At 34.6% G+C, this 61,816-nt stretch overlaps 8 protein-coding genes and 2 pseudogenes across 26 annotated transcripts; 5 read left to right on the forward strand and 5 right to left on the reverse strand.

Annotated features, from left to right (window-relative positions):
- The first annotated feature begins 1,536 nt into the window (after positions 1–1,536).
- Positions 1,537–4,383, forward strand: LOC147944088 (Putative methyltransferase family protein). 8 transcript variants are annotated; one of them, XM_087450473.1, is made up of 9 exons: positions 1,539–1,781; positions 1,933–2,042; positions 2,164–2,231; positions 2,781–2,900; positions 3,258–3,331; positions 3,411–3,465; positions 3,547–3,651; positions 3,891–4,002; positions 4,081–4,383. In XM_087450473.1, exons 2-9 carry the CDS (start codon positions 1,951–1,953, stop codon positions 4,199–4,201), a joined length of 747 nt encoding a protein of 248 aa, XP_087306599.1. In that variant the 5' UTR covers positions 1,539–1,781; positions 1,933–1,950; the 3' UTR covers positions 4,202–4,383. The 8 variants fall into 8 exon arrangements, 7 of the variants coding, with proteins under 7 accessions (XP_087306598.1, XP_087306601.1, XP_087306602.1 ...); XM_087450474.1 differs by having other exon boundaries at positions 1,540–1,781; positions 3,411–3,468; positions 3,556–3,651; XM_087450472.1 differs by having other exon boundaries at positions 1,537–1,781; positions 3,411–3,651.
- Positions 4,384–4,447: 64 nt separating this feature from the next.
- Positions 4,448–8,353, forward strand: LOC104787056 (hydroxymethylglutaryl-CoA lyase, mitochondrial). Of its 7 annotated transcripts, none has more exons than XM_087450479.1 (9): positions 4,448–4,844; positions 5,027–5,328; positions 5,410–5,620; positions 5,732–5,911; positions 6,441–6,521; positions 6,610–6,773; positions 7,295–7,431; positions 7,747–7,862; positions 7,952–8,353. In XM_087450479.1, exons 2-9 carry the CDS (start codon positions 5,054–5,056, stop codon positions 8,201–8,203), a joined length of 1,416 nt encoding a protein of 471 aa, XP_087306605.1. In that variant the 5' UTR covers positions 4,448–4,844; positions 5,027–5,053; the 3' UTR covers positions 8,204–8,353. The 7 variants fall into 7 exon arrangements, with proteins under 7 accessions (XP_087306605.1, XP_010510861.1, XP_087306609.1 ...); XM_010512559.3 differs by having other exon boundaries at positions 4,501–4,844; positions 5,142–5,328; XM_087450483.1 differs by having other exon boundaries at positions 4,647–4,844; positions 6,448–6,521.
- A 1,416-nt stretch (positions 8,354–9,769) lies between these two features.
- LOC104787057 (pentatricopeptide repeat-containing protein At2g26790, mitochondrial-like) lies at positions 9,770–12,478 on the forward strand. Of its 2 annotated transcripts, XM_087450485.1 has the most exons (2): positions 9,770–11,225; positions 11,314–12,478. In XM_087450485.1, the coding sequence occupies exons 1-2, from the start codon at positions 9,932–9,934 to the stop codon at positions 11,367–11,369; spliced, it is 1,350 nt and encodes a 449-aa protein (XP_087306611.1). In that variant the 5' UTR covers positions 9,770–9,931; the 3' UTR covers positions 11,370–12,478. The 2 variants fall into 2 exon arrangements, with proteins under 2 accessions (XP_087306611.1, XP_010510862.2); XM_010512560.3 differs by having other exon boundaries at positions 9,776–12,478.
- Positions 12,479–16,885: 4,407 nt separating this feature from the next.
- LOC104787058 (SKP1-like protein 14 pseudogene) lies at positions 16,886–17,644 on the reverse strand (annotated as a pseudogene). Its single transcript, XR_015557239.1, has one exon. The product of XR_015557239.1 is annotated as an SKP1-like protein 14 pseudogene (transcript).
- Positions 17,645–18,027: 383 nt separating this feature from the next.
- Positions 18,028–31,966, reverse strand: LOC104787060 (uncharacterized). Of its 3 annotated transcripts, none has more exons than XM_087450486.1 (35): positions 31,558–31,966; positions 31,299–31,466; positions 31,120–31,209; positions 30,584–30,720; positions 30,409–30,499; positions 30,219–30,301; positions 29,964–30,070; positions 29,491–29,643; positions 29,021–29,085; positions 28,682–28,769; positions 28,511–28,589; positions 28,312–28,420; positions 28,123–28,182; positions 27,843–27,961; positions 26,978–27,356; positions 26,681–26,865; positions 26,524–26,596; positions 25,624–25,774; positions 25,379–25,551; positions 24,928–25,263; positions 24,512–24,679; positions 24,140–24,433; positions 23,430–23,606; positions 22,887–23,150; positions 22,309–22,407; positions 22,042–22,226; positions 21,084–21,419; positions 20,592–20,745; positions 20,388–20,498; positions 19,978–20,145; positions 19,723–19,849; positions 19,229–19,387; positions 19,042–19,154; positions 18,904–18,963; positions 18,028–18,382 (listed from the first exon to the last, which is right to left on the reverse strand). In XM_087450486.1, the coding sequence occupies exons 1-35, from the start codon at positions 31,732–31,734 to the stop codon at positions 18,188–18,190; spliced, it is 5,433 nt and encodes a 1,810-aa protein (XP_087306612.1). In that variant the 5' UTR covers positions 31,735–31,966; the 3' UTR covers positions 18,028–18,187. The 3 variants fall into 3 exon arrangements, with proteins under 3 accessions (XP_087306612.1, XP_087306613.1, XP_087306614.1); XM_087450487.1 differs by having other exon boundaries at positions 25,379–25,542; positions 31,558–31,874; XM_087450488.1 differs by lacking the exons at positions 30,409–30,499; positions 30,584–30,720; positions 31,120–31,209; positions 31,299–31,466; positions 31,558–31,966 and having other exon boundaries at positions 29,964–30,065.
- A 3,916-nt stretch (positions 31,967–35,882) lies between these two features.
- Positions 35,883–38,594, forward strand: LOC109132964 (uncharacterized). Its single transcript, XM_087512175.1, has 4 exons — positions 35,883–36,535; positions 37,393–37,934; positions 38,016–38,121; positions 38,207–38,594. The coding sequence occupies exons 1-4, from the start codon at positions 36,419–36,421 to the stop codon at positions 38,333–38,335; spliced, it is 894 nt and encodes a 297-aa protein (XP_087368301.1). The 5' UTR covers positions 35,883–36,418; the 3' UTR covers positions 38,336–38,594.
- Positions 38,344–39,165, reverse strand: LOC147944089 (protein FAR1-RELATED SEQUENCE 6-like). Its single transcript, XM_087512460.1, has one exon. The coding sequence runs from the start codon at positions 39,163–39,165 to the stop codon at positions 38,344–38,346; it is 822 nt and encodes a 273-aa protein (XP_087368586.1).
- A 127-nt stretch (positions 39,166–39,292) lies between these two features.
- LOC104789311 (uncharacterized) lies at positions 39,293–40,265 on the reverse strand (annotated as a pseudogene).
- Positions 40,266–44,870: 4,605 nt separating this feature from the next.
- Positions 44,871–49,257, forward strand: LOC104787061 (stomatal closure-related actin-binding protein 1). Of its 2 annotated transcripts, none has more exons than XM_010512564.3 (14): positions 44,871–45,110; positions 45,446–45,511; positions 45,617–45,904; positions 46,012–46,140; positions 46,343–46,435; positions 46,747–46,887; positions 47,078–47,146; positions 47,267–47,350; positions 47,505–47,685; positions 47,973–48,089; positions 48,360–48,418; positions 48,525–48,659; positions 48,754–48,903; positions 48,991–49,257. In XM_010512564.3, exons 3-14 carry the CDS (start codon positions 45,623–45,625, stop codon positions 49,039–49,041), a joined length of 1,491 nt encoding a protein of 496 aa, XP_010510866.2. In that variant the 5' UTR covers positions 44,871–45,110; positions 45,446–45,511; positions 45,617–45,622; the 3' UTR covers positions 49,042–49,257. The 2 variants fall into 2 exon arrangements, with proteins under 2 accessions (XP_010510866.2, XP_010510867.2); XM_010512565.3 differs by having other exon boundaries at positions 44,886–45,110; positions 45,623–45,904.
- Positions 49,258–49,526: 269 nt separating this feature from the next.
- LOC104787062 (cyclin-B1-4) lies at positions 49,527–52,020 on the reverse strand. Its single transcript, XM_010512566.3, has 4 exons — positions 51,448–52,020; positions 51,017–51,120; positions 50,005–50,888; positions 49,527–49,908 (listed from the first exon to the last, which is right to left on the reverse strand). The coding sequence occupies exons 1-4, from the start codon at positions 51,491–51,493 to the stop codon at positions 49,782–49,784; spliced, it is 1,161 nt and encodes a 386-aa protein (XP_010510868.1). The 5' UTR covers positions 51,494–52,020; the 3' UTR covers positions 49,527–49,781.
- Between the last annotated feature and the right edge of the window lie 9,796 nt (positions 52,021–61,816).

The following is a 61,816-nucleotide window of genomic DNA, read 5'->3' on the forward strand; positions in this document are numbered from 1 at the left end:
TGGACTTTTTCATGCTTTATGGTAGGCTTCCAAACCCGAGGATTTGATCTAAACAAATATCCAAACCTGATTCAAACTCGAATCCAAAATTTTAAAAACCTTGATCGATTCCAAACCTCAAAATCCGAAACTCCAACCTGAATATATCTACAATATTAATACATATTAGTAATATTTATATGTTTAGATTTTTAGATATTTTAGATACTTTTTAGTATTTAAACTATTTTTTAATAAATTTGTGTAAAAAATAGTAGTAAAATACTCTAAGTTTTTAGATAGTAGGGATATCTATATTAACATTTTTGAAGTACATTTTGGTTTATGCTCTTGAAGTTTATCTTATTTAATTTGTTTTTTTCAACATTAACCCTACAGATTTTTCTAAAATAACACTTCTCCTTAATTAACCCCTACAGATTTTCCTAAATGAACATTTCTACTTAACTCAATTAATGGAACTATATGAATCGATCAAATTTACTTACGTTTATTGTCATACACAGTATGACACCATTATTTAAGAGATCGTGAATAAATGCTCAAAACTTATTTTAATACATCTATATTAACATTTTTGAAGTACATTTTGGTTTATGCCCTTTAAGTTTTACTTATTTAATTTTTTTTTACAACATTAACCCCTAAAACAATTCCATAAATAACATTGCAGAGAAACTCAAATACTAAACTTTCTTAAATAGACAAACATTTGTTACATTTATCGTCATAAAATCTTAACAACATCTATACATTAAAGTTTTAACCCATTAAATCTTCAAAACTATTTTTATGGATGCTAGAATATCTCAAATTTAAATGATATACAACAGATTTTCCATAACAAAAGTTTACAAGATCCATAATTATATTAATGGACATTAATAAATTTCCTAAACTGAAAATCCAATTATAAAATGTCACATTAAATATGTTGAAAACCCCATATAATTTGGTTTATTTTGTATTTTGTGAGGAATTAGCAAAAAAATTAAAATTCTATTAATAATCATAAACTATAATGGACATTAATAAAAATATGCTAATTTGGTAAAACAATTAACATAATTAAACTTGATAAAAAAACTTATTTTGATTATTTTTTTTACGCAAAATCTTATTTTGATTTGTTGAGACATGGTGGCATTAATCCCATATAGAGAGTTAAGTGGAATTGTTATTTTTAAAAAATATTTTTAGATGTGTACTAGGAGATATATGTATTACTAGACTATACATATACCACATGGGTTAAAACCTTGAAAACATTACAAAAATCTTATACTTTGAATACTTATATCAAATACCTGTAAAATTTTATATTTTTAAAATTAATAAAATAATAATAAAATAACAAATAAATATAATATAAATTTTAAAATTTTAAAATTAAAAATATTTTCCCGCTAGTGTACCGCCGGTTAAATCTTAGTTCTCAGATAATTTGGATAATAAAATTTTTAGTTTTGGGAACTTCAACCTGTACCTGATTCGAATCCGATCCAAACCTGAATTTAACTGTATTCGAACGGGTTACATATCTCTAAACTCTAAAACCGGAAAATCTAAAAAATCAGATCCAAACCCGAACGGTAACCGAACCCCGTTTAGGGTTCTCGGAGTGTTGACTGTGATTTTCTTCTGAAACCGGTTAAAATCTGATAACCGAAAAAGCATCGGTTTGGTCTGCTCTCAAACGCTAATCACTTTTCCCGGAACCGCCGCCCGCAGCTGTAGCCTGTAGTCATCAGACGCCATTGTTGCCGCACCTCTCTGACAAAGTACCTATCAATCAATACCTTGTTTTATCGATTCCTTTACCAGACGTGTTTTCTTCAACTCTTTGCATAGTTAACTTCGAATTTGATGTTTTTTGGAACAAACTTTTATGAGTTTTGGAATCTGAGAAATTTTTATTATATTCTGATTTAGTTTCTGCAATTCACAAAGATGGGCAGCGAAAGTGAGAAACGGAGAGAAGCAAATAAAGAAGAGGAAGAAGAAGAAATAGTCTGCTTGGAGTCTTTCTTCATCAACGATGAGTAATTTTGTCACCGATACAAAAAAATATACAAATGTTTGTTGAATTTGGTTTTAACCTTTGATCAAGTGTTAGGTTATGGTTTCCTTAGACATGTTTGTTTTGTCTTTTTTCGGATGCAGTTATCAGTTGACGAAGTTTACGTTTGGTTCTCATGTTCTTGAGCTCTACTGTCTCCAGTCAGCTTCAAGTGAGTTTCTTTTTTTATTTAGTATCAATCTTGCATTGTATTTTTGCTTCTTAGATGACCAAAGAGAAGAATTTTTGGTATAATATCCGATTTGGTCGTTGTGAGGTTTGTGTTATGATGAACTTCTGTTGTTTATTTGCTCTTCAAATCTTCATTAAGTTGTTATTAATCAATCTCGAGTCACTCTGATCTGTATACGAGGCTGGTGTATTCTTTGAACTTTTATTGCCATTGAAAGACAATGAAGGAGCAATTAGAATTCAGAGATTTTTTTTATCTCCACCCTTGTATTGTATTGGCAGTATATTTTTCTTAGATCAAAATTTTGAAGTAATTGCTGCGAGGTTTTGAGTCATCTGATTAACAAAGACTAAGCACGAGCCTTTTTTGTGAATTTTTGACTGGTGTATTCTTTGAACTTCCTTTTCCATTGAAAGACTATTTTATGAGTAATGAGAGTTCAGCGATTTTTATCTCTATCCTCGTAGTATATATCATAAAGCTATATGTCTGTTACATAACAGGATGTCTAAAATATTTGTGGTACAGCTGATTTTGATTTAACAGGGCAGCTGGTTTGGCCTGGTGCGATGCTTATGAATGGTTATCTCTCAGAAAATGCTGAGATTCTCCAGGGATGTTCAATTTTGGAGTTGGGATCTGGCGTTGGTTTGTGCTGTTTATGACCTTTTCTCATTTTCCATTTTTATTGGACCACACTAATGCATCTTGTTTATCCTAGTACATAATGGGTTAATCACCCACCTTTGCATGTGCCTTCATCTATATTGTTAGATAAGTTGTATAATTTTCTTGAAGAGTTGGTCTTAGCAGTCTGCCCTTACCTGAATTCACCATCATTCACATATATGAACTCCTAGATGTGTGCTCTTTCTTTGGTCTTTGAGAACATAATGGAAGGACTAGTTCCTTAATTTGCTGAATGTTATTCCAAAGCTTAAATACGTTTTCTCCTTGTGGTTCAATTCCTGTGTAGTTTCTAATCTTAAATCTTCTTTAACTCAGGGATAACTGGAGTTCTCTGTAGCAAATTTTGCCGTAAAGTTATTTTTACTGACCATAACGATGAAGTGCTCAAGGCAAGGTTTCCTCGCTGAAGAGTTGCTCTATAAATTCATATCATTGGTAGAATATAATCAGGTTTTTATAACTTTTCAGATACTGAAGAAAAACATCGAGCTGCATGGACATTCCAGCGGTCCTAACCCCTCAGCTGGTGAGAAAATAAAATCAACTAAGCTGTCGATTCTCATCATTCATGTTAGTAATGGGTTCTGTTTAACATTTCTATCTACTGAACTAGAGGCTGCAAAGCTAGAATGGGGAAATAGTGATCATCTAGGTGAAATTTTACAGAAACACAATGATGGCTTTGATCTTATCCTTGGAGCTGATATCTATATCCTTATTTTCGATAACAATCTTTTTATCTATCCGCATAGTATAGTACATTGGTCCGGATTCGGATATATAGAAAAATACATCTTTAGTTCGGTTTAATACAGAAAAAATGAACCTGAAATGGTAAATCTTATGTTCAGTTCAGATTTGGTTTAGTTCAGATCAGTTAAACTATAATCGGTACTCCTATGATATACACCAGAATGAAAAGAAAAAAAATGCCTTGACAATACGTAAGCTTTCAGCAATCTAGTGTGCCGTTGCTATTTGACAGTGTTGAGCAGCTTCTGCGGATCAGGGGACACGGAAACTGCAAGTTCATACTAGCATACGTATCACGGGCTAGACAGTAAGTTTGTCAGCCACAACTTTTGCATTTTTCCCTCATATGGCTGCAATATTCATATGATTGAAAATGTTGTTTCAGGATGGATTCTGCGATCTTGAGAGAAGGCGCTCAGCACGGGATGCTGATGAATGAAGTTTCTGGGACTCGGTGTACCGTAGCAAACTTGAAAGGAGTCATATATGAGATCACACTTCAATAGAAGAAGAAAGGAATTTGTTTTGTTGGAGTAATTTTACTTCCCTTGATACCTACTGAGAATTTTGTACCATTATGTTATTTTAGGATGCATACATTTTTGGTGAAATCCTTTACTGTTTAAAAAGTATAAACAATGACATTTGTGGATGCTTTGAAGTGAAACCACATTTGTTAGCTGAAAAATTGTTGCAACTAACATATCTCCTTTATTATATACACAAGTTGCCATGTCCAATTTCTTGATTTCACCTACTTATCAGTTATTATCTAAATACACTGGCTAACACACTCCACTTATTTGAGGGTCAATTTTCAAATAAATTTCCACCATATAATAATAATTTAATACATACAGTCCTATTTAAAATTTGTTGCTCCAATCAGTAAAGAGAGAAAGAAGAAGTTAAGAAACATGTTTAAATTGATTAAATCGATTTTGTATTTATAAATTTATTGAGGTCCAAAATAAATGTGAGTCATCTCCCCAACTCCAAGAGGACCTCCCAACCAGAATTAGAGGAGATAAACTTGACGCGTCCTTCTTCTTCTTCTTCTTCTTCACCCTGCGTCTTCTTTACGTCACCGGAAATCAAATCTTATCGCCGGAGATTCTTCATCGGAACTAATCGCAACACCTTTTCACGGTAAAATCTCGTCCCCTCTCCTTTTGCAGCATGATTCGCTCCTAATCGGAGACGGTGAAATTTATGTTAAATTTATCGATTTCTGGCTAAAAAGCAGAATCGAGTTTGGAATCTTAGATGTATTTTGTGGAATATTTTGAACAAATTTGTTTGAGCAATGGACTCTGACCATTTTTCTCCAGAAAAAAAAAAATTGCTGAAAAAAAAAAATGCAATGGAATGGGGCGAGACGAGCCCATTCTTTATGGTGCAAGAGTCTAACAAACAACACTCATTTGCATCATCCTTCTATTCCAGTCTCACATTTTGTCACCACTACCATGTCGAGTTTGGAGGAGCCGCTTGGCTTTGACAAGTTGCCTAGTATGAGTACAATGGATAGGATTCAGAGGTTTTCCTCTGGTGCTTGTCGTCCTAGGGATGATTTCGGCATGGGACACCGTTGGATTGATGGAAGAGATTGCACCACCTCTAACAGTTGCATGTGAGAGTTGCCTTTTTTCAATAATCTTTCAAGTTTGATGGCATCTTCGTTTTTAAAAAAAAATTTGTTAAAACTTTACAGTGATGATGATAGAAGCTTCGTTAAAGAGTCTTTCCCGTGGAGAAGGCATACTCGGAAATTATCTGAAGGAGAACAACATCTGCTTCAGAATATTTCAATTTCAGGGAGGACTTCCACAGTTTCTGCAACTTTAAGGGAATCCAAAAGTTTTAAGGGGCATAAGTATAGCACATTTAGCAATGACAATGGCACGCCACATATAACTAATAAGGTAAATTTTCTTGATGGAGGAAAGTAGTTTTTGACATCTATCTACATAAATCATAAGCCAATTATCCATTTTCTCTATCTTATTTTGTATTTTCTGTTTGAAATTCATCAGATCTCCAAAGGTATACCAAAGTTTGTGAAGATTGTAGAAGTTGGTCCTAGGGATGGCCTGCAGAATGAGAAAAATATAGTACCCACATCTGTTAAGGTGGAACTAATTCAGCGATTAGTTTCTTCTGGATTGCCCGTTGTCGAGGCTACAAGTTTTGTATCACCAAAATGGGTTCCCCAGGTAATGCTATTATGCTGGTGTTTATGAACTATATTGTCTCCCTGCACTTTCATATGATCCTATGTTTGGTATCTCCATAATAAAACATATAGAGTGACCACTTTAAAGAAATGATATTTTACTGTAGATAGACTATAATGTTCTCATAGAAATGAATGTTTCCTTTGTAGAGTTAGCTGCATCTAAATAGTTTTTCAAAATGAATCAATACAGTTTTTTCAGTTCGTTTTGTTGGGCATCTCACTAGGAGTTTATTTTTGAAACCTCCTCATGCGTCATGGAACAAATTTTCCTGAGTACTAGCTGCCAACTCGAAAACAAATCCATTGCTTGCTCATATGGTCTTGCTTGTTCCTACATTCAACTGAGCAACAAGCATACCACTTCTTGGATTTTCTTTTGGGTACCATCTAGCTCTTGCTACAAGAGATTCAAATTGCTTCTGATAGGCAAGATAATGGAGAAAACCATTTTCCATGTAGAGGAACTAATTTAACTGAACAGAAATTTATACTATCTCACCTTGTAGCTTGCAGATGCAAAGGATGTAATGGATGCTGTAAATAGTTTAGATGGGGCTCGATTGCCTGTTCTGACACCAAATCTAAAAGTATGTACCATTTATCTCTTAGGATTCTCAAAACAATTCTTTGTTTCTTACCTATGAACACCAACATGGAGTCCTTGTTTCTTTTTAGGGCTTTGAAGCGGCTGTGTCTGCAGGTGCTAAGGAAGTTGCAATTTTTGCATCAGCTTCTGAGTCATTCTCCTTGTCAAATATTAACTGTACCATCGAAGAGAGTCTCTTGAGATATCGTGCTGTTACCACTGCTGCAAAGGAGCATGGGGTTCCCGTCCGTGGGTACGTTTCTTCTAATTTGTCTTGATTGTGTACGTTATCTGTTCCCTCCGTATAGTGTCTAGCAAATGTGGTGCCTACTCAAGCTTTTCATACTTCTGTGCTAAGGGGCGTGTGCAAAACTTCTTTAAACTCTTTTATACAGTGTTTTCATTTTGGTTTCTCGCTATCCAACCATTTAATGGTTTGTCACCTTATTTAATTTTAATGCGAGAACTGAATCACCGGTGGATCATGTTTGGCAAAAATTTAATACGTGTGATAATCTTATCATAGGGAGTGTATGATATAACTTTGTAAAAATATGGATCATAGACTCATGAACAATTTTCTTGTCCAAACTTCATTTTCCATCAAGCTTGATCCAATTAGTTCAGACTTGGTTTAATGTCTCATATTATTGACCCATTGAATGTTGTTAGTGGTGGAATCAATCTGTTTTTCAATTTTCGACCCTAATATAACACGTATAGCAGAAACAGTTGGTTCTAATTAAAGTCCATGATTATTTCCCAATGTTGAAGGTATGTATCTTGCGTTGTGGGGTGTCCAGTGGAGGGAGCCGTTCCACCCTCAAAAGTGGCTTATGTTGTGAAAGAACTCTACGACATGGGCTGCTTTGAGATATCTCTAGGTGACACAATTGGGATTGGTACTCCTGGTAATTTCTTTTCTGAAAAATCTCGCATAGTTTAATCAATTGAATTATAAGCATTGAAGATGTTGAACGGCTTAAATATTAGCTATAAGTCCATTACCTAGCCTAGGACTGAATGCAACCGATTTTAAAGCTGTTGTGAGTCTTGTGACTTGGAAGTTGGTTATGGTTACAACAAAGCAGTTCTGGGTTTATGAGAAATGCCTCGGCAGATTACTTTGGGTGTGGATTTCTTGGGCTTGGGTGCTGTTCTCTTGGTTGAGAGTTTAAGTCTTTCCATTAATCAAGTCCCTCTGTTTGGTGAATTGAATAAATCAGGTTCTGTAGTTCCCATGCTCGAAGCCGTTATGGCAGTTGTGCCTGCCGACATACTGGCTGTTCACTTCCACGACACCTATGGACAAGCTCTTGCAAACATATTGATGTCTCTCCAAGTAAGTCAAGAACTAATCTTGTTTTTTCCGGCAAAAAATATTTAGTTATATATGCATTTATGGTTGGACATGTGTTGGTGCAAAAGCAGATGGGAATAAGCATAGTAGACTCATCAATTGCTGGATTAGGCGGCTGCCCATATGCAAAAGGAGCTTCAGGAAATGTAGCCACAGAAGATGTGGTTTACATGTTGAATGGTTTAGGCGTCCAAACCAATGTCGACTTGGGAAAGCTTATAGCTGCTGGAGATTTCATCAGTAAGCATCTCGGCCGTCCCAACGGTTCAAAGGCTGCCGTTGCCCTCAACCGTCGGATCACAGCTGATGCCTCCAAGATATGAGTTTTGTTAGAGGATTCACATATTTAAAGTCTTATGAATACGAGAGACAAAAAGAAAGTGAATATAAATCTTATATATAAGATGCTGTATGAATGATTCATTGTTATAAACGATGCTACTGAAAGGTACAATGGTTTTTATTCTTGTTTATTTGCAATGTTCTACAATACTTATATGCTAGACGTACGGGACACTATATGGTTTATAGATGTATATATGTTTTACGCTAGATGTACATATGGTGATCGAGCCGTCGATTCGTGAAAAGCCATAGCCGCCATCGTCTTTTAATCAAGATCTTTTTGTTTAATGTTTACTCTGTGACTGTCACGTCATCTTTTGACCTTTATATTTTGACACTATAATATAAACAGTGTTTTGCAAAAGAAGTACAATGTCTATACAAAAATTTGTCAGAGTATATGAATATAAAAACAAGAACAAAAAAAGCTTATTGATATTAAGTGTATCTGAAAATGCATATGAAGATTTAAACAAGTGTTTTTTTGTTTTTAGAATTTGGTTTTCTCGATTTTGTGAGGTAACTGATATGCAACTCCTTAGATGATAGAAAACAGTACTATTAGGAAGTGATGTTTTCCCAAACCTGCATTGCCATATATTCGTAGACTAATAATATGTGATCATCACATCAATAAGCGATGAGCATATCCAAATTTGGGTTATCAATTGTTGAATATAGTCTGCAAGAAATGAATGTCCACAGATGATTAACACACACATGTTTCAATTGCTAATGAAAAAAAAAGGTTTACTAATTACTAGTTTTCTTCCAAAATGAAATGATAATAGTTGACGTTTTCTTAAAACATTTTCCTTTTCCATTGACAATTTAAATATGTGTGTTTCAAAGCTAACCATATTTATTGGTTCCATTAATTTTATCGATTGCTGTTAAAAAAAACTGGGTATTTGAAACCAAAAATGTTTTAAAAATAGAGTATCAATAAAACAAAAAATAAAAATAAAAACAAAATATTATTCGAGAAACTGGCGCTTCTCACGGCAACCCTGACTCTGGGATGGTGATGGGAGTTGGATTGGGGGTTTTGTGCTGAATATCGAGATATGTTCGGCACTGATGACAAAATTTTGGAGGAATCTACTATGGGCTTTATATTGCATGGGAGAGAAGTGTTACGCTGTTAGAGCTTGAGATAGACTCGGAGATGGTGGTCGGTTTTCTTAAGACAGAGATTAGTGCTACTTATCCGCTGTCTTTTCTAATACGTCTGTGCTATAACTTATCATCTAAGGACTGGATAGTTCGTATTTCTCATGTGTATAGAGAAGCTAATTCTCTTACAAATGGATTAGCAAATTATGCGTTTTTACTTCCGTTAGGTTTTTACTCTTTGGATGTTTGTCCGGAGTCTTTCTTTCGATTGTTTTGGAGGATGCTAGTGGGTCGGTAAGACCACGATTTGTTCATGTGTAATTTCTTTTTATTTTAATAAATGGGGGGACTTTTTTTTTCACACCAAAACAAAAAAAAAAAAAAAAAAAATCATTTATTAAAAAAAAGAGTAGTAGGCATTTAAAAGTATGACTCATGATGTATTTCTCCAAATTATTATTTTTTTCTTTTTCTTTCAAAAATATTGAGCTGCAAAATTCATTCTATTTAGGCCATTTCAAGGTTGAGTTTAGGGTTTAAAGATTCTCTCATCATCTTCGATAACTCTGTAAATCAAATCGCCATTTTTGATGCGGTTACGATTGTTTTCTCCTACCTTCTTCTTCCTCTCACACTTGCGTTTGATTCGAAGACCTGCCTCTTCGCGTTTCTACGCCGTCTCTGCTTTTAACCCTAATCTCTCAGATTCCGAACAACAACTGGTGAATCATCCTAATCTCTCCAAGCTCAATCAAGCCAGTCTTCAGCGGTTCCTCAATAGTACCAGAGATGACCCAAATCTCGCTTTGTCGTTTTTGGAACAGCTTAAACAACATGGAGTTTCGCCTAATGTTAATGCTTACGCTACTCTTGTCCGAATCCTCTCTACTTGGGGTTTGGACAGGAAGTTAGATTCGGTTTTAGTCGAACTTGTTCAGAACGAGGAGCGTGGTTTCACTGTAATGGATTTGATTGAAGTTATTAAAGAAGAAGCTGAGGAGGAGGTCTTGATCCGAGTCTCCGGTGCGTTGGTTAAAGCTTATGTTAGTCTCGCTATGTTCGACGAGGCTATCGATGTTTTGTTTCAGATGAAACGATTGAACCGTGTTCCTAGTATCAAGTCCTGTAATTTCTTGATGAGCCGTTTGATTGAGTTTGGGAAAACTGGTATGGTTGTAGCTCTGTTTCGGCAACTTAAGCAGTTGGGTTTGTGTCCAAACGAGTACACGTATGCAATTGTGGTTAAGGCATTCTGTAGGAAAGGTGATTTCGAAGGAGCAGTTAAGTTGCTTTTGGAAAGTCCGACCGTGTTTGCTTATAAGACGTTAATTGATGGGCTTTGTGCAAATGGGCAGACAGAGCAAGCTGTTGTTTTGATCAAAAAATTGATAGATGAAAAAGTTCTGTCTGGTGATGATCTTAGATTTGCGTTTAGCATGGTGGTTCGCGGCTTTTGTAATGAGATGAAAACGGAAGCTGCGGAAAGTGTTATTCTTGAGATGGAGAGAAATGGGTTTGATCCTGATGTTTTTGCTTGCTCGGCGATGATTGTTCGGTACTGCAAGGACATGAATTTAACTGAAGCGTTGGGGTTTTTGGATTTAATGTTGGGGAAAGGTCTGAAAATAAATTGTGTGATTGTAAGTTCAGTCCTGCAGTGCTATTGTAAGATGGACATGTGTTTGGAAGCATTTGAAAAGTTCAAAGAATTTAGCGGCATGAACATTTTCCTTGACAGAGGTTGTTACAATGTCGCGTTTGATGCTTTGGGAAAGCTTGGCAGAGTGGAAGAAGCTGTTAAGTTGCTTCAAGAAATGATGGATAAAGGAATGGTTCCTGATGTCATCAACTACACAACTCTGATTGATGGCTACTGCCTTCAAGGTAAAGTTGTTGATGCCCTTGATTTGATTAATGAAATGAGTGGAAATGGCATCTATCCTGATTTAATCACATACAATGTGCTTGTCAGTGGATTGGCCAGGAATGGTTATGAGAAAGAGGCACAAGAGATTTATAAAAGAATGAAAGCTGAGGGTCTAAAGCCCAATGCTGTCACTCACAATGTGATCATTGAAGGCCTGTGTTCTGCACGTAAAGTAGAAGAAGCCGAAGGTTTCTTGAGGAGTCTAGAGCAGAAATGCCCGGACAATTATGCCAGTTTGGTGAAAGGTTACTGTGAATCTGGCCTTTCTAAAAAGGCCTATAAACAATTCGTTAGATTGGAACGCCCTCTGAGCAAGAGTGTGTACAACAAACTATTCTTTAGTCTCTGCATGGAGGGTTATCTCGACAAAGCTCTTGACGTACTGAAGATAATGTGGGCTTATCGAGTTGAACCTGGGAGGAGCATGTGTGGCAAAATGATTGGGGCCTTGTGTGAGATAAACAATGTGAGAGAGGCACAGCTGCTATTTGACACAATGGTTGAGAGAGGACTCATCCCTGATCTGTTTACTTATACAATCATGATTCACACCTACTGTAGGCTGAATGAGTTACAGAAAGCCGATGATCTTTTTGAGGACATGAAGCAGAGAGGAATCAAACCTGATGTGGTAACGTACACGGTTTTGCTTAATAGTTATCAGAAGTTGGATCCAGAGACGGGTTCTGTTCAAGGAGAAGAGCAAAAGAAGAGAGTTTCAGAGTTCTGGAGAAAGTTCACAGCTGCCGGCATTGGACTAGACGTTGTATGCTATACAGTTTTGATAGATCGTCAGTGTAAGATTAACAACATAGAAAAGGCCACAAAACTCTTTGATCGAATGATAGAAAGTGGGCTGGAGCCTGATATGGTGGCTTACAAAACTCTACTATCTGGTTATTTTCGCAGAGGATACATAGATAAGGCAGTCGCACTTGTTACCGAATTGTCAAAAAAGGATATTTTACTGACTGGACATTTTGGGGATTCAGTTAAGCACGCTGCTTTGAAGCTGAAGAGATTACAACAAAATCAGGAATGAAGGAGGGTTATAATAATGAGTGTAATTTTTGAAGGTCATCTATCATCTATGTAAATTGTTAACCGTACCGTGCACTTAAATTATATGAATTGTATATAATTAGTCCCTCTTATCTTGCTTTTTATATTTATTCTTCTAAATTATTAATAAGAAAACTAAAATTCCTGAGTCTTACCGTTCATAATTTTTACGATTCATAACTATTGTATGTTAACAAATTCGTTAGTCTGTTTGTATAATCTATACTAGATTATGACCCGTGCTAGAGCATGGTCTAGCACGGGTTGTAATTCGTTTTGTTTCTTTTATAATTATTATGATAAAATATAATTTATATGATTTTTTAATAATTTTTTGGATAAAATTTTATGAAAAAATCATATGCAAGTTTTTTAGTCACTGTTGGATCATGCTATACACACGATGATCATTTTCATCGAGAATAATAGTCTTCAAACATCGCATTTGATTAACATTTGATATAGCATTTAATATTTGCATATTACAATTAATATAGCATGTAATATTAACATTACATATAACAAACATGCTATAATATTAATTTTAATATTACATGTTATAGCATGTAATATAAATAAAAGGAATTTCAACATGTGCTCTAGCATGGGTATTAATTGTTATTATTTGCTTAGATTTTTTTTTTTATGTTTATCAAATGTTTTTTCTATGGAGAATTAATTCAGAATATTCTGTTTATTGTTTTTGTAATCAACGTAATGTAGCAATCAAATCTTTGGAGGATATATTTTGGTGTAAAAGAGAATTAAGATTATCTCCTAAAATCTTCCGTGTACACCTAACATATTGTAACAAATTAATACAATTTTTTTATAACTCATTTATAACCTACTATTAAAATTATATAGTCTACAAATTTGAAGTCGTGTACTTCCGTTTTATTAAATAGGGGATAGGGAAAAATGCCAAAAAAAATCCGATGTTATTTTTATTTGGACGTTTAATACCCAACTAGGATATATCCCGTGCTTAAAGCACGGGTCAACATTTTAAAATTTTTTATAATATAATAATAAAAGTTATTGTTTTATTTTTAAAAAAAAATTATTGTGTTTGAGGTAATATTTATTTTTAATTGTTATGTAAATCTATTAGTCTATTTGAATACTAATTATTTTAGAATATTAGAGCTGATTATTTTTGACGTATTATTACAGTTTTATATTGTTTATTTGTTGTATTTGCATCATATTTTGTGAAATATAAAATAGTAATTTTAATATTATAATTATGGGTAAATAAAAATTATTAATTTATCATCTATATAAATTTAGTTTTACCAACCCGCCAATGTGGAAATTAAAACACACATTTTCATACATTGAGTAATATATCTTCGTTTTAAAAAATTCAAATCACAACATATGCAGAAAAATATGCATTTTATTAATTATAAATATTATATGAAAGTTCTAAACAATTTGTAAATAAAATAAAATAAAGATGATATGAGAATCATAATTTGAAATCTTAACAAAATCTTCGAATTTAGCTATTAAAAATAATTGTATTGTATACTTGGATATAAAATCTTAGTTTTTTAAATTCTGATTGGTTTATATATTTTTTTAAAAAAATAATTAGTAATTTCGTCCATAATTTATTAGAGAGAAAAAATATTTTTTTTTGATTTTTTAAAGATTTTTTAATATTTGATATGTGAGTGTTTTTTATTTTTAATTTAATTATATTTATTTAAATTAGTTAATTAAGCTAAATTAATTTTTTCTAGTGGCAATTGTATGTAATTTTTTACACATTTTAAGGTTAGTTTCATATTTGTACTTCTCAATTAATATAGTAGGATGGTTTTCGGTTGGAATAAAAATACCTGGTATATTAAATTAGTGTCAAATAAAATCTTATCTTTTAAAAATTGGTTGAATCGAACAGACGACTTAACAGACGTTAACTTGGGTAACGGAATCGCTAAACCGGATTAAGTTTCAATCACACATTTTTAAAGACGAATATGTTAAAGTAGTCTAATGGTACAAGGTAAGTTTTATCACATCCGAGTGCTGGTTTCGAACCCCACCACCAACATTCTTTTTTTCCTTTCTCATCGCCGATGTCGTTGCTCACCTGCTGGAAACAAGGAAGAAGTCAGCCGCCTCACCTGCCGGAAACAAGGAAGATGTCAGCCGCTCCGTTGAATTCACAACCATCGGTAACCGAGTCTGCTGCTCCGTCGAAGTCGCAGCCACAAATTAACAATCCCTTCCAGATCTGCTGTGGAATTATTTGAATTTGTTAGGAAAACCTCTGTATGAAGCTTCAGACCGTAGCAGCATCCATCACTATCATGAATCTAAGAAGGATGTTTCTGATCCATCGATTTGGCAGCTGCCGTATTAACCTGTGAATCTCGTTGCCGTTTTCAGATCCGACATGGGAAAAAAAGTTTCGAGTTTTCAAAAAAAAAAAAAAAAAAGTTTGGGGATACAGTTTGAACCCAGGTTCGGTGGAGATTAATACAAACCCTTATACCATTAGACTACTTTAACATATTCGTCAAGTTAAGTAAACATATTGTATACATATTGTATATATCTGTTTAAAAACGTGTGATTGAAACTTAATCCGGTTTAGCGATTCCGTTACCCAAGTTAACGTCTGTTAAGTCGTCCGTTCGATTCAACCAATTTTTAAAAGATAAGGTTTTATTTGACACTAATTTAATACACCAGGTATTTTTATTCCAACCGAAAACCATTGGGTATTAAACGTCTAAATAAAAATAACATCGGGTTTTTTTTGCAATCTGAATGCCACAAAAAGTTGTATTTTTTCAGTTGTACCTTTTGAATAATTTTTCAAATAAATATGCAGAAAATTTTATTGTATGTTTTACAAAAAGTTGCAATTGTTAAAATTGCAACTGTTCATTGTAGAGTTGTGTTTATTTGAATATTTATATATTTTGAAATCTATATATATTTATTTATTTGAACCGTTTTCATTTTTTTCCATGACACAAAATAGTATAAAATTTCAATATCAACAGTTTTTACAGCTTTCTCAATTATTCTTTAGCATTATTAAGTTTTTCAGAAGTAAAGATTTCCTCCAATTCTTGATTTAACAAAAGATTTTTAAAATGATAAATCTAATTTACAACTTTTTCATTAATTTTAAATATAAAAATTTAATGAAAATACTTAGAGTTTTTTTCAAGAGTTAGATGAATTATACAGTGAATATATGGATATGACTTTTGAATATTTAAAAGCAGTTTATATGGGTTGCATACATCGTCGGATGCTGCATTAGCATTACTACAAAGTCCACATCTGAAAAGATATCCTCAAGTTATATGACTATCTTGTAACATACCATATCAGTCGGTTATAAATTATTTTTCTATTACAGTTGTCGCTTATAACTTCTGAGGTTTTACATTTGTGTGGCTACTAATATGGCTGGTTAAGGTCGGGCTATTCAGCAATCGTTATGGCTTGATCATTGCTGGTCCAGTAACAACCTAATGAATGGAAATATCATTAACTTGAAATTTGTTTGTGGCCTTTTGAGCTCAGCAATACGGTGTTGTTGGGAAGTTATAGAAATCCATTCTTTCCGTTTGGCGGTTAATGTTTTTCAGTGTTGATTGGGCCTCTTGGAATATAAGAGGTTACTGGATGAGTTTTAATTTAGCCAAATTTTTTTGAAAATGGTTTGCTATTTAATTGAAACACGAGAAGGAAAAATACAAGAATTTTTTTTTGTGGTTCAGTATTTTCAAGGAAAGCCAAAAACATAATTGGAAGACTCATCGTCTTGGTTCCTCACGGACGCGCGCGGACGGATTCTAGTTAAATATATCTTCTTTGGCGATCCTCCGTCCACTTGCTGCAAGAAGCTTACCACAAGTATATATAGAGAGGATTCCTTAGGCTACGTACGTTCTCGCATTTTTTCTTATGTGCAGTCATATATCACACATTGTCGTTATTCTATAAAGTGTTGAAAAAAGAGTTTGTATTGTCCGTGTATCACGTTGTTCACAGTTCACCGGAGGGATATGGTTTCTTAGCTAGCTAGCGGATAAGCTTAGAATGGAGATGAAACATGCTTATGCTTTGACAACATAATTAGTAGAGACCAAGAGTTGATCACATACTTGAGAAACGATCTTCCTCGCATGCTTTTTTTTTTTTTGTGTTTTTTGGCATCTATTTGAGTTTATACGGCCAAGACAACCCTTCGTCCCTTAAACACAATTTCTCCAGACCACAACACCCTTCGTCTTCCTATTAATGTTTTTTCCAAAGAGTTTCGACCTAGGAAAGAATAGCTTGTGTTACAATGTTTATGTTTAACTTTGGCCTAGCTAGTCATTAGTCAATTATCTAGGTAAGGAACAGACAACGAAATTTAAGAATTTCCTCAAAAGACTCGCCATCAGAGCTTGTCAACACAAGTTTTTTCGTAGACATTGAATGAGAGATGGTTTTTTATTTTATTTTTGCAGAGATATTGAATGAAACAATGAATGTTACTATTTATAAATCTAAATAGTAACAGATGGTCGGCAATGGTTGATTGTGTTGTGTTTTCTCCTTTTCACAATTGGAGAAGTGGGGTTATCATGATTCCTTTTTCTCACAAACAAATATGGAAAAGAGAGTAATAAAGTCACAACCCTAAAAACCAACAATTAGAGAAACGAAACAAAAAAAAAAAAAGTTTAGGGTTTTGGAGCAGCTGGTTCTTCAAAAGCCCAAGAGTTCTCCCTGCGAACTGCTTCTTCTTCTTCGGGTGTGAAATCGTTCTTGATATTAAAGATCACACGAACCTCCTCTGGCGTCATGTCTTTGATGTGATCTGCAACGTTCTGGCAAGTGAGATCAAGAAGGCCTTTGACGTTGAGATAGTTAGCAGCGAGAATGAGTTGGAAGACTGTCGCCAGATCTTTATCCTTGAGAAACTCTGCTTCCCATTCCTTGAGCTTCGCGGCTTCTTCTTCAGACATTGAATCAGCTTCCTTCTTCTCCTTGGCTTCCTTGCTCATCTCTTCTTCATCATCTACAACATTGACGTGTGTTTTGCAATACTCGATCACCATGGAGAGGATCTTTCCGGTGACGTTTGAAAGCGGGATTGCTTTGTCTGCACACTCGTCTTCGATCATGTGCCTTACGATCTGCAGTTTTCTCGCCACCACTTCCTCAATTACGAAAGACTCGCCATCAGAGCTCACCAACTCGATCTTTTTCGAAGACATATTGTTTCGATCTTTTTGGGTGATGAAAAGAATCGGTTTATGAATTATGAGAGAGATTGTTGAATGATGAATGGAATAAAGAGGAGTCGAAGAAGGTCTATTTATAAAAGTTAAGAGTCGGTTAATTGTGTTTTCCTTTTCACAATTGGAAAACATGTCTTTCTTCCTTTTTCTTCCAATTCCCAAACAAAATAGGAAAAACCAAATCCTAGTAATAATTATAATATATGCAAATTAGTTAGTCTGTTTGTATAATAATAATATATGCAAATTCGTTAGTCTGTTTCCGGCAGTTATCCTCTGGTCAATTGATTCGCATGCTTTTGGTTTGGGGTGATCTTAGTTCTGTTAACACGCAGATATATTAGCTATATAAGCTGTGCATTACCATCAAAAAATCATCCCAATTCACTTCTCATGACGCAGAAGAAGAAAAACCACCACAAAATTATTTCCGTGTCACACATCACTAACATGTTTCCATTTAAAACGATGAACTAGTTCTTTTAATCAAACATGTATAAGCAAACTAAAAAAAACAAACAACGTCTGAGATCCTCATTTATATTCTATTACATAATGTTAGGCATAAACCTAAATCTTCTATGTGCTTACTTAGTTAACGAGGGGAAATTTGCAACCGCATCCCTGGATTTTCTCAACAACGACTTGGCTTCTTCGCTCTTCTCGAGCTCAAGCAAAGATATAATCTCAGCTTTGAAATCTACTTCCACGGGATGAAACGACGAGACCATGCTATACAGTTCAATCAACTCCAGCAGGCATGTGGAAGCAGCCACATGAAACTGAGGTTTTAGGTAAAAAAAAACATTCAATTAGAATATAGTTTAAAGACAAGACAGATAGCTTGTGAGATTATTACAACAATCATACAGTTTTCTCAATCATCACATTCTGGTCGTGCAAATGATAGAATGAAGATAGTCAAAGCGATTCCAATATGCAAACCTTGGTAGGTGGAATCTTGTTGAATAAAATTGCATAGTTGATTCAAATGTTTTGTTAGACGAAAGGGTTAGACCAGACCAGACCAGTCCTATACTCTGTCAAAACAACGGTTCTTTCCTTCTAGAAAAACACTCAAAAAGCATGATAAACTAACTTGAGAAGTAAACTAACTCTAAATGCAAGTAAACTAGAAATAATTAATGAGGCTTTTCATCAAGCTACCCTAATTAGACATCAACTTTCAGCAACAGTGAAGATCTCTTACATAAAAAACGAATACCAAAACACGAAATTTGTTTCAGTTTTCATTCCGTGCAGACTGTCATGGGAATTGAATAGAAACCAGAAAAGAACATACCTGCGCTATCTTCACTGTGTGTATGCATTCCAGTAGTTTAGGAACTAGTGAGTGATATAACTGAAACGCAAGCACAACACTTATTTTGCAGTTAAAATTATACATGCATGGGGTAGTAACTGAGTTCAAACTATGTACCTCATGAACGAATCTTGTTGCATCACTAGGTAAAAGGTCATCCATTGAGTCATTCCAAAGACTCTGAAACTTTGAAGAAAGCTTTCCCACACATGAAATTCCAGACATTTTTACTGCTCACGAAAGATAGATTGGTTAGGGTAATTAAAAGTTTATTGAAAGATTAAGTGAGAGAAGAAACCAGTACCAGTCCACAGAAAACCAGGTGATAAGGAAATTAGAAGAACATGAATCAAATCTCCTTTCTGACTAAGAATGTCATCTATGGTTGCCACTTGGATGCAAGACTTGACGCATTCCATAATTTTTTCAAGTGGGACATGTCCGTCTTCTCCATTTTCTGATTCTGAAAACAAAATGTAGACTGTTCAGAGTACTGAGACAATTCTGACGGTACAGGACCTATCTCTTACATGAGCTTTTCAATGAGGTAACCGATTTTCATTTCCTTGATCAACTTTCGATTTATTATTAAACAAGCAATGGTTGACGAGCCTCTGACTATTTCTACCTCAATTGTCCTAATCTAAGTTATTAATCACCCAGCTAAATGAGAGAAAAACACAAAAACTAACAGTTACTACTTAACATAGTATCCAGTGTGACCCAACATAAATGATGCAAAAGTGTTATCAATCGAAGCATAGGACGCATGGGATTGTATAGTAGTCGTGTAACAACCTGTTTTGACAGCATCACTTGCTGGCTGAACTTGAGTGCTCGTTTTGACGGAGGCAGTACTACACATCTCATACAACATCGGGAAAACAGCATGGAAAAACTCTGGATCGCCAAAAGCTATTATGACCTGATAAATATAATCATAATATTCAAAGATCCACTATGCTGTGCAAGAACTGCATTATTAGCAGATTTAGATATCATGATCGATCTCTTAAATTTTGCATAGTACGCCGCCACTAGTCATTTACTTACCTTCTCCAGGCAAGAAAAGGCTGACTCGCGATACTTCTTGACTTTCTTTTTGCATGCAGAACAGATAAGACTCAAGATGGTAGTGGGAGTTGTTGGGTCCTCCTTAGTTATTGCTTCGTGGCAAGCGACTGAAAGAGCACCAAGGGCATCCAAAAGAGCATCCTTTCCCTGCAATCATAAGTACTGATTTGAAATACTAGTGCAACAAAAGTGCGTCTATACATACACCAGCTCTATCCATCCACAGGGACGGGAAAATAAATATTAGAGCTGCAGCTCTTAGAGGAGCGACAAAAATAGAACTCTCAATTTAATCTTTCTGCTGCTGCAATATCTCATTTAACTTTTGTGTGAACCTTTAAGGAATAGGAAAACGAAAATAAATATTAAAATGAAAGAACCTGTCTCACCTCCCATAAACGTCCAGGAATTTCATTGACAAGACACTGCAGCAATCTCTTGTGGTGCGTCGATAATGAATCACCCAAGACTTCAGTTAGTTTGCAAATTGCCTTACCAGACTGAAAACAAGTTTAAATCTTCTATAAGTACACCAGCTGAAATACCAATTAGTACAACGAAGAGAGAAAACTGGCATGAGAAATATAAGTTACCTTCTTTTTGCTTGCCCACGAGGATGATGTGATGCTCTCGCAAATATGATTCACAATTTCTTGCAGAAACAACTGCAGTGTGACCCTTTCACCACTTGTGATGTCTTCCCAAACCTCCTCAAAGAGACTTGAAATCTGTTTTTCATCCTCAAATCTGAAATTAATAATCATTGTCAGCTTCTCAACTATTAACAAATAGAAGGTAATATTTTGATTATATAATGAGTTTTTGCATCTAGGGAAAGGTTTTAAAGATGGTACAGAAACATCAGCCAAATATTTGAAAGAGAAAAAAGATACCATGTGCCCCAAATTGCAAAATACTCTCTGGATCTTATTTGGGGATGGTATTCGAACATGGGAGTTATTAATTTACGGCAATAATTTGTTGATCTTTTTTAAGACTAATATCAGTTATTATTAGGTATTATGCTCATTGTGCAAAATATCTCACATGGATCAGACTCAGTAGTATGCAGTTCAATGGTTTACCTGGAAATAAATATAGCTGGAACAATCGCTGACTGATAACTGCTCATTATATCAGAAGCTGTAGATGAGAAGCTTTTGAAAAGACTCGCACAAGCGATCTGGGAGCTTCTATCACCAGAGTGCAGAGCTGCAGTTTCTTCGATTAAGCTTTGAGCTTGAGAGGGGCTAGAATACTTCAATACAATGCCACAAGCACTTGAAAAAGCACGTTTTGCAGCAGAACTTTTCTCCTCCTTGGCAACAGGAAACAAAAGTCTTAGCAGCATTCCAGTGAATGGCTTTATCTCAGTACCAACTTTCTGAACTAGCAAGGAGATGAAGTTGGCAACACCAACCCTGTTAAGGAAAATGAAAAATCAAAAAATATCAATATCTACAACTGATTACGTGAAATCTAATAAAAGACACAACTCCAACACCATACTAAAAGCAGTTACACTATTTCATTGAGGCAGTCTGCATTCATGAAGATGGAAAAGAAGGTATCGAATTGCATTACTTATTTTAAACCAATCAAATAGTAGTAGTTAGACGAGTCCATTGAGGCAGTCTGAGTTCATGAAATGGGTGAAAAGGTAATAAGGTATGGAATTACGTAATTAATATTAAACTAATTGAATGGTTAAAGTTATTTAGTCTACCTAATGTAAACTCAGTTCTCTCAGGAACTCTTTACTAGCCATAACAAAAACATTTAGAAAATTAAATAGGGGATATGATTATTTTCGTGTGTTTAGATGGCAGAGACAGGACACTGGTCCAAAAATGGCTTAAATCATATGACATCATTTTTGAATGCAATCAATTTGACAAGGCACTGTTCCCAAGTTTTCTTTCCTGTATTAAATTCTGTAATAAACTTAACAATAGTACCGGCAAAAACCCAAAGAAATATAGTGTCAAGTAAAAGTTGTAGATGGATTAGTTCGTTACCAATAGAAGGTTTTAAATAACTGACCTTGTATTGAGGCCAACACCACCCCGAACAAGTTGCGTGAGACGAGGAATAAACTGATCAAGTGATTCAATATCCACTATATTAATACACAGATCAAGAGTTTCCCACATTGGAGAGCCTTTCGAGATTGAAATTCGTAAATTTTCAAGTTTCTCGGTTTCTATGCCAATATTGGCAGCATGCAACTGAAACATGAAAGAATTAAATTTAATACGATTTCAGGACAAGGTGAAGATTCAAACTGAAGTTGCTGACAGTAAATGATACCTCAACATAGTTAAGTCCTTGGTCTTCAAGACTAGACAAACTTTCCAACATACAGCAAACTAAGTCTGACAAATGTGGACGGAGGGCAACTCCAGCACCCTGCAAACGGAAACAAATAGCACAAAATCACTTGAAAAGGATCATAAATATTTCCCTGGAGCACATTCAGTTGACCGAAACTAGCAAGTAAGTTTAACATGTTATGTGATGCATAACAAATACAGAAAATAAAATCGTATACAATTCAAATTGATTTAGCATTTCTTGTTTGGAGTTAAACTAAAAGAACACACCACATGAAAAACTTTAAGATGCTAGTTTGTTTAATTAACATTCAGCTCATATCGGTCCTCCTAGCCAAAAGGATTAGAAACAGACAACACAAGGTTAGTTTCTACAGTCCGGATTTATTGATTACCCAACTGTATTGAAATAAAATAAGATATACCACTACCAATGTCACAAGAATAATCTCTGAGAAAAAGGCATGATATGGAAATATACTATTACCAGGAGACAAATTGGTCATATATGAGCACAACTCTCTTAGATCATCAATCTACCAAAGTAAGGCTAACCTTTGCAAGCTTCATAACAACTCCAATTGAAGCCTTACGTACACTGTCCACTTTACTCATTATTCCTTCAGAAAGCAAAAAAGGAAGAACAATATCCATTGCTTGTTTTGCATCTGATAGTTCAGTAAGCGTGACATCACAGATCCTTATCGTTAAGGATGTCACAGCACGACATAACTTATCACCAGCATTTCTCACAGTCTCTTTAATGTCATCCATTGCACGGAATGCAGCTATCCAAAGTTTTTTCAAATGCTCCCTGACCTTTAATAACATAAGTGCATGAAATAAGAATACCAATTAGAAAATCTGATAGAACAACAATGTTTACATACAAGAAAGAAACAACCAGGAGGCTGGGTGAATATAGATGTTATACTTCACTACAAGCTGGTTCTAGAACCCGGCAGGTATGTAAATTGATATACGAAAAGGATTAACATCATCTAAAAAGCAGAACTAGTGTTTAAAAATATGGAGTCTAACTTCATACATGCAACGGGAAATTTCATTTAAATTTTCTATCAGAAACGAAGATCCCACCTGGTCAAATTTCCGACCTTGAATAATATCAGCAAGGGCCAAACAGGACGCCTCACGAGAGCGCCAAAGCCGTGAACCACATTGTACTAGCAGATCATCGAAGATGTGATTCAAATGTTCATCAACAGCTTTCTTAGGGTCTTGTATCAGTGCTTTCCAAATGTGTGCCATTGCATCCTGCCAAGATTACATGAAAAGTAGCAATTACTAAAAGAAGTAAACAAACGCACCCTTTGCGACCTTTTATGACGAGATGAACCCGCCAAGTAGGAATAAGTGATATCACTGATATAGCTATATTTTTGGGTGGTAAAACATTATTTATCTTCATATAAAAACTGAGGAACTTTATTCAATTAATAAAAATAAATAAATAAATATACTGGACCGAAAGCGATTTATGCAGCTTGTAGAAGTGCAACTGCTAAATATTTCTCGTGTAAAACTAAAAAAAATCTACTGATTAAAGAAAAAATGCTTTTCAATGCTAGAAATGGTGTCACTCAGTTCAGTTTAACAAGCCAATGTTTAGTCGCGAGACTAGTGATGAATATATAGCTTGGATATGCTGACACATCATCAATATGCAAAATAGAATAACAGCAGAGACTGAACCATGAAATTATGAGCATTTCAGGATGAATAGGGCCCCTAATTGAATATACGCCAGATAGTAACAGGTCAATATTCCGAAAACGTAGTAATCCTACCTGCACATTTTTGTCAGGATCATATTGATAACGAATCAACCTCGGAATCAACAGTCGCAAATGTGGTCGAAGAGCATCTCCTGCTTGTTTGGCTATCTTGGAGAAGCCAAAAGCAGCTCCTCTCTTTGAGTTAAGAGAAGCTTGGTGATTGGCTAAGTCCATAAATTTGTAAATTAAATCAGGTTGCCCCATTTCATTTGCAAGATTACAAAGCTCCTTGTAAGTGCTAATCTTCCCTCCAGTGGGACTCTCACCGATGGTTCCCTCTTGAAACACTTCAGAATCGTCAACAAGCTGAAAAACAAAAATACTTGAGGAACAAATACAAAAACTGAAGAACCAGAAAGAAGAACCCAGATGGATAGATTTTACCTTTATAGCTCGTTTTCTTTTGCTTGTGCCAGTTAGAGTATTTACCAGAGCATCTACTAGGTTTTTCTTCATTGATGCATCACCAAGTTCATAGATGATGCTCATGCCCTGGGATGCCAGCTCCTGTGTAAGTTCATTCTGGTCGCCTAACAAATGTGAGAAAGCCTCCTGCAAAAAATATTTTAGTTAAACAGCAGTTTGTACAAGCTTCTACCCATTGTGGAGTTGACAATATAGCACAAGATGGATGGGGATTTTGTGATAAAATAGTATTTGAGATAACAATCCCAGGATATCATAGATGGCTCCAAATGGGTAATGCATCTAAATTAAACTGGAATGATAATGTGCTTCATTTTCCTTGGTGCAGAGGTGGGTTACAGAAGCAAAGAAGCTTCCTGTTACCGCTTGCTAACCTGAATTTTAGGAAGCATTAGTTGGATTGATGGCTGTTGGCCACAGTACATGGTCAAAGACAGCATCCACACAGTTCCAGCACATCGTTCATCCTTCCTGCTACTATACAGAAGAGTATCAAAGAGTTTTCCAGTAATTGTTTCTCTGGTTATAGTACGACTATCTTCCTCGGCATCAATTTTGGCATCAGACAAAGATTTAACTTCTTTCATCAGAAAATTTGAGTCCGTCGAAAGAGAAGTGTAATTAGTTTTCAGAATCATATCAGCAGTAACTGGTACACCACCCCAGAGGAAAGATAGCGCCTCACCCACGGCAAACAAAATTTCTTCAGCCTGGTCAACAAAAAATATACAAATTTAGAGGTTTACTCCGTTCTGCTTGAACTCTTCCGGATCGAATAAAACGGACAGAGGGCAGTGGCTTTGCGAACAATATTAACAAACCCACCTTTGACCGTGAAAGACTAAATAAAAGATCAAGCGCTATTTTCAAGTGCGAAGATGACGTTTCATTTAAACAGAGATGTCCAAGAGAAAGAGCAATCTTCTGAACTGATTTTATATCATCACCAGAGAGTAGCTTGCTCAATCTTTCTTGCAGAACTTCCAGCACTTGAGTCCCTGATAGAGCAAGTCAATCAACTGAAAACTCGCATAATACATGTTACAGACAGGTTCTTGGAATAAACGGACCTGGACTAGAACCATTAACAAGAAGAGGTAATGCTCCACAAATGCCAATATGACCCAGAGCTTCCATAGCAACAGAAGCCAATGGTAAAGTCTCTAAGTTAACGACATCCACCAAACATTTAACCGCATTTAGAGTAACTGCTTCAGAGACCTGCTTCACGGAAAATCCTAATCATGATACTATAAAATATCGAAAATATGTAGCCAATTAAAAAACAGATGTAAAAATGTGTTAAGCTGGAATGTGATTTAACATTAACACATAAGATTTAGCCCATGATTGGTGGGTGTCAATATTTCTAGACAGACAAGTGCAGAGTATCAATAAATTATCACATTGGACTGACATCGTAAAAAGGAGGCCAAGATGAATCAAGACACCTGAGGTGTGACGTATCGGATTTCAGCATTAGCTATTTTATTGATCTCAAGCAAATTTTCAAGGGTGGATATGGAGAGAACAAGAGACAAAAAAGGGGACATCACCTCCATAACTGTTTAGTAATTCAAAGGCAAGAAATGCTACAGTAGTAGTAGTATTCACCAAAATTACCAAGCAATGTCAATATCTTTATGACTTTCTTTTTTTCCAAACTGCAAATAAGTTTCTTTTTCAAATGGCTTATTACTATGTGAAGCAAGCTACCTCCTATTTCAAAAATGATCCTAACCAAAAGAGCTTCAATGTTAATGTTAAGTATGTGAGTTAGCATGTCCAAGTAACTAAATAGTCAAGGATAGGAAGTAACTGTATCTGGATGTCATATGAGAAGCTAATTACGATGCAACATAACAAGGGAGACATGCAGCATTCAGATTCCTAGAACCAAGGATACCACCATACCTTTGCTACAGCAATCATATACATGAGATTATAAAAAAAAAAACATAACAACTTACAGCAGGCATTCTATGCAAACAGTGTGCTGAAACAAATCCTATAGCGCATAATCCCCCATGCTGTGCCTCAAACCTAAGAAAGCAAGAGGTTAGCTCAAAGAATCCTGCAGCCAGAAGCCTTGTTTGTAGTACAGATTCTAGAAGAAGTGCTCAACACCTTAACTTCTGCGGTTGGGAAATTGAAGATATCAATTCAGAAAGCAAGGAACATGATTCAGCATCAGAAAGAGCACAGGATGCCATTCCGAGTAATCGTGATACAGATTCACGAGTACTCAAGTCTGTATGACTAAGCAGACCCCTTAGCCACACAATTTTTCGGGAAAAGTAAACTTCAACCATCTTCATGCAAAGAAATAAAAAGGAAGATTGGAGGATTAACTTAAAAGAGATTTGAACTGCTATAGAAAACGGGACAAATTAAAAGAATGAAGATATATTTTAGAAAGCATACCTCCGGAAGGTAAGAGCCAACTGAAACCAATGCTTTAGAAGCACAGGCATGCAGTTCAGCCGAGCCTTCGAATGCCAAGGAATGTTCTAATAACAAACACATTTTTTGTGCCGAATCCAAAAATTCAGTCCCTACTGCCTGGGTATTGCTCTCCTCCATCTCTAACTCAAAACACTTCACTAAAAACTTGATTATGACAAGATATACTTGTGAGGGAAAGAGAAGCTTCTGGCTTCTCATTTCTGAAGAATCTAACAGTTTGGGCTGTTGCTTAAGAATGTACTCCAGCATCTCAACAAATTTTGGGTATTTATGGTCATGATTAGAGACTATAGTGCGACTTTCTTCTTTCAGAAAGAGTCCTTCGAGTGCTATTTCCCTGAAAGTAGAAAAAAATGAATAAATACACATCCCTTCAGTAAATAACAAGAACAAGAAACAAATGACGCAGTGAAGATTTATATCATGATGGATCCACGGAAGAGGTATTGTGTAAGTATGAAAGTCATTTCTTATTGTCACCGGAGTATTGGTTGTCCATCAAGTCTGACCTAAGATAGATTGAATTGAACTCACAAATGCGCTACAAAGTTAGAAGGAACAGATCCCATTAGAGGATTGTATACCCTCCACTGGACAAAACTCAAACACTTTGATCCTCCATTCGTGTGTGGGTTGCTAGGGCTTTTCCATGTGTTGGTTTTGAATTAAGCTTTAATGTATCATAAAATATGTGTACCCATAGGGCGAAACAATTCGAGGAAATAAACTAAATTCAAGAGCGTTTTTCGGAAACAGTCAACATGCCGCAATTGAACATGCCACAATCACAAGACTAGCAATAAAATCCGATAAACTCCAATACCTTATATCTAGCTTCGGATCTGCTGCGCTCAGCATGCAAATGTAGAGACTTGGACAATGTTGTGAATTATACAAAGAAGTTGCCCATCGCAAAGCACAAAAGCGAGCTTCATTTTGTTCCTGGTCAATATATAAGGCATAAAGTAAAGATACTATAGATTTTATAAACCCCTGATTATTTGGTAACAAAATCAATTGAAATAGTATACAAAAAGAAGCAACACACACGCAAAAAAAAAAAGTATTCTAAGCGGCGCAAATAAGCGAAAAAGTATACATACCGCCAGAGAATTTGCTAGCAGAAGCACTTCCAAATCTCTGAGAATATTCTCTGGGGAGTCCTAAAGAAATGAATACCAATACTGACATGGTGAGCACCAAAAGGAATGCAAAAAAAAACATGAAAGCTTAAGGACCAAAACAGAAAATGAAATGACAACTTGGCGATATATAATGTTAAAGTAGCACACCTTGTATGCAGCAGCAAGAGAAATTATTGCCTCCTGGATGGTTGAACGAAGAGATTGGGTTTCTAACTTCAGCGCATCAAAAAGACGAACAGCCATTTCAGTCTTTTCTCTGAAAGTTAAGTTTACAACAAACAAAATGCCTGTTAAATGACAGCAAAACGCAAAACAGGCATAGGGCACAGAAGAGAGAAGCCCTTACCTAAAAAGCTGAGGTAAACGTTGTGCAAGTAAACCAATAGCTTGAAAACAAAATGTTTTGGTCTCCCTCGACAGAGCATCTGTAGGAAAGCATGAAACATAACTACTTAAATTCTCATTTAAACACTTGCATAAGGAAATCGAGACTTTTTTTTCTCTCAAAAAAGCCAACCTGTTTCTGAACCTGTGAAACCATCAAGCATTTTTAGAATAGCATTCAGTATAACAGGTCCCATAAGTTTCAGTTGATCTATCTTCCCCTGCATTTTAAACAAGTCCAGTGATGTAAGCATAAAATACTCAGAAACAAAGACTCTCAACACCAAAAAAAAAAAGAGAGAAAAGGCCACTGTTGATATGGTCCTTCGTCTAAGATTGACTTGAGCGAAAAATATTTGAGTTATTTCCACAAAAAAATAAAAAATAAAAAAAATATTATGCGTTCATACTGTCTGCTATTACACAAAACAAACATAAATGCAGGCTGAAGTATAGAAAAGAATATCTTTACATGCTTGAAAACCCACACGGTGAACTCCATTCCCATTTGCTTTAGCCTTAAGGTTGTTCCACTTCCTGTCCCATCAAAACAAGGTGGGTAGCAAAAATACTAAGTAATCAACAAGAAAATAAATGAAGAACCCAATTCATAGAGAGAAGGTAGTTTAATTATTCTTTTAACTGCACCAAGAAACTAAGGAATTCCCTGATTCTTCATAATTGGATCCTCACGAAAGTTAGACATGAACAAGCCAAATGATGATTCTTACAATAGTCAAATCACATACCATATTACATTTACTTTTTCTTAGAAGCTTACAATGTCTGCCACGCAACCTAATTGTATGAATTGGATTGACTATAAGAAACTATCTACAAAGAAATCATAACTAAACTGACATACACACTGACCATGATCACAGAAAGAGTTTACCATTATACAGTTCAGTTTAAAGTATGTCATATATTAAACCAACATACCATACATGCAGCCAAATATGCACTGCAATGTTGCAGGAAAACTATTTGCAGCTGCGATAGAACGACAGAAACCAGACATGAGCTTCATTTTCAAGGATGTATTTCCTGGAGCTACATTATGTTCCGGAGTAACATTTTCAGTGCCTGTAGTGCCTGCATGCATATCAAATTGAAGACAGGTACTTTAGCATGGACAAAGGAAGAAAAATAAAATACCCAAACACGAGAAGAAACCCAGATCTCCCAACATTTAAACGAATCTGTTTTAACATCAGACATGGCAAATGTGCAATAGTTTGCATACTAAATGGGGAGCTCTAGTTATGTCATCCACAAGTAGCAGACGACATAGACTTGATTCTAGATGCTAGAAATGGGTTAAGTAATATCATTGTTAATCTATTCTTAGAATATAAATGATTTGAGTGACCAAAAATCTTATCAAAATGTTTTTAAAAACAAAGATTACGTACCATTGAATAGTAAGAACAGTCTGCTTATCAACTTGGGATCATCCATATTTGTTCCAGAAGCTATCTTTTTTAGAAGATCTTCCCCTCTCTTAGCTACAGGTTCTTGACTTGAATGAATTATCACCAAAAAAATCCATACCGACTCTCAGAGACATGAATAGTAGATATAAAGTGCAAGAAGGCTAGTGACAAAATGGTATTTCATGACATGTGAAAGAAACAAAGCATGTCATGCGGCGAAAACACAAAGCGTACCTATCTACTGATGCAGCAATATACAATGGATATACGGATTCACCAGGTAGGTCCATGGTTCCGATGACATTCAAGATCCCCAACTGCTTAAGAAATTGATCAATTTTTAGAAAATGGTAGCTCTTAGTGACCAACATATAGCTTGGCAGCTATAGAAACCAAGAGATAAATTTGAAGTTATATAACAGACCTTTCGTCTAGTAAGCATGTCCCCTTTTAACGCTTGCTTTCCCATTATACGATTAACTTGATAAACTGAAAGCCCAGGAGAAGGTCCACCTCTGAATTAGAAGGCCGAACAACTCTTATTAGATGCAATGATAACAAAAGAAGGTCAAACAGTGCTAAAAAAATGGACTCCATACCCTTGAGAAGATGGTTGATACAAAAGCATATGAAGGCAAAAATCCAGAAACAATTCTTTATCCTGAGAAGCAATCAGAGATCTATACTTCGCAGCGACATCATCACTGATCTTGCTTGCATGACATTCTCCAATGACCTGGAAACAAACCAGTTAGAATTTGAGGATATTGTTAGGCCAATGATTATTAAAATTGTCATCTATCCAAGTGAAACCACTAATAAAGCTGCCAATGGTCTTCTCTTACGTTTTATAATAGTGTGGATCACCAGATACTGTTCCCCACATAGAACATTTAAGACTAGCACTATATGCAGCAGTAACCACATAAACGGAAGAACCCCATCAAATAGAGAAAAAAATGCAAAAGGAGCACAAAAAAAAAGGACATGAAGACAAACTAAAGCAAACATATTGTCTTTTGTGATCTAAGTAGTAATGCATAACAATTCGAACAACTAAAGAAGAAAAAAGATGTAAATAGTGGTCACAGAATAGATATCCAATTTCACACTAAAGGAGGAGCTGAGAGACCACCTTAATAGCAATTCTCAGAATGATCTCTTGGTGCTGCTTAGGAAGCTTTGAAACGTTCTCCAGTGTATTAGGTGCAATTCCCTCCCGTTCCTATTAAAACAAAACAGAAAATTAGTCCTCTCATCTCCACAATATCAACAAGCAAAAGCTAAACCAACAACAAATAAGATGAACCAAACCTTTGCAGGAGCTCTTTCAAAAGCCATCTCAACATAGACGATAGCAAAGTTCCTAACCATAGGAGCAGCAGCAGGATCGGTATACAATTTCCATAAAGCCAACAAAGGCAAACCAATTTCAAGCTGATGCTTCACTCTCTTGTTAACATGACTCAATATCTCAAGAACCTGACAAACGAAATCAAAACCCACTGAGACTTAAGAGTTCACAATTTCTATAACTCTAGAATTTGAAATTAGTTGTAAATCTCAGACTTGCCTTGTTACGAACAACGGGAGATTGAGAAGACAGAGAAGATATGGTAAGAGGAAGGAGGTTAGAGACTAGGGATTCGAGCTTGGAGTCGTCGCAAAGAGCGAGTCTCGTCAGCATCCGATCGAGCATTTCATCCAATTCACCGTCCGATTTGGAGACTAACGAAGACGAAGATGCCATAGCTTATCTACGAATTTGTTGAGTTGCAGAGATTTATCAGTGCTTCTTTGCTTCTTCTTCGGCTTCTTTATTCTCTTTTTATGCTTTTCTTCTTATTAGTTTTCTCCCGTCTTGCCGGACAAGAGAACTAAGGCTGATACAAAACGACCTCGTATCGTCGCTTGCTTAAACTAAGTAAAAAGAAGCTTCCCCTAGGCATATCGGGCCAACGTCTCCCAAGGCCCTAACAATCACAGCCCAGCTAAGCCCGGATATGCAATTTGTTAAACCAGTTTTTTTTTTTTTTTTTGTTAAATTGTTAAACCAGTTTTTTTTTGTATACCAGTTTATCAATATATAAAAAAGGTTTAGATTTGGCTTTGTATTATAGTAACAACATGCAATTATATGGTGAGTTAAGTCGTATAATGTGTGAGATATCTTATTTGCATTTATTAAATGGATTTTTAGTTTTATAAATACTAAAATATCATTTACACTTACTTATATCTTTAAAATCCTATATCATATAATTTCTAAAGTATGTTTAGTGTGATGTTGAAATTTCTTTTATTTACATATTTGTTGGTGATGATGATTATAATTCATTAATGAAGTTTAATGTATTAACTTCGCTATTTAGATTTAGAGTGTTATTTTTTTATATTTTTGTGAGTTTAGTTTTATTATTTTGATTTACATTATGTTCGTTGGTAACAACTGTGAACAGTGCCAGCTTAATAGGGTACATTGATTAAAGGGGCATATACGTATAAGAAAAGGGGCACAAAAAAAATTGTAAGTTAAAGAGGCGCAAAAAAAAACTTTTTAAGTTTTAAGGGGCACAAAAACAAATTGTAAGCTAGAAAGAGGCACAAAAGAAAAAATTGTAAGCTAGAGAGGGGCACAAAAAAAAAATTATATGAACCAAAAAGACCAATACAAAAAATCAGTGAGTTTTTCTTTAGGTTAAGGGGTATTTTTTTTTTTAGTTTGCCCAAGGGCATGTAATATGTTTAAGCCGGCACTGACTGTTAATAGCACCAATTGTCATTTGACAAAACACAGTTTATGATGTACACATATTAAATAGGGAAAATGGACCAGATTGACACAATTTTGAAAAAATATTGCTAGATTGACACCCTTCTTTTGGGAAAAACTAGAATAACACAATTAAGTGTTTAAATTACCAAAAGGCCAATTTAGTGTATTAATTAAAAAAAATGACAAAGGAAATAAAAATTAAAAGAGATAAAATCAAAATGACAAAGGAAATAAAATTATAGGAGATAAAACTTAAACCTCCCTCTCGTTTCTTATTTTTTTTCTCGAAACCATCGAAACATCTGCCGGCGAAGGAGAGATTTTACAGTACACCCGACAAAATTCGATCTGTCGTCATCTTCCGCCGGCAAAATAGAAGACTAATCACCGGTCCCCTCTTGTTACAGCCAGATACCAACGCACGAGATTGGGTCTCATCTTCCGCCGGCGAAACAAGAACCATAGTTACTTCGGTGGTTGTCGATTTTGTCCGTCGGTGAGTGTTGTAATGGATTACTCGAATATAAAACTGAATTGTTATTTACAATTGTAGATTAACCCAGTTTTTGTTTTGGGTCTTACTCTTCAATAGCTTTGGTGGAACTTCAAAAGCATCAATGGGAAGGATGAAGGCTTCTTGTGTTGGGTCTTGATCCTCAATAGCTTCATAAATCGGGTAGGCTTAATGATAAGATATTGTCTCCAATTATCAATATGATTTTATATAAGCACCAATCGCTTTATTCGTCAATAGTACATAAGTGTTTCTTTTGAAATTGTTTTATTCTTATATGTTTGATACTTTTTTAAAATTTCAAACCAGCAACCTCTTTGGTACTTAGATTATTTGTTTTGGATCTTGAGTTAGTGCATGCATTGGTCTTAAATTTATATGTTTTTGTGTGTGTCGATTTGTTCAATTTTGATCCCTTTACTTGTCTCTCTCCCACAGACTCGTCTCTCTCTCGTGATCCTTCTCCTTATTCCACGTCTCTGTTTCATTTCCAAACTCAAGTTGCAGTATGTTTTCAATTCTCTCCCTCCTCCCCCTCACACTGTTTCATTCATCATATCTGTTTTTATACACTGTTTAAGTTCTGTATTGTATTTATAATGATTCAGATATTTGGTTCGAAGCTCAATTTAAAGGAAACCCAGTTGAGAATTCGTCCAGCTTCTGATTTTCAGGTTTAATTAATTTCTGGGCTTTTTTATTTGAGATGCTGTGATTTTTTTTTATATAAGTACTGTGTGTCTCTTTTTAAAAGATTTGTGAAAGAAGTTTGTTTTCTTATGTTTGAAATGCCAAAATCTCAGTGATGTTATCTAATATTTGTATGTTCTGATTTAGTTGTAAATCTCAGTGATGTTTTCTTATGTTTGAACTGATGTGTTCATTAGTTTCTCTTTGATTTCGATGAACTGATGTCTATATTATGCAAGCTCTTTGATTTCCATTGAATTGTATGATGCTTGTATGATTTTAGAGTCCTAAGGAGGATTTGATATACAAGTGGCATTGGACTTAACAGAAGATTAAATCAACCATCTGCAGATAATTGTCGAAACTAAAAACAGGTATATCTTTTATCCTTCTTCACGGATGGGATTTTTGTTTTTCTGTTAGTAAATTTACAGGATTCTATCAACTATGGCAATGTTTATAATTTGCAGATTAAGATTATTGCTTTCGAGAGTTGGATGTTTGTTTTTTTACATTGGTTCTTGATGTTTATACTGCAGCTAATAGTCTGAACAAACCTTTTTTCTTCTTTTCTTAGTGACTCTTGTTTGGTGTTAGTTATACTTCATCTGATTGTTGGTAGTGCGTGTCAGAATTCTAGAATATATATAGTAACCAAATGGCCATGAATTGTTACGTAAGTAGTTCTCTTTTGAGATCATTGGATATCTAACATTTTTAAGTAATAGAGAAATGATTATATTGTGTCACTGATCAAGTTTCAATTCCAACTGTTGTCCACAAGTCTCAATTGATGGTCATGAGCTTCACAGTTTTATATATATTGGGTCTTTAGTCATTGAAGAATTTTGTCTTGATTTTATATATTTTTACTGTGTCGATTTGTTGTTTTTGGATATAATTGCTTATCGGATTCTCTTTGACTTCTTTTAATGAGAGATTTGATATATTGTTTAGGAATGGCATCTTCAAGTAATAGCATCAAATATCCTCCTCTACTTTATGAAGATGGAAAATCGCCTCTCCAACATAGGAGCATGAACCACAATTGTTTTGTGTCCAAAATTGGATTTTTGAGAGAAGGATTAGGGGTGGATGTCTGGGACAAACTCAAGGAATCATCTCTTAGAGTATTTATAAAGTTTGCTGAATTGGAATACACCTGGGCTGCGTAGAGAGTTCACTTTCTACTCACACATCAGCTGAGAATCAACAACATCCATGAGGTTTGGTCTTTGATCGATGATAGGCCAATTAGATTTTCTTTAAATGAGTTTGCAGAGATAACAAGGTTAAATTGTGATGCATTTGACCCTTTAGAGAACTTTGATGTTGATCACCATGATTTCTGGAAAGAAATGAAAATACCAACAACCCTTGATGGTCCTATGTGGAGTGAGTTGGTAAAGGTGATTGATTCTAACAAAACATGGGATTTTGATAAGAGGATGATGGTTGGTAGGTTATGTCTGTTGTCACTATGCGTACATGGAATTCATCATACATCTAGAATCCCGTTGGCGACCGCTAAGAGAGTTTTAGATCCAGTTGCTTTTGAAAAACATCCATGGGGTCGGGTGGCTTTTAGTGTTTAGTGAATTCTGTTAAGATGGTTGACTATGACGGATCATACACCATACACGGCTGCGTTCATGCTATGTTGATTTGGCTGTATGAGAGTGTTACTGGAATTGGAGAAAGTTATGGGTTTAGAAGGATAGAAGTGAGTGGTGTTCCACTTCTTGATTGGCGATCATCACGAAAACGTATCAACTTCACAGACTTCATCAAAAAAGAGAAGAATTTGCACGGACAGGTTAGTAGTTTGTTACTATTTTTTTTAAAAAAATTATGTTTTGACATGAACAAATAATTTGTGTGAATTTAAACTTACTTTATTCATTGCTTGTAGGTTCGTGTTAGGCATATAATTCATGTTTCAGAGGAAGACATGTATCCTCTATGGTCTGACTCAGATGAGCATACGGATCCACACCTAGACGAGCTAATTAAAGATCTCATTCATAACCGTTTGTCTCTAGATGCTTGGAGTTGTGGCAAGACAGTTGGTATAAGTTCAACAAAGAAGAAAAGAAGTGCTGAAGCTGATAAGGTGAATGACAACAGAGGGTGCAATCCTAAGAAAAAAAGATGGACTGATAGTGATCTTAAATGTGAACAAGGGAAAAAATGTAACCAACATGGAGGAAAGGTTTCGTTTTCCTTTACCGTAATTGATTAACATTTTTTTGTCTTCTCTATTATGATATTAATGAACATGTTATTGTAGGATGGTAAGGATGACAAGTCAATTTCTTTGGATATTTGGAGGGCGATTGAGAAAATGACTGAGACTGTTTCTGACTTGGGCAAAACACTCAACAGTCGAATAGATGCTTTGGAGAGTAAATTTGAAACATTCGTTGAAAAAAATTGACGGTGTTCAAAGAGGAGATGGGTGAGAGGATTAAAGCATTGGAGAAAGAAAAAAAAGAGCCAAAAGACGCTGATGTACGGAATGATGCCACTTCGCACACCATTAACGATGATGAGGGAACAAGTAAAGCACATGTAAGTTTCATTTTCCTTTACTTCTCATGTTCTGTTGTTGTCTAAAAACTTCTCATGTTCTGTTTTTAAAAAAGCTTACCAAGTCGTTTTATTTTTTTACTTCTCATTTTCTGTTTTGTTAGAACTTCTCATGTTCTATTTTTTAAAACCTTATCATTTTCGTTTTTTTTTAACTTCCCATGTTTTGTTTTTTTAAAGCTTCTCATGTTTTGTTATTTTAAAGCTTCTCATGTTCTGTTTTTTTTAAACTTCACATGTTCTGTTTTTTTAAAACTTCTCATGTTCTGTTTATTTTTTTACTTCTCATGTTGTGTTTGTTAAAGCGTATCATGTTTTACTTCTCATGTTCTTGTTTTTTTTTGTTTTAAACTTATACGGTTCTCATCTTAATATCAAACTTCTCATTTTCTGTTTTGTTAGAACTTCTCATGTTATGTTTTTTAAAACTTTATCATTTTCGTTTTTTTTTTTTAACTTCCCATGTTTTGTTTTTTTTAAAGCTTCTTATGTTCTGTTATTTTAAAGCTTCTCATGTTCTGTTTTTTTTAAACTTCACATGTTCTGTATTTTTAAAACTTCTCATGTTCTGTTTTTTTAAAACTTCACATGTTCTATTTTTTTAAAACTTCACATATTCTGTTTATTTTTTTACTTCTCATGTTCTGTTTATTTTTTTACTTCTCATGTTGTGTTTGTTAAAGCGTATCATGTTTTACTTCTCATGTTCTTTTTTTTTTTGTTTTAAACTTATACGGTTCTCATCTTAATATCAAACTTCTCATTCTGTTTTTTTTTTCTTAAATATATCATTTCTCGATTTTCTTACCTCTTTCTTCTCATGTTCTGTTTGGTTGCAGTCATGGATTGTTGAGATGAAGCAGACATCACAAGATGAATTTCCAGTTCAAAGGGTGGTGAGGAAGGTTTACACTGTCAAGAATGAGAAGAAAGAAGAAGATAAGATATCAGAGAATCTTCCTCTCTTTGAAAAGAAGGAATCTGTGAAGGTTGAGAAGAAGGAAACTTCCAAGAAAAAGAAGATAACTGGTCTTGCTTCTGACGATGTTGAGGATATTACTACCCAAGTTCAGAAAGCTAAATTGAAAATAGCTTCCAGTTCTGAAGATACATGGTCCAACGAGGAGGATCAGTTGGTACATAAAAAACTTGAGGTGACACTAAACCGCCTTGGAGAGGCTTTGACGAAGTTGGATGGACCTGGACCTTCGAAGACTTCTAGACGCGTGCCCCAGTTGGCAGAATCGCAGAAGTATCCCTACCTTGGTAACTCGACAGTTAAGCGGATCATTACAGAGGGTGATAATGTGTTAGGCGATCATCTTAAGCCTGTAGATGATGGGAAACATCAGAGACTTTTGGATTTTCTCAGCCTTGATAAGTATACATCAACAACTCTGAATAGTTTATAAAAGTTACTATCATTATCTATATATGTACTAAATCTTTCTTATATTCACAGGGAAGAGCCACTTAGCACCAGCAACGCAGCTGTGAGATTCTATTGGAAAATTATGACTCCAAGGGAAAATTGGCCAAGCTTTGACTATGGATGGTTGACAGACTATGTAAGTTTATTTTTGATAATTTAGTATAAGCGTTTATTCAATACTATATTTTCGCTTATTCTAGTTTTTATTTTTTTGAATGTAGCACATGGGTTGTGCAATGGCTATGTTCCGGCGAAGATATATGCGTGAGCCTTGTCCGTATCCTAAACAATGGATAGCTTTCTTAGACCAAGATCTGATCACTACATTGAAGAAACTACATGCAGTTTGATATGGGGCCTAAGAATTTTGTGTTTCGGGATTCCTAGTCATCGTGGACCTTATTTCTTCCAATAGTTGTACAATAGGAAAGCTCCTAGCATGTGACATGACCTTATTCATTGATTCTGCAATGTTGCTTGTAAGCAAGTTGTACCTATCACCTGGGAAATGTACACGAGTCCACATACGCACATCAGCCCTCACGAGGTACTCATGTAGTGCTGGATTCATGGCTTCTATCTGATCAAATGTGGTTTGAAAGTCGATAAGTCTAAAAGCATTTGCCGCCTTTTTAACCAAAGCGAATTCTGCTCGACCTTTAAACCAGACCAAAATATTCTTGTACATATGGTATGTACATATTCCCCTACTAGACTTCGGATAGACCTTTTTAATAGCTTTCCCAATTGATTGATGCCTATCAGAAATAATGGAAAGGCTTTCATCATCTGGTATCACATAGCTGAGTTGCTTGAAAAACCATTCCCATGATTCATCATTCTCTGTATCAACCACGGCGAAAGCAATTGGAAAAATCTGAAAATTGCCATCTTGAGCTGTTGCTGTCAGAAGTGTCCCTAAGTATTTTCCCTGTAAAAAAGTACCATCCACAACAACCACTTTTCTCAAAAACGGAAATCCCTGTATGCTTGCACCAAATGCTAGAAAACAGTACTTAAATCTTTGAGCTTCATCAACATCGAGCTGTGTAAAAGTTCCAGGATTTGCCCTTTTTATCATATACAAATATGTAGGAAGCTGCTCATAACCACTCTCTGGACTACCCCTGACCAACTCGCGAGCATGCCTTAACGTTCGATATGCTTTCCAATAATCCATCTATCATCAACAAATATTTTTTTTCATTGTTGTGTAAAAAAAAAGGAATAATGCTAATGCTAAACAAAATAATCGAAATAATGCTAAATAAATGGGAAAAATTATACCTTGATTCGAAAGCGTTTATTTAACGCTTCAGCAACATGCATTGGCAGTACCTTGGGACCAACTCCACCAACAAAATCTTTGTACAACTCTCCTAGAATATGATGATCTGCTTGTCGGGCACGTGTAGAGCGCTCTGTTACAGAACATGTATGTGCTGAAATAAACACACGCACCTCAAACTTTGGAAAGTGATTTAATGTTGCAGCTCTTACCCTCCACTTGCATCCTTTAACCCAACACTTGACAATCAATAGTGTTGGTCTTGATTTGTAAACAAAATAATCAAACCTTTGTACCAAGGTTAGTATCTTCAACCGTGTTTCTAGGTGCTCCTTTGTATCATACATTTGCCCAACAGCCAAATTCACAAAAGACAAGTCTACCTTTGAGACATCAACAGGTTCCTTATTTTCTTCAATATAAAAAGATGAACTCCTTTTCTTCATTGGCAATTTATGATCCTCTTCTTCTGGTGGAATTCCATACAGGGTAAAATTCTCATCATCAGAATATATTCCGTCAGAATCATCACAATAATCAAATCTACTATCATCTTCATCCATCTCTTCTTCATTTGTGTCGCTGGCCATATCAAGATACTCTTCTCCATGATCATTTTCATCTCTTCCTCGTTTCTTACCTATGTGATTCAAATCAGTCTGTATTTTCTTCTTCACTTCAACACAAAGTCGACCTGTATCCCTTTCCAATTGTCCTAGAAAAGTGTGCAACTGACGAGAATTATCAATAATAACTGGTGGTGTATCACCGGGTAAATCCTGCAATAACCTCTTCGAGATCTTGTAACTCAAGACAACATCAAATACCTTGTTATCCAGCATGTAATCATCATATACCATTCCAATGCAATCATCAAAACTGCTTTGATCGTTACATTGTAGAATTCGTGAACCCCTTTCATTATCAACAACAAACAACCATTTGTTGTTGTCAAAGATCCAATTACCACAAACGAGAATCACCTGCTTCATATTCTCTTGGTTGTATATGAATCACTCTAAAACGTGAAGGAAGGAATGAAAAAAACAACCACCTTAAAAGGAAAATAATAGAGAAGTCGATTATGAACCCCAAAAGGAAGAAAGCATGATTAAATCCACATTGGAGAGGAGGAAGAAGGAATTTATGGAAAAATAAGATGAACCCAAAAGAGAAAAAAATTTCAGTCGATAAAGGGGGAGGGGAGGCACGATACAAAAGAGAAAAAAGGGTAAACCCTAGATTCTCGCCATATATGGCAACTGCTACAAAAGTCTGTCGCTTAACTTAAAAAAAAAATCTGTCACAAAAGGCACTAATAAATCTGTCATCACCCTGAAAAAAACTGTTATAAAAAATCTGTTATCAAACGTGAAATAATAGATTCGTCATTACAGATAACAAATCTGCTGTCACTATATCAACAAAAAATAAATCTGTTATCATTGTATTCATGTATAATAAATCTGTTATTAAGCAGCAGATTTTTTAGTAGGAAAAAAAAAAACTGTCATAACATAACAAAATCTGCCATAACGTATATTGTGCATGTGGGTCAATATAGCAATTTTAAAAAGACTTTTGAAAATCTCTTACCAAACAACAGATTTTTCCTTCAATCCAAAAATCAGTCATAACTTAAAAAAATCTGTCACCACTAGATGTCAAACTAGCAATTATTTTTACGTTTATAAATTTGTCGCAGTGTGACAGATTTTTTAAGTGAAAAATAAAACTGTTACAACAATCATAAAAAATCTGCCACAAAATTCCTAGAAATTTGACTAAAACAATGAAAATCTGTCATGACTTTATAAATAAGTCTGTCGCGTTAAGAAAATTTGCTGTCCACAAAAAATCTGTCGTTACACACTTCAAATAAATCTGCCATAGAAAACAAATCTGCCGTCAAATTCTGCAAATTAATCTGCCATCTAAAATAAGTCTGCCAAAAAAAAATTGCCATGGACAATAAATCTGCCACTTACAAATTAATCTGCCATTACATGTATGGCAGACTTTTATAAAAAAAGAAAAAAAAAAAGAAATTGCAGGAATTTTTTACCAAGGGTATTATTGACTTTTTTCCTAACAAAGCAAAAAAGGGTATTTTCGGTAAAAAATTAATCCAATTGACCCTCAAATTTTAGGAGCTAATCTAGCAATTAACTGCTCAATTTGGGTCAAACTAGTAATTCTCACTATTAAATATATATAGTAAGTTATAAGTTATAACTTATAACTAATCCTTAAAGTAAGATTTTTAAAAAATAGACTAGATTCGGACCCGCACGTACGTGCGGAATTGATTTCAAAAACTAAGTTTATTATCATGTATGCAATATATTATATATGTGCAAGATAATATTTGTAAACATATTTTTTTAGGAATCATAGTAACATTCATAATTCAAACTTGAATTTAGTAATCGATTTGTTTTTAATTCAGTTTTACAAAAAGAATAATCAGATTTGTTTTTGTTGTAAGTATAGACAACTAGAAAGTAAAGAAAAAGAAAGAGAGAAAGGTGTTATGTTATTTTGAGATAGAAAACCCGTCCCGTCCCATATATATCATGTTTTTTCATTTATAACCGATTTGAAATTATATATTTTAGTCAAACAGAGAAAATAAATAACAAATCTGGTATAATATTTATAACCCAAACTTATATCAGTTGGGCATTTGGTACAAATTATTTCATATCTATTACAAATTATTATAAGATTTTAATACTATAGATTAGATAATATATACTAATATACCTGTAAAATTATATATTATATATAATTACTTATTTTTTATTATCAGAAGATCGCAAATAATCCAAAAAGCTGCAAGGTTCACTGGATAATTAAAAAATCTCGTCTTTTTTTTTTGCAAAATTTTATTTTGAACTTTAGTTGTCCAACCAGAATTAGGGATGTAAGTATGCATTTTTTAAATTAAGTTTGTAAAATAAAAAATAAGTTTGGAAAAAGAGAGAAGCATAGTTTAGAGCTTTTTTTAATAACAATTCTACAAAATATTTCACTAATTTATATTACTCAAATTACAATATTAATATTCTCTTGTTTTTGTGTGTGCTATAACAGTTTTGAATCCAAGTGTGTTTTTAATTGTTTAGTTTTCTTTTATGTACATTGTTCTCATATTATAACTATGAGAAACTGAATCAACTAATCAGTGACTTCAACGTCTGATTTTTATTGATTTCGCATACTATCATTATCACCATCACAACTCTTCTTTTGAATTATTGATCTAGAATACCAAGTCTAATAAGTGATTTAGAATTCAAACCTTTTTAGTTATAAAGTCTAGAAAGTTAGCATTAGCCAACCCTATAATGTTTCTTGCATGTCAGATTATGGGTTCTATGAATAATATAAAAGTGACGCTCGATTTAGTTAAAACTATTCTGATAATAGATGACTTGCATGACCTTTCTAATACATTTTTGTTTTTTGCTGTCAAATATACTCTCTTTCATTGGAAAAGAATAACAAAATCAGTTTCTTTTTTGTCATGTTAAATAAGTTAGACGAAAAAGATAAGCAATATGAAGCAAGGCAAAAGAAGCATATGCAAGCACTTGCCATTTCATACAAATAAGAGGTTAGTATTTTAATCCTATTGACTTCTCATTTAAAAACTAATAAGAATAGATTTGAATTAATACTAAATATCTGTGACAAAACTATTTAATCAAAAAAACTTAGACAAAGTAATTTTTGAAAATGATAACTCTAAAATGTTTTGGGACACTTTCAGCATTCATTATTTGATTATCGAGATTTTCCTTATTAAATCCGTGAAGAGCACCATCGACCTGTTTTAGAAAAACTTCAGAAAACAATTTAACATGATTAGTGTATCTTAAGTTACACTAAACATTATTAAGCAAATGTTATACAATGGCTAGTTGGCTAGCTATAAATAAAACCATAAGAAAAAAAATGCTTAACCAACCTTGTGAATTTTACAGCTATCATGTCCATTGTAGATGGTATCCTTTTCAACATAGGGAGCTGATTGAAAAAACCTTCCAACTATGAACATGGTAGCTGTAACGCTGGCAAACAATGGTGACTCATTATTTGGATTCGACCCCGTATGATTCAGTTCCGTCACCCTATATTTGCCATCCTGGTTAACGTGATCTAGAAAATGTAACATGTCCGACCCCGGTTTTTTCCCATAGCTTTAGTCAGCTGGAAATTTTTGATAAGTCTCCACTTTCCTGGAGCAATCATTCTGAAAAAACTTGTTAACCAAGTATTTTTCATAGTTGCACGGATTAGAGTTCTCTGTTTAAAGAACATGAAAACAAATCTATATTAAAACACATATTAAAATATATTGTAAAGGTAAACAAATATAATCTATACTATTATTGAAATACACTCACATCAATATCAGTGAGTATCAATTCCAAAGTTTGTCCTGCCTTCAACTCTGTACAATCTTCACTTGTATCTTCCAAATGGTCTTAAAAGGTTTGATGTTAGCAAGACTTGTGAAATAATTGTTTGTAGCCATTTTTTGTTATTTTGGAACAACTGGAACTGTAAATGGTTTGTAGTAGTCGAGCTGACTTAAACCTTCATTACGTTTCTTGTATTTATATTAGTAGGGGATTTTTTAAGAATATACCCTAGTATTTAAAAGTTAATCATATCGTGTACCAATATTTGGTAAGTTGCTAAGATTTTGTAAATTACAATCTTTGGAAATCTACCAATATTTGGTAAGTTGCTAGAATTTTGTAAATTGCAATCTTTGGAAATCTTTTAGATTATGTTAACTTTCTGAAATTTTGGTATAAATTGTCAAATACATTTTTTTTAATTAACCGCATACAGTATATATATATCTTTTTGTAGAAGATATTCTAAGATTGAATTTTTCTAATAGTAACAAAAAAGGGAAGAAATAACGTGGATAGTTTTTCTTCACTTTAATTGTAGTAGCTAACTACGTGGGAAGATTTGTTTAAGATTTAATGGCATATATAACGAATATTATGTTACCATATTTTTTGTTCCGAATTTTGTGTGTTAATAATCATTTCATATCAATCTGTTTGGTTTCGATTTTATGGCTAAATGTATCACATATAATATATGTTTGGCTCCACAGTTTCTCATTAATTATTTCTGTTTGGTTTCAAAGATTAATATCCTTATTCCTATTTAAGTGACATTTCATTGTAATAATTTCAAACTCTATGTCTACTTATTAAAAATGTTTCCCTTTTAATAGTATAGATAAACCCTCTTATCTTCGTGTAGAACGCGAGTGATCTAGTGTTTTCAAATGAAAAGTATAGTTTCACCAAATTACTCTTATTTAATGTCATCATTTGAATTGTTAAGATTTGGTTAGGACAATAATAAAATCTCGTTGGTTAAACACACAAAAGAGAGAGAGCAAATAAAATAATAAAATAACATGAAATGAAAACAGAATCCGTGACCGCCGTGAGATTTTTGAAGTTTTCAGACTAACAACAAACAGATACGACAAAGACACGCATCAACCGGAGTTGAAAATTATGAAACAATTTATTACCTAAACCAGAAAACTATTAAATATATAATAAATTATTAAAGAAGAGATTAAAAAAAAAAAAACATACTTCACTGTTTCCACCAAAGCCACAATTTTTTTCACGGTCTTTTGCTTTTTGGTAAAGCTAATGCTTACGACTCTATCAAACTTCACTTTTTCCTTCTGCTCAGACCAAATCTTCTTCTTCTTCCTTGTGTTCCCGAAGACCTATTCGTATTCGATTTCAACGCAAACATTTGTCTGATCCATCAATCGGATTCGGGTAAGAAGTCTTTAGCTTTGTTCTCTTCAACTTCATTGCCTAAATATTTCTGGCATTGTTCGGATTACTACAGTGTTTTGTGTTCTCATTTTGGATTTCAAAGTTCCTAAATTTGACTCTCAGTTTCTATATTCTTTGAAATTTGTTACTAAATTGGTGGTATTTGTCAGCAACTCTTTATTTGGTAATCTAGGGTTTTGACTTCCTCCAAACCTTTATCTGTATTACGATGACTTTCTTCAATGTGTGTTGAATCTATTGTTATCTCCAACACTGGCATGAGTTTCTTTGTTTGATGTTGAAGAATCAATGTTATTGTTTTTTTGGTATTTCAGATTTTGTGGATTTTCTCAAGGACAGATCTGTGAGCACATTGGAGTATATTACTACTAGTCATAGTGGTTAGACATCTACTGGCATTTTCTGTCTTTTTAATTTTTAATCTTTGTTTTGTCTAAGTTCCTTCAAGTCTAAGCATTTTCATTTTTTTTTGGTTTATAAATAAGACACAGATGACAAGGGTTACCCGCGATTTCCGAGATTCATTGCAGAGAGATGGTGTTCCAGTAGTATCAGCAGATGTGAAATTTGCTTCGAGTAGATTTCCTAATTATAGAATTGGGGCTAATGATCAGATATTTGATGTGAAAGATGACCCTAAAGTGCTATCAATGAAAGAGGTTGTTGCGCGTGAGACAGCACAGCTTATGGACCAGCAAAAACGTTTGTCTGTTCGTGACCTTGCCAATAAATTTGAGAAGGGTTTGGCTGCAGCTGCTAAGCTATCCGAGGAGGTCTGATATATTATCCTTATTTCAATGTTTGGTATCTTCTACTCAGTTTTGTTTCTCTGTTGGTTCTTATATGTGCCTAAGGCTAATTTGGTTGGGAATGAATGCAGGCAAAACTCAAAGAAGCAACTTCCTTGGAGAAACATGTTCTATTAAAGAAACTTCGAGATGCATTGGAGTCTCTAAGAGGACGTGTCGCAGGTAGAAACAAGGATGATGTAGAGGAAGCCATTGCCATGGTTAGTCTTTTATAGTCATTTCTTTGTATAGTTCTGGTACTTTATGTGGTGATATCTATAGCCACTAGCCTTTCGAATCAAAATGTGTTCTATTTTCCCTTTCCAGTGTTGCCTTCTTAAATTGGCTCATTATCCCATCGCCAACATTTTTTCGGCGTTCCTCTATTTCTTAAGTATGTTTCGAATTTGTAAATTCTGCTAGGTTGAAGCTTTGGCTGTTCAGTTAACTCAGCGAGAAGGAGAGCTGTTCATAGAAAAAGCGGAAGTAAAGAAGCTGGCGTCTTTCTTAAAGCAGGTAAAACATGCTCTTTGAGACGTTGACATGTCTATTTCATTTTTCACCTGAAACAACCAAGTCCTCTGAAATAGCAAATATGTTTTCGTCCACGGCTTAATGCCATTCAGGTTTCGTTAGTCCTTGAGGTAGCCAGATAAATAAGAGAGAGCTGGTCCTTTTTGTTGTCATTTTTAAGTAGTTGATATTCGAATACTTTTGATAAAGAACTATGAAGTTGTAAATTAGTGATTACTGGTTGGAATGGTTTAATAAATATGCAAATGTGTTTTAATTTTATTGCTGATTAGTGGGTAGCATTCTTTAACTAGGCCTCAGAGGATGCTAAGAAACTTGTCGATGAGGAAAGAGCTTTTGCGCGTGCTGAGATTGAAAGTGCAAGAGCAGCTGTACAAAGAGTGGAAGAAGCCCTGCGAGAACATGAGCAGATGTCCCGGGCCTCTGGGAAACAGGTATGTAGTGATGGCTTCTACCATGATCTAGTAAATTGTCTTATGCTTATAATATTGATTTACGTAACATTGGAGATCTCTCCAGCTTATGCTGATTTCACCTTTGCACATGTAAACCAGCTTATTGTTCCATTTTCTTGTCAAGTATATAACACATGTAAACACAGTATTGTTTACTTTATTATATCAGGACATGGAAGACTTAATGAAGGAAGTTCAAGAAGCTAGAAGGATTAAAATGCTTCATCAGCCAAGCAGGGTAGGTAGTTGAGAAGTGGATTATTTGTGGGGTTAAAATGGCTTGATCGATCTATCTAAGTCAATGTTTCTCTAGTATCTTATATTGTTTTTAAAGGTCAAATCATATGCGTTGTTTTAGGTAATGGACATGGAGTATGAGCTTCGAGCACTTAGGAATCAGCTTGCAGAGAAATCTAAACATTTTCTTCAACTACAAAAGAAGGTTAGTTGGATCTATATTCCATACACATATATTTTCTTTTTAGTGCATTGCAGGTCCTTTTGATTGTCCTAACTTCGATATGAGGGCTTTGTGACTGTATACTGTTTACAAACAGATGGATTCTCATACTAAATTACATTTTTCTATAATTCAGCTCGCAATGTGCAGAAAGAGCGAGGAAAATATATCCCTTATATATGAAATAGATGGCACTGAAGCTCTAGGTTCTTGTTTGCGAGTCAGATCTTGCTCCAATGATGCTCCTGATCTTTCCAAGTGTATGATCCAATGGTACCGATCATCTTCTGATGGCAGCAAGAAGGAGCTTATATCAGGTCCACTCACCTTTCCCATTATTTCTTTCTTTGACTAAATTGTGTAAATATTTTATCCATACAACAATACATGGTTCCATAAATTGGTGAGCTTTTCCTAATTGAGTTCAAGTATTTAAAAGATTGTAAGAGCTTGTCGATTACAAATTAGATTGTTATTAACATCTAATGATTTCGGAATCAGGAACAACTTTTGCTCATATTGCTGATGTAATTAGAGCCAAATCAAGTTGGAGATTGTTCTACTCGCTGAGGACAGATAATTTATTACTATATTCCTTTCTCAGGTGCCACAAAATCAGTTTACGCTCCCGAGCCTTTTGATGTTGGACGAGTCTTGCATGCAGATATCACTTACGATGGCCGTTTGCTTTCATTATCCACAGTTGGAAAGATTGATCCAGGTTCATTGTTATGTTATAAAGGGTTCTTGTTTATGTCAGCATGATATAATGTTTTGTGTAGGTTGTGTTGCACTGTTGCTTAGTAGATATTCTCTTTTATAAATCATTGTTATCACTACTTACCCTAAGAGCAAAATAAAAAACTTTATTGAATTAACTATGAAAAATCATTCATGAAATAATTTACTTATGACAAATCAATGAAAACGATACTGGTTTCATCATTACTAGATGTTTCAACGAACTTAACAAAGTCTTGATTTGGTGCAGCTGCTGGATTGGGTAGCTACGTGGAGGCTTTAGTACGGAAACATGATGTTGATTTCAATGTAAGGTTTCTCTGATGCTAAATCTTAATACATATATATGTATATTATAGGCAGGGATGTCTCAGGCTTATATGAATGTTATAGTTCCCCTTGTTGTAATTGACAGGTAGTTGTGACCCAAATGAGTGGGGAAGACCATACATCAGAATCTATCCACTTGTTTCACGTTGGTAAAATGAGGATAAAACTTTGCAAGGGAAAGACAGTGATTGCAAAAGAATACTACTCTAGTGCAATGCAGGTAAGCATACTCTTTTGCCCCACAAAGTGTCATATCTTTAGTGTTGCGCGGTGAGACCTTTTATATCATAATCTTTGATGATCATATTGAGTAGCTATGTGGAGTGAGAGGAGGTGGAAACGCTGCACCTCAGGCATTGTATTGGCAAGCGAAGAAAGGGGTGTCCTTTGTGATAGCTTTTGAATCTGAGAGAGAAAGAAACGCTGCGATCATGCTTGCACGAAGATTCGCTTGTGATTGTAATGTAAGTATATAACAAAGATGAAGTTAGAAAATATGGTTTTGTAGAAAGAGGTAATGATGTAAGTATGAAACTGATGTGTTGTTGCAGGTGACGCTTGCGGGACCAGATGACAGAACAGAGACGGGTCAAAGCCCATGAAGAAGGGGCTCTTAACTAAGTTGTGACTTTATAGTATCCGTAAGAGCTTTTTTTGTTGTGTAGTTTATATATAGGGTTTAGGCATTTGTTTGAATTGTACTTCTGTTGTGTGTAAAGATATCGAATCAATGAAGTAAGAGGTGATGGTGAATCTCTATATGTAACGGGTGGCTTGTGTTTGTTTATTCATTTGTTTCATGGCGTTTCCTTTGAAAATAACATATACCTTGTTTTTTTTTTGTTGTCAATCTTCTCCATGAAAATCACTCAAACTCTTCTTGGATAAGATCTCAAACCACACAAAATTTTGATTTTTCTATTATATAAAACCACACAATATTAGGATTGCAAGTGTTCCATCAATAAAGCCAAACCTATCAACCAAAATCCTGCAAAAACCTGAAACAACTGTGAAGTTGTTTCTAGAAAACCTGCTTCTCAATATTATAAGTTCGAAGTTTGGAAAGGTCTCTTAACACTAGAAATGTGACAAAAGGATTAACACGATCTATTAATAAGATAATATCACAAAAAAAACAGTCAAACTAAATCAGCGGAATCCAAGAGAAACTTAAGATAAATGAAAAAACCACACATACAAAAAAGATCTCACAGAGATTCCAATACTACACCAAACCGAAACAAAAGCGAAGAAGAAGAACACATAGAGATCATTACAGCTACATGATCAACAAAAAACTAGAGTTTTGTTTCTTAATTCTTCATGAACAAGAAACGGATTAGTCTTGGAGGGAAGAAAGAAGAGCAACTTCAGCGTTTTCTGAGACAGAGTATTTCTTGAACACTGCAGTTAGTGTACTCTCTGAAGCCGAGTCCCTTAACTTCATCAGCATTTCCGCATGCTCCCTGAAAAAAAACCAAAACCAAACCATTGTTAATTCATGACGGTAATAATGAAATAGTTCAATAACATACTGCAAAGATAAGATTGGATTCGCTTACATTATCTCATCTTCCAAGTAGCCAGTGTGATGTTTCAAGGTCTCAGTCCAAACAGGCGTCTTTCCAAGGGTTTGACGCGCAGCATAAACCGCTGATGCAGCCAGCATCGATGGACGGTTTAAGACAACTATAGGATACTTCATAAGTCCCAGCTCAGCCAAGTAGAACACCAGTTTCTCCATCTCAATGTCACATGGAACAGAAGCTTTAACATAGCGACCAAGGAACACATAAGGAGTTGGAACAGTGATGTACCATTCAACTTTTCCTAAGATGGATTTCTCCATAGCCAAAACCTGTTTCCTGCAATAGGCATTGTCCGAGATACAGACGAAGTCATTAACCTCAGGAGCCCAAATCTCTTCATACTTGCAAGCTATAAGCATAGCACCTAGTCCCAACAGCTGAAGCTCTCTTCTAGGAACCATAGCCAAAGATAGAAACCGATCAACTAGGTTAATGGTTAGGTAAAGCGTCTCTGGCATCAACTCAAACTTCCTGTGAACGTCAACAAGCCAATCAATCAGAATCGATCTCATCTTCTCGTTTATCTCAGGCTGTGATCCTATGTAGTCTTTGATTCCTCCTTCCTCTTCTACAGTCTTGTAATACTTGAAGATGTCATCTACGTATTCCACAGCAGCAAGTTCGTTGTCAGCATCCACAGCATCAATATCAATCACAGGATCCTCCTTTACGTTTTCTTTCAGTCCGCTCGAAGCAGCCTTGCTTCGTGCTCTTAAGGTTGAGGTAAAAGTCTTGGTTCCTCTTGTATGAGTCCTTCTGCTAAAATGTGGTTTGCAGCTTTTCTCGTTTTCATCAGGGCTGATGACAATAACCTCAGCCTTTGTCTGCTGTTGCGGTTTCGCCTTCTTGACAACGTCCTGAGGAGATAGATAAATACTTTTATGAGTTGCAAAATTCGAATGAAAACAGAACATGATCAAAGAAAGAAAGAAAGAAAGAAAGAAAGAAAGAGGTCATAAAGATGTTTTAAAAATCAATCAATCACCTTTCCGGTTACAACATCACGACCAGTGACAAGATTCCCAATATCTCCAAGAACTTTTCGGCTTTGTCTCCCATGTCCTGCAACATTCTTCGATTTGATTTCGCCTATAGAACAACAGAAACCCATCAGTGGCTTTACAAAAATCATCAAACTTTTCGTTGTTTATGTAAACGAACAGATACTTAAAGTCACATCACATCAAAACCAACGCAATTGCAAGAAACTTTAAAGGAAAACGAAAGAAAATATTAGATTAACAGATGTAACAGATCAATCGATCAAGACCCATAACAAATTTAATCAATCTGTAATCAAAAATCGCGTCAAGAACCCACGTAGTTGCAAGAAATCGAAGACAAAAAATCAAAGAAAACATTAACCAAAATCCAAATTAAAAGGGTATAATCAATCAAAGATTGAGAAACAAAAACCTGCGATTCTGCGCTGATGAGGAAGATCAGAGACTCTAGACGCCATTACTGAACCTTGTTGTTGTTCTTCTTCTGTGATCTGAAGCAACGCTCCTCCAATAGTCGTTAACAGAGATGAAAAGAAACCCCGGAGACGACTCTTTCCCGTCCCGGCTTCAACCCAACCAGACGCCACTCTCTCTGATTCAAAACCTCTTTTTCGCTTCTCTCTCTGATAAAAGAATAACAAAACCCTAACTTTTTCTCGATCGTGAAGATTTGTGATTGAAGAAGGGGCACAGTTTTCTTTTAAATAAAGGGGGAAAAAAAGTTTAGCTCTCTCTAACGGTCATTTTTTTGTTGAAATCAAATCTTGACCGTTGGTTTAACTTTTAATTGAGATCTAACGGTTTAAAATGAGTGTTGGTCATAAAAAATTAAAAATGTTACTACTAGCCGTTGGAGACGAGGAGAGGAGCGGACGTGTGGAGCGGACGTTTTATTTTTAAGAATAAATACATAACAAATTTGCAAAAGTAAAGTAACGAAACAAATTGAGATCTTTCCTATTTTCTGTTTCAATACAAAACACTCACAACACAAAATAACGAAGCTCAATATAAACAAAATTTGAGCTCGTAAGAGATCAGTTGCAAACTCGAATCAATATTGCCGAATTATAAATCTCTTTTTTTTTTTGTCAAAAATTATATTATACATGTCTCTATAAACATAACACAACATAATCTTTAGTTAAGAACACCATTAAAACAAAGGTAAATAGATTACACAAAAAGGTCCAATCACTTCGTCACTTAGATACTATTGTATTTTTACCTATTTTTATTATTATATTTTGTATGATGAAATTTAAATAAATTTCAACTTTTTGACATGCTTCCTCACAATATTGTAAACTGAACAAATTTTCTTTTAATCTCAAACTACAAGGTAATAATTGGAGGGTAAATAACGAATACACAATAAACCATCAACCTTGTCTACAATGAGAAATCTTTCGTCTATGGAAACAAAAGTGATGTGCCAAAATAGAATTTTGATCGGGTCAAATATAAATCTGAGTGGCTATAAAATCTTACCAACGAAATTCGATTTGTGGCTATATTGGTCCCACTCGATATAAATCTGAGTAATTTGGGAGATCAAACTCTTATGCTATATTCTTAGAGAGAAGTGACAAGCTCATTTGATTTTAGGTTTAAATTCAATTCAATGGAAGTTTAGTAATTTCTACTTCTCTGTAACGAGATTTCCTGTTTTTTTTTGACATTACACACATGTTTTAAGAAAGACATAGTACATATACAACGAAAAGTAAGAAGTCTTCAGATCATCCGTTATAGACCCTCTTCAAGTGCAGATACCTGAAATACATATAGGGAGGTGCCAAGTAGCATAAGTAACTGAAACCATTAAAAATAAGTTGAGTTATCATTTAATTAAGCTGAGTTATGGACTTAACACATAAATCGTTCAAAACTGTTACCAATCAAGAAAAAAATGAACTTTTTGAAGTTGAATTTGAATTACAATGTGTTATGGTTGATTTACAATTTTTGATTTATAACATTTGTAAAATTGTTAACTCACAACATTGTTCAACATCATGGAAATTTTCATGAGTTAGGATGTAGTAAGTTGAGTTAGCTATTTTTTTTAATTAAAAAAAAAACAGAAAATACAGTTATATAAAACAAAAATTTTTTTTTTAATTTTTTTGTTTAATTCATATATCAATGAAAATAAATTTTACTTTTTATTTTATTAAATAACTTCTTTTAGTTAGTTATCATTTAGATTTTGAATTTCTTATATTTTGCCAAAATTATTATTTTTATTATCATTTGAAATAAAATTAGGCATAAATCTAAATATCATAAGATTGTAAATATTGTGAAATGCATGTATAGTTATTTTTAATTTGCAATGTAAAAAAGAAGTGTAGTTAATTTTGTGTATATTAAAATTGTTTTATTATTAATATATTTTAATGTTTATTATTTTTTATAAATTTATTAAATATATTCACTAATGCTTTATAATTATTACTTATTTTAAACTAAAATTAATTAAATAATACATACTGCAACATCTACCACAAAAATGTCACCAGTCAGTAATTTTGGTAAGATTAATAAATCATATACTTACAGCGATTCATTACATCAAACTGGTGTTTTTACCACATAATATTTACTGCAAGTTACATCAAATTATAAAATTCTCTGCAACTCAACTTCAATAATTCATATTACCAATCAGAGCCAAAATATAGTGTAAGATAATAGTCCCTTAGAGACTAGTCAGAAAAAGATTCATACCTTTGATTTGGCAAAACTCGCATATATAGTCCTGCCATCAATGAACTTCCCATTCAACTTTATAGCTTCTGATGCTGCTTCTGGAGTGACAAACTCCACAACTCTACTATTTCCCTTCTTTGGATATCTCCTAATTTTACAAAAAGGCACTTCTCCACACTGTTGGAACATGTATCTTAAACTGGCTTCGTCTAACTCATATTTGAAGTTGCTCACATAGCATATATCTCTTCTCTCCATTCCTTCCCTAATCTCTTCTCGGCGATTTTTTACCCAGTAATCGACATGCCACACTCTACTCTCAAAGTTGAAGCCATTCGAATGAGTGATTGCCTCCGTTGCACCCTTTACATCCTTAAACTTGATAACCCCAAAGCCTCTTTATGCACCATCTGCTTTTTTGAATACTGATACATTCTCCATGTGTCCATGAACACTAAACACCATTCTCAATCGATCCTTAGTTGTGGTAATAGAAATATTCCCAACATATACTTCTCTGCATCAGAGTTAGAATAAATCCTTAGCATAAATCACACAAATGGCTACCTAACTAAATTTTTTTTTTATCTGGTGTAAATATTTTGTACATTTTGTATTATTTTTATTAGTTTAATCAATATATTTCTTTAAATTATGTGTTAATGTCTTGTAAATATTTTTACCATATATTGTCTTATGAAATCACATAGAATTATAATATTTTCAAATTATTATGATCGTGATGATAGTGGAAATCAAAAAGAGATTATATTTTTTGGAGGCTAAAGATACACCATCCGAACTCATGCATTCATTCATACAGTTTCTACTATATAATGCAACAATTTTAAAGAAACTAATTGTACGACTGAGAGATTACATTGTGGAATCAGAATTTTGAAAAGTTGACAACGATCACAACATTGTTAGGTCTTTTACTAGTATGTTTAATGATACCAGTTGCTCCAGCCCATTACATCCATGAGGTTGTCATTCAAGTTTTGAAAAAAAAAAAGTATTATTAGTTACCCATAAATCCGAGCATTCTCTTTTAAGAACTCATTCAAATTCAATTTCACCAAAATAGCAAATACCATTTTCTCCCTTTTAAACATAATCATGCTTTTAATAACAACTAGATATTCACCCGCGGTACACCGCGGGACTATTTTTAACTTTAAAACAATTTAAGTACTGTTTTATAAATTTTAAGTGAACAATATGTTAACTCAATATATTATGTAGTGAAGTTAGGATATCATATTGTTAATTAAATTTTATGTAGTATAAACTGTATAGATTTTTTTTATGTGTCTATTTGGTTTGCAATGTATAGATAATTTGAAATTATTTAAAAATTTTAAAATTATATGCGTATACTATATTGTGACATTGTAATTTAGTTTGTTTAATTTATTTATAATTAGACACTTTAGAATATACAGTTTTGTTGTGCATATAATCTTTTTAATTTTTGAAGTTTTAAACTTTCAGTTGATCCATTGCAATGAGCAAATTAAATTAAATAATAATTTTTGTTATAGAGGGATATATGGGTCGTGTCTTCTTCTTCTACAATTGGGAAAGTTGATTTTTTATTTATTTTGATCTCGACCGATTAAATAGGTAAGATCTGGGAAAATATCAGATCCAAAATTTTAGGATAGCAATGGGCTTGGGCCTTTGTAAGAGAGAGTACTTTGAACAAACCCAAGTTTTACAAATTTTTATTAAATTAATAATTAATGTTAATGGCATACTTGTAAATAGGTTTGAACTTTAGGATTTATTTTATAAATGTCTCTAAAAATGTATATATAGATTATAGAGGAGATTAATCAAAGACCACCAGACTATAAATAACATCTTATTATAAAGGGGATTTGCTCAGCGGTCTTAGCAGAGTTATGGGGGGTTTATTACGGACTTTACATCGCGTGGGGGAAGAGTATCAGCCGGTTGGAGTTGGAGGTTGATTCAGAGCTGGTGGTGAAGTTCTTATAGACAGGGGTTGCCAAAACACATCTCTTGGCTTTCCTGATACGTTTGTGCCATGGTTTCTTATCTAGAGACTGGATAGTCCGCATTTCCCATGTGTATAGAGAGGCAAACCATCTTGCGGATGGCTTAACTCACTATACGTTTACATTACCTTTAGGTTTTCAATTTTTAGAGTCTTGTCCGTCGAGTTTGGAGTCTGTTGTAAACAATGATGCCCGAGGTACTGCAGTTCCAAAGCTCATACGTGTTTAGTTTTCTTATTTTCAATAAATTTCCAGGGGATTGATCCCCTGTTTCTTACCAAAAAAAAAAAAAACCATCAACCTTGTCTACAATGAGACATCTTCGTCTATGGAAACAAAAGTGATGTGCCAAAAATAGAATTTTGATCGGGTCAAATATAAATCTGAGTGGCTATAAAATCTTACCAACGAAATTCGATGTGTGGCTATTCTGGTCCCACTCGATATAAATCTGAGTAATTTGGGAGATCAAACTCTTATGCTATCAAAAGATGGGGACTTTGGGAAACCAAATTTTCAATTTGATTTTTATCTTAGGTCAGTACATTCTTAATTTTGATCTACAGTTATTAGTTTAGGGATTCTGACATTCTTTACATGTCTATGGTTATTGCCTTATTGGTATGATGATTTTTAATTTCTATATACAAATTGATACTCCCTCTGTTTCACAAAGAGTGTCATTTTGACCAACTACACACAAATTAAGAAAAAATTGAATTATACATATATGTCCTTATTTAATGAGTAGTTTATAATTGAAATTCAATAAGAAAAGCTTTGGGTTAAGGGTAAATTAGAAAATTTGATGTTAAAAATCACATTGGAAATACAAAATGACAGTCTTTGTGAAATAAAGAAAAACTCCCAAAATGACACTCTTTGTGAAACAGAGAGAGTATTTGATAAGTTTTGTTTTAATTGATTTTATAATTTCTTAAAAATCAAGTGTTACTGGGATATTGATTCTTAACAGTTTAATGTCAAAATAGTATGAAAATCCTTAAAATTCTTCAAAGTCTTTTATAATACATGAAACAAGGTCTTTATCTAGGTTCTACTTATGCAATGAATGTATGAGAACATGCAAACAAAGACATAAGCAGAGATGATGTGATGGAATGCAAGGTGTTTCAATACCCTTATGATGTTGTAGCATAAAGGATGTCAATCCATAAAGAGTGTGATATGTAAGCAGTCAAGATGTGATCAATGCATTCAAGTTAAGCCAAATATCAAGTTGATTTGTTTCTAACAACCTAATGACAATAATGAAATGCAATGAACTAAGGCAACTAATTAAGACAATAGTAATGCTGAATTAAACTGTAGAACAAGTGCAATAAACAATACTAAGCAGAATTGACTAATAAGTAGAAGAAAACAAGAACAGAACAATGCATAAACAAGAAAGTAAATTGGAGCTCGACCTAGCACATGGTCGAGTTGACAAGCGAATGAACAGAACTGAAACAGAGCAGAACGAAAGTAAACAAACAGCAAGCGATTAAACAAGATTCAAACAGGTAAATCAATAGATAAAGAGGGTCCTAAGGATGGATTCATGGGCTGGACTCAAGCTATGATTATCTAAACTAGCCAACAAACCTCAATCAAACATGAGCTATCTCTAGACAATGATCTCCTAATATAAGTTAATCCAATCTCTTGGCAATAACAATCAAGCTAAGATACTCCCAATCTAGCTCTCACTAGCAAAGATCATATAAAAGCTGGCATTAAACACAGATCATTATAGTCAAAAATCAACAGAACATCTAATCTCTTAGCATGCTTCATGATAATCTCTAGCATTAGCCTTATCTAGCAACTTAAACGTTGGTGTTATGCTAAGAAGCTTAAGATCTATTCTTACCCTCTCAGTATAAGAATAGCATAGAGCATATCTAATCTAGAAGATATATTTAAACAATCAAGCTTGATCAGTTTAAGCAACCATAACTATTACCCAGCCTAATCCATCCCTAAGATCCTAAGCCACTAATAAGATCTAAAAATCATCATGAAGAACAAAAACCCAAAAAATGATGATATAGACATGGATGGATAGATAATGATGAGATGAACAATTTAATACAAAGAAGTGAAAGAAAATACTCAATAGATTCAAAGTTATGAAGGTTACAAATCTATGAAAATCTAGAGAAAAAATAAGAGATGATGCAATAATGTAAAATAGCTAAAAATGGCAAAAACTAGGTTATGAGGTGTCTACAGGGTCTTCCCTTTCGGCCACAAGTGCCAGCACATATATATAGTAAAGAGGGGGAATCCCTAGTTAGCTAGAGGACAAAATAGAGAGTTGGCTGCAAGTGCTCGACCATGCTCGGTCGAGTGAATGGTCGAGTAGTTGGTCCGTCAAGTAACTCCAGTCTTCGATCTGGTATGATATCGGTTCAGTAAAACAGGTATAACTCTTGAAAGACAGCTCCGATGCCTTGAAACCACCGGCATTGGAAAGAGAACTCAATTTCCTATAACTCTCATGAAGGACGCTGAAGCTGAATCGCAACGTCAAATCTACATTCGGATCGATCTTTGAGGAGCTCGTTATTAACCCGACCATGTACTCGACCGTGTGCCTGCTCGAGTGGTATGGTCGAGTGCCTTATTTTCCCTTCCTGATACTTCCAATCCTCTGTTTTAGCTCCAGAAATAACAGCAAGTCCTTCCTTACCCTTTTAGAGCAACATAACACCTAATAATACTCCAAATGCACAAATGTATGCAATGCATGCTTCTAAACATCCTAAGTGCATATTTGGACATAAATGGCTATAAAACCTAAGGAATGACTTCTATATGATGCAAAACATGAACTAAACAAAGCCATAAATATGGTAAAATATAGTGACATCAACACCCCCAAACTTAGTCTTTGCTTACCCTCAAGCAAACAAAAAAGACAAGAGAGGAAAGTGAGGTTTGAAAATGGGATATCAAAACCTAAAGCTTGTTAATAAACTAGCTAGAATCAATGTCCAAGTTACTAGTACTATGATGCAAGGTGAATGAGCTGTACTTAAAGATTTTAGACAAGCCTATCACAACCTTTACTGATTTGAGCCTTAGATGTCCACATGCATTCAAATCAACCATTTCCTTTAACATTCATTAATCAAGAACATGAATCAATTTATGCAATGCTTAAACTCATTTGGCTTGGTAGTAAAATGTTTTAGAGACAATGATGGTCTCTTTTTAGAGTGGGGCTTATCAATATCAAGGTTCTCTCATAAAAAATGGATTGAGCTTTAGAAGAATGCTAAAGGTAAGAACACTTAGACACATACAAGAACAAAACCTTGTCTACCCAAAGGCACCCAAAGTATTTATCCTATCAATCTAAACCCAAATTGTCCTAGTTCTACCCTTTTTCTTCTTCACTTCTCTTTCACCCTTTTCTCTTTTGATTTTAAAGTCTTAGGAGAGGTTTCTTATGTGATCTTTCTAGTGGGATGGGGGATTCTTACTTATTTGCTATGGTTCTCTTTTCTTCTTATTCTTAAGACATACTTAAGACATACAAGCTTTTTGCTAGAATTTTCTTTTCTTTCTTTTTTCTTTCTTTTTTCTTTCTTTAACTAGAACCATCTTCAACAATTTTTACTTCCCATCATTTCACTAGACTTTGCTTAAACACATTCTCCTCTTAAAGACTCTACCCTTTTTCTTTCTCTTTTTCCTCTTTTCTTTTCAAAACAGCCAAGTCCCAAACCCAATAAGTGAACCACCTAGTCCTATCTAGTTTGAAAAATGCAAACTAGAACTACACAAGGTTTTACTCTTGTCAGTTCAAACCTAACACTTTCTACCAAGCTCAATCCCAAAATAGGCCTCACACACACAAGAATAAACATGGCTTGAAAGAAGGGTTGGTTAAGGGGTAGGGGAACTGATTCTTAATGACAAAATCAGCTACTTGGATCAACAAGAGTGGTAAAAAGGAGAAAGATGATCCAAATATGTATATGGTATCCATGAGTTTAAAGCAATGCACACATTGATAATTGAAATTCAATATTAGGTTCTTATAGATAGGAAATGGCTTCAAATCACAACATGCTTCAATATAGACCAAATACAATGCAGGAATTCAAGGCTTGGTTCAATCTTATGCTTCTAACCACTCAACTAGCATCAAAGTACTATTAACTTGGGCATTGATCCTAGTCTAGTGAATTTAAACAAGCTAACAAGGCAAAACTCATCATAGATCCCTAATGCAAATATTAAACAGTCCTATATGAAACATGCTAAACAAGATCCTAATATGCAATGCAAACTACAAGAACACTCTTTTTTTATAAAGATTTTTGCAAAATTTTTCAAATTTTAGGGTTTTTCTATGCCTTAGATGCAATGCAAGTATTAACATGATTATGCTAAAAATTTGAAATAAGAAAACAGAAAACAATGTCAAATGCTATCTCAAACCCTCCCCCAAACTTAAATTACACAGTCCTCTGTGTAAGAGAAATTTGAAAGAGGATTCAAGAATCAAGAAGCAACACAAAATCAAGAAATGCAATGGTATGTACAAAGATAGAGTTGGAGTATTACTTGGGATGGGTTGAGGGTGGGATTCATTTTTGGAATATCACCAAGTGCCTAAAGGACCTTCATGCTACCTGATCAACCATAACACAAAAGAAAACAAGATCAAAATAACAAGAAACTTAAACCAACATGTACATGGATACCTTTGGGACTTCCTCCCAAGTGAGCTTGTTTAAAGTCTCTAAGCTTGACTTTGCATACTTCTTATGCTTTGGAAGGGTGATATAGAGGTGATATAGAGGTGATGAAGTCTCCTTTGTTCCCAAAGATTGTATTGCTCCTCTTATTCCTGGATCAATGCTAAAAGAGCTGTGTCTGCTGATAATACTCAGACCTTGCCTTGCTTTCTTTGGAGAAGAACTTCTAACTTTACCATGAAGCTTCTTGATTCGACCACTTATCTCCTCATCCTTAGTTGTTAATTCCCTCACTGAATCATGTATAATGTTGATAGTTTGAAGCTCATACAAACCATTAGAGAAGGGGTTTCCTGGCTCTTGTTGTTGGTGAAGCTTGGGGATGAAGTCTGGGCATTTTGGGTGACTTGGTACCACTCGGTCGAGTGACTTAAGGTGCTCGGTCGAGTGGTAGGTCGAGTGGTAGGTCGAGTGGAAGGCCGAGTGACCTAAAATCTCTGTTTCTACCCCATTCACACCCTCAAAGATTCCAGACTCAGTTTCATGACCTTTCTCTTCAATCCTGAAGGTCTGCCCATCAATAGTTGGCTTCTTCTGCTCAAGCTCTTTAACTTGTGGCTTCTCATTCATTTCAACATCTTGTAACAAAGGTTCATGACTCAAGACCATCAATGCTTGCTTATCAATAGAAGCCTTGTACTTTTTCAGCATTTGCTCTTTAAACCGTCCTGGAAATGGCAAAGGTGGCTGATAGGGAGGAGAAATGAACTGAACCGGCTTGCTAGATTCTTGAGCAATGACTCGATCAAGCACTCGACCAGGCACTCGACCGTGTGCATGGTCGAGTGTATGGTCGAGTGGTGTCCCAAACTCAGTTTTCTTCTCATTCTGCACCTCTGGTTGGAGAAAATCCTCCCCATCTTGGCTGTCACTGTCCTCAGGGAGCTTTGAAGATATTTCTTTGAGAGAGATAGCTTGGGCAGTGGCAAACTCCTTTAGATTGTTAATTGTTGTCCCATGGAGTTATCTAGAAGAAGAAGAAGATTCACTCTTGCTCTCTAGGAGAAGCATTCTGCAAGTTAAAGCTTCAATCTTGATATTAAGGTCACTGTATGTGCAATCCACCTTGTTATTCATCTCTGTGAGCTTCTTACTTGTTTCCATGGCTCCATTAGCTTGACTTTGTAGGAGTTGCTGAAGCATATTCTTCATCTCATGAGCTTGAGCAGGAGCTTGATGGGGTTGTTGTGAAGGATAAACTGGGACCATAGACTGCTCATCTTCACAAACAACATGTACTTTCTTTTGCTGGGAGTCCTCTCTT

Source organism: Camelina sativa, chromosome 5 (assembly GCF_030686135.1).
Source record: "Camelina sativa cultivar CO46 ecotype springtype chromosome 5, ASM3068613v1".
Classification (NCBI taxonomy): Eukaryota; Viridiplantae; Streptophyta; class Magnoliopsida; order Brassicales; family Brassicaceae; genus Camelina; species Camelina sativa.

Coding starts and splice junctions, on each gene's coding strand:
- LOC147944089 (XM_087512460.1), bottom strand. CDS start 39,165: ATGGATTATTGGAAAGCATATCGAACGTTAAGGCATGCTCGCGAGTTG.
- LOC104787061 (XM_010512564.3), top strand. CDS start 45,623: ATGACAAGGGTTACCCGCGATTTCCGAGATTCATTGCAGAGAGATGGT. Junction 46,436..46,746: donor TGGCGTCTTTCTTAAAGCAG/GTAAAACATGCT, acceptor TTCTTTAACTAG/GCCTCAGAGGATGCTAAGAA. Junction 48,660..48,753: donor ACTACTCTAGTGCAATGCAG/GTAAGCATACTC, acceptor CATATTGAGTAG/CTATGTGGAGTGAGAGGAGG.
- LOC147944088 (XM_087450472.1), top strand. CDS start 1,951: ATGGGCAGCGAAAGTGAGAAACGGAGAGAAGCAAATAAAGAAGAGGAA. Junction 2,043..2,163: donor TCTTTCTTCATCAACGATGA/GTAATTTTGTCA, acceptor TTTCGGATGCAG/TTATCAGTTGACGAAGTTTA. Junction 4,003..4,080: donor TACGTATCACGGGCTAGACA/GTAAGTTTGTCA, acceptor ATGTTGTTTCAG/GATGGATTCTGCGATCTTGA.
- LOC104787060 (XM_087450486.1), bottom strand. CDS start 31,734: ATGGCATCTTCGTCTTCGTTAGTCTCCAAATCGGACGGTGAATTGGAT. Junction 30,500..30,583: donor TATCAACCATCTTCTCAAGG/GTATGGAGTCCA, acceptor CTTCTAATTCAG/AGGTGGACCTTCTCCTGGGC. Junction 26,866..26,977: donor TTGGCTCTTACCTTCCGGAG/GTATGCTTTCTA, acceptor CTTTGCATGAAG/ATGGTTGAAGTTTACTTTTC.
- LOC104787062 (XM_010512566.3), bottom strand. CDS start 51,493: ATGGCGTCTAGAGTCTCTGATCTTCCTCATCAGCGCAGAATCGCAG. Junction 50,889..51,016: donor GTGATGTTGTAACCGGAAAG/GTGATTGATTGA, acceptor CTATCTCCTCAG/GACGTTGTCAAGAAGGCGAA. Junction 49,909..50,004: donor TACTTGGAAGATGAGATAAT/GTAAGCGAATCC, acceptor GTTTTTTTTCAG/GGAGCATGCGGAAATGCTGA.
- LOC104787056 (XM_087450479.1), top strand. CDS start 5,054: ATGCAATGGAATGGGGCGAGACGAGCCCATTCTTTATGGTGCAAGAGT. Junction 5,329..5,409: donor ACCACCTCTAACAGTTGCAT/GTGAGAGTTGCC, acceptor AAAACTTTACAG/TGATGATGATAGAAGCTTCG. Junction 6,522..6,609: donor TTCTGACACCAAATCTAAAA/GTATGTACCATT, acceptor GTTTCTTTTTAG/GGCTTTGAAGCGGCTGTGTC.
- LOC109132964 (XM_087512175.1), top strand. CDS start 36,419: ATGGGTGAGAGGATTAAAGCATTGGAGAAAGAAAAAAAAGAGCCAAAA. Junction 36,536..37,392: donor AGGGAACAAGTAAAGCACAT/GTAAGTTTCATT, acceptor GTTTGGTTGCAG/TCATGGATTGTTGAGATGAA. Junction 37,935..38,015: donor GATTTTCTCAGCCTTGATAA/GTATACATCAAC, acceptor TTATATTCACAG/GGAAGAGCCACTTAGCACCA.
- LOC104787057 (XM_010512560.3), top strand. CDS start 9,932: ATGCGGTTACGATTGTTTTCTCCTACCTTCTTCTTCCTCTCACACTTG.